This window comes from Carassius auratus, chromosome 43 (genome assembly GCF_003368295.1).
Source record: "Carassius auratus strain Wakin chromosome 43, ASM336829v1, whole genome shotgun sequence".
Taxonomy (NCBI): Eukaryota; Metazoa; Chordata; class Actinopteri; order Cypriniformes; family Cyprinidae; genus Carassius; species Carassius auratus.
This window is the reverse complement of record NC_039285.1, coordinates 18,149,360-18,221,448: the sequence shown is the minus strand read 5'-3', so window position 1 is coordinate 18,221,448 and position 72,089 is coordinate 18,149,360. Positions and strand designations below refer to the sequence as shown.

General features: G+C 38.7%; 3 protein-coding genes across 5 annotated transcripts; all 3 read right to left on the bottom strand.

The window, feature by feature from the left end:
- Window positions 1–21,740: 21,740 nt before the first annotated feature.
- On the bottom strand, window positions 21,741–26,203 carry LOC113061283 (serine/threonine-protein kinase PSK2-like). The gene is made up of 12 exons (XM_026230314.1): window positions 25,287–26,203; window positions 24,949–25,011; window positions 24,586–24,831; window positions 24,240–24,302; window positions 23,879–24,124; window positions 23,518–23,682; window positions 23,312–23,406; window positions 23,171–23,221; window positions 22,635–23,010; window positions 22,355–22,531; window positions 22,147–22,235; window positions 21,741–22,017 (listed from the first exon to the last, which is right to left on the bottom strand). Exons 1-12 carry the CDS (start codon window positions 25,552–25,554, stop codon window positions 22,006–22,008), a joined length of 1,851 nt encoding a protein of 616 aa, XP_026086099.1. The 5' UTR covers window positions 25,555–26,203; the 3' UTR covers window positions 21,741–22,005.
- A 5,935-nt stretch (window positions 26,204–32,138) lies between these two features.
- Window positions 32,139–35,942, bottom strand: LOC113061826 (serine/threonine-protein kinase pim-2-like). The gene is made up of 10 exons (XM_026231284.1): window positions 35,034–35,942; window positions 34,696–34,758; window positions 34,333–34,578; window positions 33,972–34,136; window positions 33,766–33,860; window positions 33,625–33,675; window positions 33,089–33,464; window positions 32,809–32,985; window positions 32,601–32,689; window positions 32,139–32,471 (listed from the first exon to the last, which is right to left on the bottom strand). The coding sequence occupies exons 1-10, from the start codon at window positions 35,299–35,301 to the stop codon at window positions 32,460–32,462; spliced, it is 1,542 nt and encodes a 513-aa protein (XP_026087069.1). The 5' UTR covers window positions 35,302–35,942; the 3' UTR covers window positions 32,139–32,459.
- Window positions 35,943–41,881: 5,939 nt separating this feature from the next.
- LOC113061825 (serine/threonine-protein kinase pim-2-like) lies at window positions 41,882–46,285 on the bottom strand. 3 transcript variants are annotated; one of them, XM_026231282.1, is made up of 11 exons: window positions 45,155–45,179; window positions 44,801–45,037; window positions 44,456–44,518; window positions 44,089–44,340; window positions 43,728–43,892; window positions 43,522–43,616; window positions 43,381–43,431; window positions 42,845–43,220; window positions 42,565–42,741; window positions 42,357–42,445; window positions 41,882–42,227 (listed from the first exon to the last, which is right to left on the bottom strand). In XM_026231282.1, the coding sequence occupies exons 6-11, from the start codon at window positions 43,582–43,584 to the stop codon at window positions 42,216–42,218; spliced, it is 768 nt and encodes a 255-aa protein (XP_026087067.1). In that variant the 5' UTR covers window positions 43,585–43,616; window positions 43,728–43,892; window positions 44,089–44,340; window positions 44,456–44,518; window positions 44,801–45,037; window positions 45,155–45,179; the 3' UTR covers window positions 41,882–42,215. The 3 variants fall into 3 exon arrangements, with proteins under 3 accessions (XP_026087067.1, XP_026087065.1, XP_026087068.1); XM_026231280.1 differs by lacking the exons at window positions 44,801–45,037; window positions 45,155–45,179 and adding an exon at window positions 45,521–46,285; XM_026231283.1 differs by lacking the exons at window positions 44,089–44,340; window positions 44,456–44,518; window positions 45,155–45,179 and having other exon boundaries at window positions 44,801–44,851.
- Between the last annotated feature and the right edge of the window lie 25,804 nt (window positions 46,286–72,089).

Sequence of the window (72,089 nt, the reverse complement as noted above, 5' to 3'; positions counted from 1 at the left end):
TATATATATATATATATATATATATATATATATATATATATATATAATCTGTATAAATGACATTGTGCTTTAAACATTAAAACATTTTTATTTAAACAGGCATGTCTGCTATGTTTTAAACAGCATGTTTGTTAAACAATATCTAGTAAATTATTTATTATTTCACTCTGCAGGATGTGTTGAACGCACGGTAAAACATTAGGAACATTTCTGATGACAGGTCCAACCAAAAAGAAGACTGGCCCAGAAGAACAGGGACATCTGGTCACAACTAACCATTAATGTTCTCATTTATATAAACATCTGATGCAAGACTGAAAAAAATAAAATAAAATAAAATGAAATGAATAATTTGAAATGACCATCTTTGCTTAACGGGTCCTCAATTAACCAACCATCTGAACTGAATACCTTGTGAATAATCACTGAGCTGCAGGAAAACGAGTGGCTGATGGCATACAAGAACACACACAATTGCAAACCCTGCACTTGTGGCTATCCTGAGCTGTGGCGTCAAAGACAACATGCAAGGGAAATATAAATACCACATGTAAGAGTCCAAAAACAAACTAAGGCTTGACTCGTGTGGTCTAATCAGACAACATACTGTAGGCCAAACTGCTCTATAAGTTAATGCTGGTTTTGATGGAATACACAATGCATCAAAATTAGTTGCATATGGGGCTGCAGACCAGTAAGGGTGCCCTTACTGACCCCTCTTCACCCACCTGAATGTGCCAACAGTGTGCACATGAGCATCAGAACTGAACCATAAAATGAAAGATGGTAGCCTGGTCTGATGAATCATGTTTACAATATCACTGCCGGCAGAGGCAGTGATACTTTGGGCAATTTTCTCCCATCCATGTGGATGTTACTTTGACATGTACCACCCATCTAAGCATTGTTTTGCAATTATTTCAGGGTTATTATTTTTAACTAAAAGCACAAAAATATTTTAATCACTTAACAACTAAAAACGTTTAAATTTTTAATAACGAGACGCTATGTCCTCTAACGCTGCCACCGTTACTGAAGCACGTGTGGAAAAAATGCTGATATTGCTTCACATGGCCTGTGACGTTATTATTTGTATTAATCAAATGTCTGTCTGTACCTGTGTCAAATTTTTACTTTAAATCAAATGGACCCACAATCCACTTGGAATGGAACTGGGAGCATTTAAGCATCTTTAATCCACTCTTTAAAATGCTTAAGGTGGGCTTGCTTATACAGTGTGACTTGATGAATTATTGCTGCCCCACAGTCACTAGTAAATGTACACAAACATCACTTAATTCAAATAATATTTACCTGCTGCATTCTGTGGGTGGTAATAAAAGTTATTTGAGGCAGGCAAATTGTCTTGACTACAATCTATATTAAGTCTATAATTTGAATCCTATAAAAAAGGAAGACTTATTATGCCCAATGTAGTGCTAAAAGTTTATGACTTGGTAAAGTTGTGCTGTGGGTGGCTTGCAAATTAGACAGAGGTTTTTGGTTAAAATACAGACTAAAGTGTCTCAATTGTGTAATGATATCAGCCCTGAATGTATTCTCAGGCCTATAATTTGGCCCACAGACTAATTAGTGCTTGAACTTAATAAACTCCGACTGAACTGTTTGTATATTGATTTTACAGTTTCCCAGCTGATGCTCTAAGCCTCAGATAATTTTGATTGATTTATTGGACAAACAAATTTCAGGAGATATAAGGCCATTACATTGCTTTTGTGTATACAGTTGAATGTATTTATGTACAGTTATGTATTTTTATTTTTTTATTTTAATGAATATAATTGGACCTGGTCCCTTGCATCACGGTGGCCATTAGAGCTACCCATACCAGTAATTTGCAGTAGTTCTCTGCTGCCAGGCTTTCTTGGAGTCATATGAGCTAGTTATAGATGCACAAGTGTTCCTCATCCGTCCTGTTTTCCCTGTGTTTGCCCTCAAGCTTCTGTGGTAAGTATAATCATGCAAAACCTGGAAACATATCAGTGTCATGGGTTTTTCTGCTGCATTCTGTTCAAAGTTGGATATTGAATATTCCTACTTCATATCTCCTTCCGACCATAAAAACATTCCATTAACTGACATGATGAAACATGATCACCATTCTGCTTTTAGCTTTGTAGCAATCAAACTACAGCAATATATTATTCAAATAAATGAAATCATTATGTTTACCGTAATAACATTTTGTCGAGCTTTAATAAGCTATAATTAGAAATATATTTAAATACATGACAAACAAGTTTCAACAATGCAATTAAAGTATATTTTAGCTTACAATACCCTCTACCCATATTAGACAAATATAATGAAATTACGTATAAAGATGCACTTATAAGTTCTACATAAGTCAGTAAAAAAGTTACTACTCTTTAAGTAACTACTAATTAGTACTTATTAATACAAATTATAAATTAAAACTATAATACATTTTCATGTAATTGTAAATAGGCAATAAAATGAGATATTACATTCAGTTCAATCGAAGTATATATATATATATATATATATATATATATATATATATATATATATATATATATATATATATATATATATATATATATATATATATATATATATATATATATATATATATATGTGTGTGTGTGTGTGTGTGTGTGTGTGTGTGTGTGTGCGCGCGCAAGGGAATCTATTGCCTGTTGATGTATTTTGGACACAAAATGTTATATCAATTACTGTTGATAAGTGTTTATTCCAGACAAGTGCAAGATAAGAGATTGTGATGCTTTTGTTTGATTGCACTTTCTCCGCTCTTAAAACTCTATGCAACCTCTAACCTTATTAAAATAACTATTATCTTATCAATTTCATCCCCTCTTTATGCCTTTCGGGTCTGACTGTAAAAGGTCTACCAATCCCAGCAATAAAGCCATTATCATAAAGTCCCACACCATTTGGCTTAAGCTTGCTGCCTCTAAAGTCGCTGGTTGATAGCAAGGTAATTTGGCAGAGTTCAGAGGCTTACTATCCAAGGACAGCATCATCTAATGTGCGTCAGAGCCTGCACAGAGCCAAATGCTTTATAAGACTGACTTATCAGACGATAGCTTTACCTGGTGGTCACACGTGTGCTGCGTCCCAGTTCACCTTCTTAAACTTTGCCCTAAAAGTATGTATTCTTTTTGTGAAGAAATAGTACATACTTTTGAGTATGTAGCGGAATATGGAAGCTTTGGGATATACTACTACATCATAGCTGCGTCTTTAAAGGACACTGTGTTACTCTGTTACTCTGTTAGTGTACTAACTGTCCAATTAGGTCAGATTAATTTCTCTGCCATTGATATTTTTTACTAGCCATGGTAAAACATGGTTTAATGAAATATTCCCATGACAACATTAACAAAAACCTGAACATGTTGTAAAGCGCAAAAGTTTAATTATTATTTTTTTCTTCTGTGATTTAATGTAAATAATAAAACACAAGCGTGTCACTATATACATTGTAAATAAAAGCTATGCACCCTCGATGCGCACCTTTGCGAAGTCCACACTGTGGCAAGCTCTGCAGCAGACTATTTCCAGACAGTTAAAGTGGCATTACGCCAAGAAAGTGTGGACTCGGAGAAAGACCACAAGGGTTTAGGTACAGTATTTGGGACTAGGCCGTGGACAAAAATGCTGTTGTACAGATAAATTAAATCCAACAGCTGTTGCAAATAAAATGAAAATGAAACAAAAAGTCTTAAATGCACCTTTAAATTTAGATCTGCTCAATATTGCAGCACAATTATTTGTCTGTGCTTTAACCAAGTGTGCTGCACAAGCACTGAAAAGCGATGCCAAGTCATTTTGATCACCTCTAGGTGGTGGAATGCAGAACACAGAACACACATTAGTCTGTTGCACTTATGCATGCAATGGCTGATCAGAGTTGTTCAGATGAGTCATCGCTGAAACACCAGCGTTTTGATCAGTGTGCACTTAATTCTGCTCTCTCATGAATTCTCTCATCATAAATAAAGTGTAGATGTAAGAAGGAGCAGGGATGTAGCCAGGGTTTAAACAAATTACAGAGTTTCCTAATCCAAGAATTAAGCATTAGTGTTAGCTCTAGCAGGTCATGTGAGTCAAGCTTGCATTCTCAGCTGATCATATTTACCTATAGGAATACGACATCTATCGCAGCATTCCTATATAAGCTCTATTCAGTAGTATTCAGCAGCTTTTTAGCTCGCTCAGGAGCAAATTACCCTCCTCCATCCCCAGCTCCTCCTTTCGCCACAGTCAGGACTTGGCTTTCTGATATTCCTTGCAAATAAAACTCCTTTATCTTGAATAAAGTGTTACACTTAAATACCATTAAGTACATTAATGATATCTGCCATGTTCTGTTCTGTTTACCCTATGTGGGTTATTATTGCCAATCTCCCTGCTCATTCATGACAGGCTGCATGGATGGGCAGGGGTTTTTGCCTAGAACAGAACCATACCGCCAAACCAAAGTCCATGCTAAGTATCTATCATTTTGATGATAGTGGTCCTGACAGAACTCATATTTATATGATTTATGAATGATTTTATTAAACAAAGTGTTACGTCCAGTGACGTATTCAATTGTGTTGTCTGTATTGTTGCATGGTCCTTTTGTTGTTTCTCTCTTGCTCCGTCTCTCCTGCTTCTCTGGCTCCTCCCACTCCTTCCACTCGGGCAGGTAGCTGATTGCCTTTTCCAGCTGCATCTAATTACCAACCGAAGGAGAAGCAGTATAAAAGCTGAGCAGGAACTACAGAAGATGAGAACTTTTCTCCAGAGCATGTCCTTTGTCTAGCCTGGCCTCGTGCAGTTTGTTGTAGCCTTTTGGGGTTCTTTGTAGTAAACTTCATTAATCTGAAGTACTGTTGATTTCACTCTGTTGTTTGATTGTTACCCTTTTTGTAAGCTGTAGGGAGGTGGGTGCCTTTTTCTTTTGTCCTTTACATATTTTTCTCCTGGTTTGAGGATTAGATAGGGAGTTAGTGTATAACTTTGTTGTTGATTTTATTTTCATTTGACAGGTTTAGAAAGAATCTAATTTCCAGAATAGACACCCTTTTGTTTGTTATTTTGGCATTATTCCCCCTCCTGAAGTTTTGCTTCCCTCTTAATGTTATTTCTTTGAGAATTGTTAACTCCCAGCATTCACTGAGCTGTTAATAAACCTTTTTTTTTTAACAGCCACCTTGTTGTTGTTGCTATGCAGGGGCTTGGGTAAATGCTCTTCCCAAACACTAATATTGTTACGTTACTGTTAAACCCCTAGATGCATAAGACGTAACATATTTTGGGGGCTCGTCCGGGATCGTTAGGTAGTAACTTTATTTATTGTGCTTTTGGAAAAGTATCATCGAGCTTTGGTTTTCTCTTTTTTGGTGGTGAGGGCAGTGTAGTGTAGTAATGGAATTTGACTTAATAGAGTTTACGCTTGCACCTTCCACAGAGGTTTATAATCGATGCAAAAAAAAGGATTTGTTATTGATTGCTGATTTCTTTAATGTTACTGTGCCTGGAGGTGCTACTAAGCAGGTGGTTAAGGATGTGCTGTATGAGGAGTTAGTGACCAGAGGTATTTTGCCTGATGATTCACCGCCTGATGTGTCAAGGGAGGATGTAGCAGCTGGAGAGGCATCTGCTTCTAGTCCATATCTTGCCACTGAATATCGACTAGATCCGATGATTGAGGTTAAGTTAAAAGAGCTTGACTTGGAATTAAAAAAACAAGAACATGACATTAAAGTAGTACAACTCCGTACTGTCGAAGTTGAGGCAGATAGGGATATTGGGCTTAAAACACTTGAGATTGAAGCTGAGAATTTGCGGAGGAAGTCTGTTCAGCCTGTTCCCCTTCCACGTACGAGAGCTCCCTCTTCACCAGCATTTGGTGTTGCCCAGTTACAATCTAGTACCGTTAACTACGATTCAGTGGGTGATACCCAGTCAAACTTTGATGTTGCAAAGTATATAAAACTCATACCACCTTTTAGAGAAGCTGAAGTAGACTCCTACTTCATCACTTTCGAACGCATTGCCATAAAGTTAGGGTGGCCGAAGGAGATGTGGGGTCTCCTCCTGCAATGTAACTTTGTAGGTAAGGCACAGGAGGTCTGTTCTTCACTTCCGATTGAACAGTCTCTTGATTATGAGATGGTCAAAGCAGCAGTATTAAGAGCATATGAGTTGGTTCCTGAAGCCTACCGGCAGCGCTTCCGGAACTTATTGAAATCAGCCAAACAAACATATGTAGAGTTTGTGCGGGAGAAAAAAACACTTTTTGAAAAGTGGTGCCTCGCCAGTAAGGTGACGAGTTTTGAACAGTTGCAGGAACTTATTCTATTGGAAGAATTAAAGCATTGTGCTCCTGAAGCTTTAGTTGTTCATTTAAATGAACAAAAAGTAGGCACACTCTCTGAGGCAGCTGTGGTTGCAGATGAATTTGTGCTTACCCATAAGACAGTGTTCCCAGTTTCACGGCAGTCCAAACATCAGTATTTGAACTTTGAGCAATCGGGGAAGGAAACTTCAAATGTTCAAAGGGAAGGGGCAGACAAGGGTCGTAAGGCTGATGTAAGGCGCTTCGGTAGTAAACGTGTATGTTTCTATTGTTTGGATTCAGGGCACCTGATTTCTGATTGTAAAGCGTGGAAGCAGAAGTATGCTGCTGGGAAATCTAAAAGTGTGGCGTTTGCTCAGACTGTTTCAACTCCTGAAAGCTGTTCCATGCCAGTTAAGAGTACTGGGTACGAACCCTTTCTCCTTCATGGTTTTGTTTCCCTTTGTGCTGACTCTCTGGGTAAGCCTATCTCCATTCTAAGGGACACTGGTTCAACCCAGTCATTCATTCTAGCTGATGCATTGCCATTCTCACCAGAAACGTACTCCGGTATGGATGTGTTGGTCCGGGGAATTGAATTGGGATGTGTTACGGTGCCATTGCATAGGGTTTATCTAAAGTCTGATTTGGTTACAGGTACAGTTCCTCTTGGTGTGCGAACTGAGTTGCCTGTGGATGGTGTGAGCCTTATTTTGGGGAATGACTTGGCGGGTGGTAAGGTTTTTCCATCCCCGGTTGTTGTAGATAAGCCGAGCATTGAGCATGATATTGCTGCTCATTTCCCTTCGGTTTTCCCTTCCTGTGCTGTAACTCGTGCACAGGCTCCAAAGTGGGAAGAGACCGTGAACCTTGCTGACTCGTTCCTGAGTCCAGCAAAAGATTCTCTTGAATGTACCCTATATATTAAACCTCCAGCCTCCTCTACTGATCCTGAAAACTCTAACTCAGAAGCAGTAGATCTGAAATTTGACAAAGATCATCTAGTTGCTGCCCAAAAATCTGACCCATCTCTAGAACCCTGTGTTGGGGCAGCTGTTCCGTTGGCTGATTCGTGCAGTACTAGAATAGCTTTCTTCTGGGAAAATGGTGTTTTAATGCGTCGTTGGAGGCCACACGAAGTTGATGATGCTTTAGCTGTCTATCAAATAGTCTTACCCTCTGATTATCGTCCTCAAGTATTGCAGCTAGCCCATGAGCATCCCCTTTCTGGCCACCTTGGGGTTAATAAAACCTATAAACGCATTTCCCGGTATTTCTTCTGGCCTGGATTGAAATCTAGTGTGTCCAGATTCTGCAAGTGCTGCCATGTTTGCCAAATGGCGGGTAAGCCGAATCAGACCATTCCATCTGCTCCACTACATCCAATTCCAGTGGTGGGAGAGCCCTTTGAGCGTTTGATTTTGGATTGCGTTGGGCCACTTCCAAAATCCAAATCGGGACACCAATATGTTTTAACCCTGATGTGTGCTGCAACTCGGTTCCCAGAAGCCGTGCCACTCCGTACTCTTAAAGCCCAGGCCATTGTGAAGGAAATAGTTAAGTTCTGTTCAACATTTGGACTGCCTAAAGTTATCCAAACAGATCGTGGTACCAACTTCACTTCCAAGGTGTTCTCTCAAGTTTTACAACAGTTAGGAGTTGATCATCAGCTCTCCAGTGCATACCATCCAGAGTCCCAGGGGGCGCTAGAGCGCTTTCACCAAACCCTCAAAACAATGCTACGTGCGTATTGTAGAAGTACTAATAGAGACTGGGCTGAAGGTCTGCCATTATTAATGTTTGCAATCAGGGAAACTGTACAGGAGTCATTGGGTTTTAGTCCTGCAGAGCTGGTGTTCGGGCACACTGTCCGGGGGCCCTTAAAACTGCTGAGAGAGCAGTTGTTGTCCAAACATCCTGTGTCTAGAAACATTTTGGACTACGTGAGTGCTTTCCGGGAACGTCTCCGTAAAGCTTGTGAGGTGGCAAAGGCTCATTTGGTGACCGCACAGTCCAAGATGAAGTTGCGTTATGACAAAACCAGTGTAAAACGTATCTTCCAACCTGGTGATTTAGTTTTGCTTCCTGTTCCAGGCTCAGCGCTGCATGCTAAGTTTACAGGTCCTTATGCCATTGATAAGAAACTTTCTGACACAGATTATGTGATCTCGACTCCAGATCGTAGGAGAAAGAGTAGAGTGTGTCATCTGAACATGTTAAAGGCTTATGTCACAAAAGAAACCTCCAAAGCTTGTGTTGACACTGTTACATCTGTAGTTGCTGCTACTGTGCTGTCTGCAGCATATTCTCCTGTGGAGGATAACCTGATTGTACATGAAGACCGAATGTCCTGTACACGTCTAGACAATTCAGCGGTCCTGAATGACTTGGATGCATATCTTGCTCATTTGCCAAATGACCAGCGAACAGATATCATTGAGTTAATGAGTAGATACTCTACCCTGTTCTCCGATATCCCCAGCCAGACTACCGTCCTCATGCATGATATTGATGTAGGTAGCTCTGCTCCTATAAAACAACACCCCTACCGTGTAAACCCTCATAAACGTGAGATAATGAAGTCAGAAGTTGAATACCTACTGCAACAAGGTTTTGCTAAGCCTAGCCAGAGCCCCTGGAGTTCCCCATGCTTGCTCGTTCCAAAGTCTAACTCAACCCATCGCTTTTGTACTGACTACCGCAAAGTGAATAGTATCACCAAGCCTGACTCTTTTCCTCTTCCCCGAATAGAGGATTGTGTTGATCGCGTCGGTTCTGCCCGTTACGTCACCAAGTTAGATCTCCTAAAAGGCTACTGGCAGGTGCCCCTCACACCGCGGGCCTCAGAAATATCTGCTTTCGTTACCCCTGACAACTTTCTGCAGTACTCTGTTATGGCTTTCGGGATGCGAAATGCACCTGCGACCTTCCAGCGCTTAATGCAACAGGTACTGTCGGGAGTAACCAATTGCGAGGCCTACTTGGATGATGTGGTGGTCTATTCTGCTAGTTGGGAGGAACATCTGAATAGTCTAAATCAAGTTTTCTGTAGGTTATCTGGGGCATCTTTGACCTTGAACTTGACTAAGTGCGAGTTTGGTAAGGCCGTAGTTACTTACCTTGGTAAGAAGGTTGGCCAAGGGCAGGTGAGGCCAATTGAAGAAAAGGTTGCTGCCATACTTAATTTCCCCACTCCTACTAACAAAAGAGAATTGAGAAGATTTTTAGGTATGGCTGGTTACTACAGGGGGTTCTGTAGAAACTTTGCTTCTGTGGTTGCTCCGTTGACAGATCTACTTAGTACCTCTAGGAAATTTGTGTGGAGTCCAACATGTAACTGTGCTTTCAGTGCTGTTAAAGACTTGTTGTGCCATGCCCCCGTTCTTTCTGCTCCAAATTTTGGGTTGCCCTTCAAATTGCAGGTGGATGCTAGTTCCTCTGGGGCAGGGGCTGTACTACTGCAAGAAGATCTAACTGGTGTAGAACATCCTGTGAGTTATTTCTCCAAGAAATTTACCAAGTGTCAAAAACAGTACAGTACAATTGAGAAAGAGGCCTTGGCCTTACTGTCAGCGTTGCAGCACTTTGAAGTCTACCTGGGGGGTAGTTGTACTCCAGTGGTAGTTTACACCGATCATAATCCACTAGTATTCCTGGGGAGAATGTGTAACTCGAATCAGCGACTGATGCGGTGGTCCTTGATCATCCAAGAATATAACCTCGAGATTCAACACCAAAAAGGTACAGAGAATGTTGTAGCTGATGCACTGTCTAGGGTGTATCATTTAGATGAGTAAATTGTTGATTGTGTGTTGTTAAACCTTAATTCATGAGTTTACAAATGTTTATGGGATACTATTTGTAACTTATGGGTGGGGGTGTTACGTCCAGTGACGTATTCAATTGTGTTGTCTGTATTGTTGCATGGTCCTTTTGTTGTTTCTCTCTTGCTCCGTCTCTCCTGCTTCTCTGGCTCCTCCCACTCCTTCCACTCGGGCAGGTAGCTGATTGCCTTTTCCAGCTGCATCTAATTACCAACCGAAGGAGAAGCAGTATAAAAGCTGAGCAGGAACTACAGAAGATGAGAACTTTTCTCCAGAGCATGTCCTTTGTCTAGCCTGGCCTCGTGCAGTTTGTTGTAGCCTTTTGGGGTTCTTTGTAGTAAACTTCATTAATCTGAAGTACTGTTGATTTCACTCTGTTGTTTGATTGTTACCCTTTTTGTAAGCTGTAGGGAGGTGGGTGCCTTTTTCTTTTGTCCTTTACATATTTTTCTCCTGGTTTGAGGATTAGATAGGGAGTTAGTGTATAACTTTGTTGTTGATTTTATTTTCATTTGACAGGTTTAGAAAGAATCTAATTTCCAGAATAGACACCCTTTTGTTTGTTATTTTGGCATTATTCCCCCTCCTGAAGTTTTGCTTCCCTCTTAATGTTATTTCTTTGAGAATTGTTAACTCCCAGCATTCACTGAGCTGTTAATAAACCTTTTTTTTTTAACAGCCACCTTGTTGTTGTTGCTATGCAGGGGCTTGGGTAAATGCTCTTCCCAAACACTAATATTGTTACGTTACTGTTAAACCCCTAGATGCATAAGACGTAACAAAAGCAACCAGGAAACATAAGTAATTAAGTTTAATAACTTCACAGTATGTGTCCATTCATTATTAATCATATGCCTTATTATGAAAATGGCTTCATTTTTTTATGCATCACATCAATTAAAAATAGCTAAATTAGAAAAGTTTATTACTCTGCATTCCTGATTATTTGTCAGTCCTTTAACATTTCTATTGTAAAGCAGCTGTAAGATATGAAATGTTTGTCTACTTACATTCCGCACTTTATAGCCACTAACTGAAGCATCGCATTGAAATTCACGCTGTGCAACTTCTGTGAACATAAAGCCCGCCAACTTTGATTTGGTTGGTCATCTCAAATATTTTTGGCATCTCGGAAAAATACAGAGGTCCGGACCTCAGTGACTTCATTGCTGGCTACGAGCATAATTAGGAGATACATTAATCAAACATTGTACAGACAGCATTACTGATTATAAGGGTAGGTTTTTTTTTAAGTGCTTAAACTCGCTCTAGATTTAAATCAGTTAATCATTTACATTCCTTGACATGTAAATGTTCTTTGCTAATTTTCTCTGTATAATCTTTTCGCTGTTTGAATAACTTTGGATGGTTCAGGTAATAAAATTAATTAATTACATCTTTGAACATGATTTTGACATCTCTGCATGGTGAAAACGACATCTCCCGTCGTTTCATTCTCCTTCATAGCGTCATCAAGTTTCACCTTTTTTATCGTTTTGAAAATGCAACCTCTTGTGGCGAAAACTTAAACATTGTACCTTTAACATAAATTAGCACAACCAAAGCACACAGACTGACAAGAGAAGTTATATTTAAGTTATATTTAAAAAAGGTCCTGGCTTTTCGAAGCTTTATGGCAGTGGAAGTACAAAACAAGGATTTCAATATAAGTCAAGAGGAGACTGGTTTTTCTTTGATGTAAACAAAACATACTCGGTCACGAACATAACCTCGGTTTCCTTAGATATGGAACGAGTACTGCGTATGAGGAAAAGCTCCTTTTTTCCTCGATACTGAAGCCTCTATTCAATAACGCAGTCCAACTGCACTGCCATTGGTTTAATCTGTAAACTTTTTAAAACCAAAATGGGCAGGGTGAATGGCTATATAAGCAGGCAAATCACCAGAGGAAATCAGGTCATACGACTGAAGCAACGACACCGAAGCAGCAGCCTCGACTATCCCACAAGGTTCCAGGGCTGCCAGACAGGCCTAGTTGACCCTGATGCGAAAACGGCCATGCCACCAAGGATGAGGTGGGACCCGAAGTTTCAGCTAGTATTGCAGGGGCTGCATTCGTAGGAGGCAGAGCTGTAAAACTGGGGAGGCGGAAGCCATCAGCCCTAGCATCCTCTGAAAGAACTTCATTGGGAAACAGGCTTTGTTTGAGGAGCAGTGAACTCTTGACCCTGAGTCCTAGGCACTATAAGTGGCTCAGGAGCATGGATCTGCGATGGTCAGCTTGGTTCACGACTGGGCTAGAATGTGTCTCAGAGGGGAAAACGCCTCGTTCATGCACTTCGTAAAAGGACTGTATATTGGTAAGCCACGCCCTCGAACGCAAATCTCAAGAATCATCTGTAATGGGGGACTATCTGGATGTGAAAGTAAGCATCTTTCACCTACAGTGAGAAGAACCAGTCCTCTGGGCAAATCTGCATGAGGATCTGTTTCAATGTCAACATCCTGAACTTGCATCTTATGAGGGAGAGGTTCAGAAGCCTGAGGTCTAAGATGGGTCTGAGACAGCCATCTTTCTTGGAGACAAAGATATTATGTCTGTAGAACCCCGATCCACTTTCTGAGGGAGGAACTATTTCTATGGCTCCCTTCCTTAGCAGAGTCATCACTCCGGATGGAGAGACTGGGGCATCGAGAAAGGCCACCTTGTCGCTCTCTTTGATCTCAGTAAGGTAAGCCAGAGGTGGCGCTCAAGCACAATCAGGTTGGCCATGGAACATCCACGAGTGACAATGAGTCATCAGGTTTTCCCAAGCAAAAGATGCATCACTGTGGCATTCCTCTTCATGAGCTGTGCCGTGGCATTTGCTCAGATGCCGTCGCTAGAAATGCTCTTTTAGAGCAGTGAAATCCACTGGAAATTGCTCTTTTAGAATCGCCGGTTGGCAGCAGGAGATCAGCTGAGAAGCAGGCGGCTCGGGAATGGCGCTAGAGAGCGACTGTCCGCAAGAGTGCTGGAGGTAATCGGTGATCTCAGCTGGTCCACTGTGGTTCCGAAGGCGAGAGCTCATTCCAGGCAAAGGCGTTCAGTAAGGATCCAGCGAAGTTAAGTCGTCGCTGAAAGAGTAAGATCTGGTTTCCTCTGGCGATTTGCCTGTTTATATAGCCATTCGTCCCACCCATTTTGGCGGGCTTTGGCGCACTGCATCGCATCACAGGCTCATGCAGCTGCCCAGCGCTGTTATTGGTTTAAAAAGTTTACAGATTAAACCAATGGCAGTGCATTTGCACTGCGTTATTGAAAATAGGCTTCAGTATCGAGGACAAAATGAGCTTTCCACACGCAGTATGACTGAAGTATCGAAATGGAACCTGGTTCTCGCACATACAACAGCTAACATAAAAAGCTAGAGATTGCAGTTTATAAAGTTTTAAATATGTTTTTTATATATATATATATATATATATATATATATATATATATATATATATATATATATATATGAATATCTTACACAAATGCATCTCTTCACTTCAGAGAGACCTTCATTAACCCCCACAGGAACTGTGTGGAGTACTTTTTATGATGGATGGATGCACCTTTTTTGGGCTTCAAAATCTAGACCAAAATTTTGCCATTATAAATCTTGGAAGAACCAGGACATTTTTAAATATAACTCCAATTGTATTAATCCAAAAGTAGAAAGTAATATGTAAATTGATTGTGACTAAATCATGGGGTAATTTTAATTTTTTCATTTAATTTTTTCAAGTAGCAAAAATACACAAAACTTACATTTTCTTTAAAATATATTCAAGATAAGACTTGCTTTAATACATCTTATTCATGTTTTTTGCTCTTTTAAGTGAAAAAAAAAATGTTTCAGAATATGCTGACAAACATTTGCAGGGTAGTTCATAACCTGATCTGAGGAATCTAAGACTTCATTAATTTGAATCAAACAGGAAAAGACAAATATCAGCACTCTTTCCCTTTATTTCTTGCTCTCTCTCTCTCTCAAAGTAATGTACGACTGGGAGATTAGGTAACAGGAGAAACATAGAGAGATGTCAAAATGTCATCTCAAATAAGAACATAACAATGTTACAGATGTCTGTGATAAGCCATAATGTACTTTACACCCATATCTCAATCAATCTGCATCATAATCATGGATAATAATTTAAATGAAACAGGGTCATTTATGACGCATTTAGTAGCTGTGTGTGTCCTTGTAGAGGCTGCAGTTCCTGATTATTTCAGATGTGGTAGAAGCTCTCTTTTGTACAGAGAGCACGAGTCAGGCATATTTCTACTAATGCAAACCAAGGACTCTTGACAACTGTAAATGACTAATGCGCAAAGCCCTAGCCTTTTCTGTTTCCCTTTCATTTGACTTAATTTATGTTTTTATAATTTTAGTTGCTCTTTTATTGTTTTCTGTGTCTGTTTGTGTTAATACCTGGTTCCTTGGAATATATGTCCCAACCAGCTTTCAAATAAAACCCACTCCCTTGAGACAGCATACCTCAGATAATTCAGTCTTAATAAAATATAAGAAATATATGAGATATTTTGAAATTTTCTGACTGCAGACTTTGGAACCTTAATCAATTTGAACACAGTTTAAGATGTTGATATTCCTTTAAAAAAATCATAGGATTGTGTACAACAAATCTTGAAGATGAGTCATTTGGACATTTGTAAGACAATGAGTAACACAGTTAAAGTGTTTTCTCAGAGTAAACAAAAGTTATGCATTATGCATTAGTTACCGATTCAGAGTTATAAAATACAGGACCAAGATTCACAAACACCTGAAAATGTAATCAATTCTTCCACTCCAGAAAAATTGCTTTAGTTGGTACTCACTTAAAATTTTTAGAGAGTTGGTTAGAGAAGCAGCTATAATCAATGTGTGAACAAATCATTCATTCTTTTAATTCAAATCTTTTCTGAGAGATCTGGCATACATTTGGTCTGATTCTTCACAGAAGTATTCATCCAGTTTTCAAGTTCATTAAACTGTTATTTGACTGGAAAAACAACATAACCACCATTTTTCTTCTGAACTCTATGTAACTTAGTTAACCCAGTAACTTTCTACAGTATTGCATCAGACAGTGCACTATAGATCCCCTGAAGAACAGTTGCACTTATTCTCTACAATAGGAGAGGAAGAATTGTATATACTTATTAAATCATCTAATCCAACAACATGCATGTCATAGATCCTCTTCTGACTATTATTAATTCATCATTGTCATTAGGATATGCCCCTAAAACCTTCAATATACTTGTTATTAAGCCTCTCATTAAAAAACCTAAACTAGAGCCTCAAAAATACCGGTATATTCCTTTCTTAGAAAAAAATTGACTAGAAAACTATTTCTTTTTTTATTAATGGGAGTGCATTAGCATGGTTCAAATCTATCTGACCGCCATCAATTCGTTGCAGTGAAGAGGTATCATATCGATCACAAGTGCAATATGGTGTACCTCAAGGCTCAGTACTAAGGCCGTTACTTTTCACTCTTTAAATGTTACCCTTGGGAGCACCGGCGGCGCCAGGGGGGGTCTTGGGGGGTCTCAAGACCCTGCCAAAAAATGCCTTGACCCCCCATTTGACCCCCCAGCCTCTTCCTGATTAAAAAATATATATACTCGGGATAAAGATCCAAAAATGTTTCTCTTAAAACTACGCAGAACAATAATAAATAATAATTATTTCGACATTTATTCATACACTGAACCGAGAACCGTTTCTGTCGGACGCGTCCAATTCGAGAACCGATGAGCTGATGATAACTGCGCATGCGTGATTCAGCGTGAAGCAGACTGACACAGAGCGCATCTGAACCGAACTGATTCTTTTGGTGATTGATTCTGAACTGATTCTGTGCTAATGTTATAAGCGCGGGTAAACCAAAGGCTTGAATGAAGGGCAATCATCGCCAATGACGGCATTACATCGAGCGCAAAAGAACCGGTGAACCATTTTTCTTCAACTGGTTTATTTGATCGAATTGTCCGAAAGAACCGGTTCACTTGAGCACCTGCTCCTTTGCCCCTTAAGTGCCCTTTTGTCAAAGCAAAATTTCCTCAATTTTTTTTTTTGTAATAACATACACTTTTGTGAATGCCTGCCCACGCCCAATCATAATATTAGTACAATTTATTAATAATAATTTAGCCGTAAATAAAATGACCAGCATGATGACCGTTCACCTGACTACGACCTCATCCAACCGGGAAGATTCCTCATGCTGCACGCGCATTTTTTAATTGCTAGAGGATATTTTAAACATCGTGGCAGCTGGTAAGTGGTGTTTCATTCTCAGCGAAGTGATTTTGGTGTTTATTTACTTATTATTATTTTACAAGAACGATGTGATGTGAGAACATGCAGATACGTTGTTTATATTGCTGTGTGTAGCCTGTAGTGTAGAAGTAACACTAGCGTGTTGTTTGAGGGAGAAAAGTTTCACAGGCATCGAGGGGTCTGTTCTTTTTAATGTTATTTGAATAAACTTTTATTATATTACAGTACTTATTTATTTTTAACACGTAAAAATAATTATCAGAACACTGGTAAGGCTTATTCAGATTTTCTCATTCTCTGAATTATCATTATAAAAATAAAAACAATTCAGAAATGAATTAAAATATAATTATATTTTAAATGTGATGCAAATATTTTTTCTACAATAGCAACAGTGTTTATAACAGCAAGACCACTTTAACCTGTAAACTCAATAATATCTATCTGGAAATAAATGTAAAAATATCAATGTCAATAAAAATGCATAATATACCTGACATGAAAGTGCAGTGTGAAGGATATGAATAACAAATGTAGCCTGTCATTTGTTTACATTGCAAAGGTGTTTTTGTTGTTTAGTAGCAGAAATATGCAGTTATTAGCCATGTCCACTGTATTTTTTGTTGGTTTTCATGAGACCCCCCTTGAAAAGACCAGGACCCCCCATTGCCCCCCCAATCAAAATTGTCTGGAGCCGCCACTGCTTGGGAGATATCATCAGGAAGCATGGTGTTAGCTTTCACTGTTATGCTGATGACACTCAGCTCTATATTTCTTTGCGGCATGGAGAAACATACCAATTTGAAAAAATAATGGAATGCATAGTTAAGAACCTGGATGAAGAGTAAGTTCTTACTGCTTAATTCTGAAAAAAACTCTGCATGTTATAACCTAGAATGCTGTCTATTCATGACCTCAAGGTTAGATTATTGTAATGCTTTATTGGGTGGTTGTTCTGCATGCTTAATAAACAAACTCCAGCTAGTCCAAAAATGCAGCACCTAGAGCTCTGTTTTTAGGCCAGGACTAAAGATCAATCTCCTTAGCTAGGCATACACCTAACATTTGAATTATACAAACATTTTCTCAGTTATTTTCTCTGTTTCAAATTTTGGACACTCATCCTAAGGTTCATCAGATCTTGATTCAATTGAATCTGGTTCCTTTTAAGAATTTAATCCCTCTCCCTCATACTAGAGATGGTGATTGAACATTAAGGATAGGAAGAGTAGGCACATTCAACCTGCCCACTAGTCCCTGCCAACTACCTACAGAGTTGATTAAAAGGATATGAAGGGGGAGATATGACCTAATGACTGGAATGTCCAAACTAATCAAGGCCACACAACCATGCTGATCCATCGGTTACTTGGTTGAAAGTGCATCAATGTCAAGTTTGCTAAGTGAACAGTGGTCGATAAACCTATTGAAAGGTTTTCAGAATGAGAGATCCACTGAACCTTGGACAGTTCAGTAAAGAAAAGATGATTCATCCCACTAGTGCTATTTATTTCTGTCTCTGGAGGGCCATGGCTCTAATTAAACACATTCACAACAGCTAACCAAGGTCTTTAGGATTAATTCATTATTACACGCAGTTGTGTTTAAAATAAGTTATAACTTTACTTTGCAGACTGTGGCCCTTCAGCAACATTTCTGGAGATTGTATAACTATATGATCATCCCAAATGAAATACTTAAGTGTCAGACCACTTCATTTTTGTCCTATAGATCCTAAATTATGGTTTGTATGGACAATCTGCTAATAGTGAAACATCTGGGCACTAATGTGACTTGAGATGGATGGATTCGAAAAGGTGCTGTGCAAGATGGTGTTTGAGGATGACATTGGACCTTGTGATGTGGTCTAACTTTTGGGATCAGAGAGGTACTGTACATCAGGCACAAACTGGATACATTTCTTTCAAGCTGTTGCACAGAACACAGCTTTGGGCTGTGCAGAGCATCATTAAAAAAAAGCATGGGACTATCTAATGAAACACATGCTTCAAGCAGTAATTCGATTAGCCATTGTAAATCTTGAGGTAATTACAGCTGGGAATAACTGAGGAGTTTCACGGACTTGATGCTTCTGTTGCCATTGCCCCAAAGGCAGCATTTTCTGATTTTGTGGCATTTTTTTAAATTATGAGTAAATGAGCTCAATGAGCAAATTAGTCGTTGTCGAGTGATCACATTCCTGTATAAAATGGGCATCTTCATTAGACCCTATTAATCATATTCCCCCCAAAAAAGAAAAAAGAAAAATCATTAAATATCTTGAAAAGTATGTAAACTTTAGAAGTGGTTTCCATGCCCCCAAAATATCAGCCAACCATTCTGCAGACTAACACTTCTGCAGACTAACACTTCAGAGACCTGGTGGTTTCAAGAACTACTAATTTATTGTTTAGTAGTGAGGGCAACTTAAGACAAAGTGAATGAACTCTAACTCAGGTTTTCCATATGGTCTGGTCTGCTAAACTGAACACTCTGCTAAAACTGTTACCCAAACTGTTACCCAAATTAACCCTTTATCCTCAATGCTCTTTAACTCTTGCCATTTGAGTTTCACACCATCTGCCATTTAGCCACCCCCTCATTATCTCTCTCTCTCTTTCTCTCTCTCTCTCTCTCTCTCTGTCCTTATGGAGCATTCTTCCAAGCAAACACAAGAGCAGCTATAAATAGAAGCAGGCTTTTAAAGGCCTCATTTTCTCTCTATTTCTCTCTGCTTTCCTTTCTCAATGCGATGATGCTTTATAGATAGCAGGTGGAATAAATAGCTATCTTTCATCCCCCACTATTGAGTTTTCCACCACAAATGGATCACAATGCTCCTAAATGGTACAATATCTGTCTGTGACCTGATAACTTATGCATTAACATGCCTGTTTCAGATTGTGGCACAGCCAGTATAGAATATCTTATGATTGATTAAGTGATAATACTTTTTGTATGTGTATTCTGCATTGTATCAATTAGGCTAATATTCAATTCGGAACATCCATAACACCTACTTGAACTTAGTAGATTTTTCAACACCAACCTTACGTTCTTTCGCACTGCCGGAGCCTTTTCATAGTACTAACAGTGGACCCACTTTTGAACGTTTTCGCACTGCTGGAACTAGGTGCGATTTTAGGACTGGACTGCCTTTTTCAAGAACCAAATTAGCTCCTACTCTGGAGAAGGGTCTAAACAACACAAATGGTACTACTTGTGATGTAAATATACACTGATTGGCCAGACGTTTTTGAAAACGCCCTCACCCATCATGATTTAAAATGATGTGTAGACATACTGTAAACATTGACTCAATTTATTTCGCACGTATGATGAACGATAGCTGGACAAACGTTGAAGTGCAGGCACTTGTAGCAAATGTAGCACTGCCAGTTGTCGTTGGAGATTCTTAGTACTCCTTTCTGTTCTTTCAATCGCTTTATGTATACATCGACATTCTGTGTCCATTATTGTGAAACCAGTGAGACACAACAAAAACACAGCTCTGATCACAGCGTCCTCCATCCTCCTGTTGTTAACGTTGTTCTTCTTTGTTTTCTTTATTGAATGCCATGCAAAATCATCCCAATACTTTAGTACTGTACATTTAGTTCTGGAACTAAAGTGGTGCGAAAGGCCCTATTGTGTAATTTTGAAGATAGGTTTTAGTGGGTGGCTGAGTTGCTGTCAAAAGCTAAGTAAGAATAATTTTTATATTGTTAGCAATATTTCAAGGTGAACACTTATTAGACTGAAGCATCTTACATTTCCTTGATTACTCATGTTAATGCAAATACAAGTATCAAATATGATACTACAGACTTTTGAAGAATGCTTATTTGTCCATTTCTCAGTCATTACTGTATTGTATTGCGTATGTTTTGTCCCCATAATTAAAATACAAATATAGAGCTGCCTCTGAAACAACTTTCCTGTACGTCTGACATCACTAAGTCATTTTATTATCCAGCCTCTCCCCTTTTTACTAGCCAATCAATTCCTAATGAACATTCAACCTTACTTTTTTTTTTTTATTATTGCAATGCTGTTTCACTTAAAATACTGTATGTAACGTTAAAGAAGTAGAATGGGTTGTCAATGCAATTTCATGTTGGCTTTAAAAAACCACTACAAACAACATGCAACAACATCCTGCATGCAACTGAAGTGTGCATGGGTTTCATGTAAAAGATTAGAGTGTTTCTCAAGTGGGTGAGAAAAATCTTGCATTGCTGCCCATGGCTGTATCCGAGACAGAAACAGACAGAGGCAGACAGATAAACATAGAGTGTGGGAATAATGTCTCAGGGTACAGCGGCGGCCCCTGTGTATAGAACACCTGATCACACACACACACACACTTCATCCCAGCAGACTTCACACAGAAAATTCAACAGAAACACACAACAAAACAGGCCTTACAAATAACATATGTATAAAAACACACGGGACACACACAAACCCAATAGACCAATTCGCCTGACCTTGAGAGTAAGTAAAGTGGCGTCCTATACTCGGGGTTAAAGCGAGAGAAAAGGTAAGGTCTGTTTGTTTGTTCTTATGAATTAACAGGAGATGGTTGTTAAGCTCTAATCGGATGGGACTAATTTTAACTGACGAGGACAGATACATTTGTTTTTTACAGACATACTGTTCTGAACCGGTGTTTACTCACACAACATTGCTTAACATTTACTTTCGAGAAAAATTACAAAATGTGTTTGTGAATCCTACTCAAAAGCAACTATATAGATGATCGGTAAAAGAAAATTTGCATTTGGAATAGGAATAAAATGATCACAAAAATAAATAAATAAATATATTTAAAAAAAAAATATATATATATAGATGCTGCAGCCAATGAACAGCCGGTGGGGGCTGGTTGCAGGGAGACTCAACCTCCGAGTCCGCAGACAGTTTTTAATGTTAATCAGACAATAACTACACAAGATTTTGCTTTAGTATAATTTTCGGGACAGTTAGGGCCACATTCGGGATTCGGGACAACAGTTTAGATTTCGGGACTGTCCTGTTTTTTTTTTCGGGACGTCTGGTCACCCTACCTGAGGTAATGGGGGGTCCTGTTCATTTCAAAGGGGGTGTTTAATGAAAACCAACAAAAAATACAGTGGACAAAATTTAGTTCACCCAAAAATGTCAACGTCCTCAACCCGTTCCCACGGCTCTTTGCCCCGCCCTACTTGTGACATTAAGCATCATTACATTTTAACTCATTAAATTTAAGCATTCACAAACGATATAAATATATAATTTTATTATATTTTCCTCACACATTTTCTTACAAAATTCCTTAGAAATGTTCTTATCAACTTCCTTATAATAAATAAACAAATCCAAATAAACAATTAATTATTATTTGCAGATCCCCAAGCAAGCAATACAGTCAGACTGCTTTAATTCAAGGTAAGGGCCTGCAATACGCTAAGGCCAGAGTGGACTGATGGAAAGGTCTCTCGTGTCAGTCCACCAGACACAAAGCTGACTGAAGACAGAAAACAACAGGGTGGCCTTGACAGGAGTTGTTTTCTGAGGTTGTGTTTTACTCTGTGACCTGAAACAAAAGATAAATCGGCATTATTTGTCTAAATACTTCACTTTTGCAGAAAAATTATCTTAAGTTCATGGCGACTGTTGATCAAACTAAACCAACAAAAAGCGTAACTAGTCTTAGTCTTAGTACCTTAAACCAGTCGTGGAGATGCATCTCGTCCAGACTGAGTCTCTTCTCTGGATCAGGCTGCAGACAATCACAAATCATCTGGCGGCATTCTGTGAAGAGAGAAAAAAGAGAGATGTTTGATTATAAACGTATACTTTACACCTGCTCTCTTTGAAGCTATTGGTCCTTTTTGTATGACCTGGAGTTTATTGTTCGATGAAGATCTCACCTTTTGACAAGCCAGGTCTGGTCCAGAGGTTCACACTGATCTTGTGATGGTCGTAGGATGTAGGGCATTCCCCGCACACCATTTCAAACAAGATGAACCCTAGTGTCCACACTGTGGTTGGCTTTGCTTGGTACCTGCCCTTCAAGTTGAACTCAGGTGGACAGTACTCTTTCGTGCCTGCAGGAAAGATGTCTGATGTTTAATCAATTATCACAGCATGTTGAGTTCATATAAGATGTGTATCTGTGAGATAATTAATAAAGCACTTCATAACACATACCACTAAAGGATTCGAAGGTAGATTTCTTCATGACTGTCCCGCACCCGAAGTCAATTAATTTGACCTCCATGGTGTCCTGGTTCACCAAGATGTTCTCCAGTTTTATATCACGGTGGAAGACGCCACGATCACAGCAAGTTTGAGCGGCATCAATGATCTGCCGCATAATATTTCTTGCAATCCCCTCGTCAAGCTTTTCTTCATCATCCACGAAAGTAAACAAATCCACGCAAGGCACTGGTCGCTCCATGACTATCACGTAGTGATCTGTGTCATCCTCCCAGTCGAGCAGCTTAATGATCTGGGAAACGCTGGGGCCATTGTTGGCCATGAGCATCAGGCCAATCTCCATTGGCAGACGATTGGGATGACCAGGCTGACAGAAAGAAAACATGATGCTTAGATGGAGGTGGTTTCCCAAATTATACACAAATAATGCCTAGTAAAGCTCAATTGTAGACTGTGGTTAAAATTAATATAGGGTGTGATCAACTGAAAACGGTGAATAAGAGACAATGAGAGTGCAGTCTACTCACCACACTGATATATGACATGTCTGGCGTCTTCTCTGAACATTTCACAGCCACCTAATCAACAAAACAAAGAACTAATAATTAGCACAAGGAGATAGTTGAGATCACTCTAGTCATAAATCCTAAACAGATCAAATTGTGTACCTTAAGTCCATCCTCGCAGCGAGTCCCTTCATAAACACTGCCACATCCTCCTTCACCAAGCATGCGGCCGATTTCATATTGCTTGTGAATGTGGCCTGTTATCACACAAACAATTGTGATGAGTATGAAATGCAATTTTATATTATACTGTCTATATAATGGTTTCTAACATCATTTTCTAATTCTAACAGATTTCTTCTTCTTACCCTTGTCCAGGATGTCCTGCACGAGCTGTTGCTCAGTAGTGAGGAGGACTTCCTCTGTCCCTGCCTCCGTTCTCCCTCCATCGTTCTCAACAGTAGTAACAGGCGTCTCTTCAGACCTGGTGGGGGAGTCTTTGGGTTGTACGCAGTGTTCGTGTACACTCTGGTCTATTAACAGATTTAGCACAAGTTTTGAATTAATATCCTAAAAAAATGTACTGTCATTCGAAAATGTTTGGTGTGATAATGTTAGCAGTGTGTTCCTTTTCCTTAATGAAAAGGAAGAATAAGAGAAGTTCCTGTAATTAAAGAATCAGTCATTTATCAATATTTGCATCATCATGACATGTTTTTGTGAGTGTACCATCTCTATCTCTCCAGTGCGTTCCCGCCTCTGTCCATTGTGTCTCTTCCACTTCGGCCAGATCATATGTTCCAGCTCCAATGCAAGGAAAGTGAAGAGCAGGCCACTTCCAGAAGCTCTTCTTCTTCTTCTTCTTCTCCTCACTCCCTTCCTTCTCTCTTCCTCCATCAATCTCAGACACATGAGGATGACGGCTCTCTGATGTGATGGGGCCGTCTTTGGGATGTACACAGAGTTCACTCTGGTCTATTAACAGACAAACAACTGAGGTAAATATGAAATTCAATTTTAAATGTAAATTTAATTCTGTACAAGTATATATAATAATATTTCCTAATTCTCATATATTTATGAATCTTACTCTTGTCCAGGACGCTGTGTTTCTGCTGTTTCTCAGCAGCAAGGAGGTCTTCAGGAGCTGGATCTAAATATGAAATAAAAAAATTAAAAGGGTAAAATATAACATACTCAAATTAATATGGTTCTTGATTTAGGATTAGGTCTCAATTGAATGTATATCCTAAAATGTTAACTCTTAAAAAAAGAAAAGAATAATGTTACTTTAAAATGTTTGGTGTGGTAATCACAGCAGTGTTTTTGGGAGACTGATTGTTGTTATAATTATGTTATAATAATGAAAAGGAGGAATAGCAGAAATTCCTGTAATTGAATATTTTGTGCTTTATCAATATTTGATGTGAGTGTACCATCGATATCTCTCCAGTGCGTTCCCGCCTCTATCCAGTGTTTCTCTTCCACTTCGGCCAGATCATATGTTCCAGCTCCAATGCAAGGAAAATGAAGAGCAGGCCACTTCCAGAAGCTCTTCTTCTTCTTCTTCTTCTCCTCACTCCCTTCCTTCTCTCTTCCTCCATCAATCTCAGACACATGAGGATGACGGCTCTCTGATGTGATGGGGCCGTCTTTGGGATGTACACAGAGTTCACTCTGGTCTATTAACAGACAAACAATTGAGGTAATTATGAAATACAATTTTTCATGTAAATTTGATTCTGTACAAAAGTATTTATAATAACATTTTCTAATTCTCATATATTTATTAATTTTACTCTTGTCCAGGACGCTGTGTTTCTGCTGTTTCTCAGATGCAAGGAGGTCTTCAGGAGCTGGATCTATAATATCAATTAAATAAATAAATAAAAGAGTGAAATATTACATACTCAAATTATTCTGTTCTTGATTTAGGAATAGGTCTGAATTGAATTTATATCCTACAATTTAAACTCTTAAAAAAATAAAGCAATAATAATATGTTTCCTGTTACAGCAGTGTTTCGGGATCGTGATCATTTTTATAATTATATTATTTTATAATAATGATAAGGGGGAATAACAGAAATTCCTGTGACTGAATATTTAGTGATTGATGAGTTTTGATGTGAGTGTACCATCGCTATCTCTCCACTGAATTTCCGCCTCTGTCCCGTATTTCTCCTCGGCTTTGGCCAGGTCATATGTTCCCCTTCGGCTGGAAGGAAAGTGAAAAACGGCCCACTTCCAGAAGCTCTTCATCGATCTCCCTCCATCGCTCTCAAGAGAACCAACCGGCGCCGGTTGATGGTTCTCCGTCATGATGGGGGAGTCTCTGGGGTGTACACAGGGTTCTTGTACACACTCCGAACCAGTCGCTTCTTTGAGTTTTGAAAGCAGTCCCATGATAACACCGTTTGTCAGTCGCTAACAGTCGCTACCAAATATGTTACTTCCAAGACTTCAAAGCACAAAATGAGCAAGTGATTTTTGCGCCTTTATATACCTTCATGGGCGAATTGTGACGTCATAAATTCCCGCGCGGAATGGAATACAAAAAAGAAAAAAATATATATACGTCATCTGGTCCTTTCAAACGATAACATTCATATTCAATGATGTTCAATGCTAACGATTATTTATTGTATCGTGTACATCGCGGGTTGTAAATATAGCAGTTTTATCAATTTTATGACACCTTAAACTTAAAGCCATAAAGAAACAGAAGAAAACAGAAGGCCTCTTGTATTCTCGTAAACAACCCGGGTTTAAATTGGGCCGGGGCCGTCCAGGGTTTGATCCTCGCACAGAGACTCCGAGGGTCGACATTGACGCTTCATTAACGCCAGACAAGCAACGTTAAGTTAAGCATGCTGAGGTAAAAAATCTAAATGAAGTTTTTATATTTAAAATAAAGTTAGTTATGCAACATCAAACAACGTTTTCACCATTACTACCGTTCAATAGAACAATTAACAGTTCAATAAGCAATTATAATAATATTAGGTCACTTACATTTTAGGCAGAACCACAGCGCACCTCACGGAAAACAGCCGATTCATTCCAGAATAATTCCATGTTCTGAACGAATCAGTTGAGTCAATGATTCAGTAGCTCATACATAAACATCTGATGAATCAGCTGTTTGAACGGATCACTTAAATGAACAACTCAGTGACTCACTTATTAAACGCTCACTGCTGACACCTACTGGCGGTTTAATTTAGTTAAAAAGTATCATTTCCAACATAACTTCTTGCAGTGGTGGACAGTAACGGAGTAGCTTTACTTCGTTACTGTACTTAAGTACATTTTTCAAGTATCTGTACTTTACTGGAGCAGTTTTATTTTGAGCAACTTTAACTTTTACTTCAGTACATTCCAAAGAATAAAATCGTACTTTTTACTTCACTACATTTCATAAAACATATCGTTACTCCCTATAATATATCACGTGCTCCAGAGATGGGACCAAGTCACACATGTGCAAGTCTCAAGTAAGTCTCAAGTCTTAACCTTCAAGTCTCAAGTAAGTCCCAAGTATTTTTTTCTTGGGCAAGTCAAGTCAAGTCTATGTCAAGTCAAGTCCAAGTCAAGTCACCTTAATATTGATATTTTACCTGCAGAATCTGATCTGAATAAAGTTAAAAGACAAGATATAAGTAACTGTCAGTAAATTAAAATAATTTGGATTTGCATTGTAAATACTCATGTTCAGTAAAATACATCATGGAATTAAGCAAAATTGTAACTTCCTAAAATTATTTATTTTTCACTTCTGCCAACAGTGTTTGAAATGTTTTACATTTTCAACATTGAGTCCATAAAACAAATAACAGCTAAACATCCAACAGACTCCTCTCTGAACACCTCTCTCTCTCTCTCTCTCTCTCTCTCTCTCAAACACAGTTTACATACAACATTAAACTGTTACATTTCTCCTCTCTCTCTCTCTCTATCTCTCTCTCTCTCTCTCACACACACACACACACACACACACACTCTCTCTCTCTCTCTCTCTCTCTCAGAGTATAGAATATAAATATGACGTATTTTTAATTGTTTCATACTTTTTTGTTATGTACAGTACAGACCAAAAGTTTGGACACACCTTCTCATTCAAAGAGTTTTCTTTATTTTCATGACTATGAAAATAGTATATTCACACTGAAGGCATCAAAACTATGAATTAACACATGTGGAATTATATATGGAGTTATATACATAACAAAAAAGTGTTAAGCTGAAAATATGTCATATTGTAGGTTCTTCAAAGTAGCCACCTTTAGCTTTGATTACTGCTTTGCACACTCTTGGCATTCTCTTGATGAGCTTCTAGAGGTAGTCACCTGAAATGGTCTTCCAACAGTCTTGAAGGAGTTCCCCGAGAGATGCTTAGCACTTGTTGGCCCTTTTGCCTTCTGTCTGCGGTCCAGCTCACCCCTAAACCATCTCGGCTGGGTTCAGGTCCGGTGACTGTGGAGGCCAGGTCATCTGGCGCAGCACCCCATCACTCTCCTTCTTGGTCAAATAGCCCTTGATGCCTTCAGTGTGACTCTACAATTTTCATAGTCATGAAAACAAAGAAAACCCTTTGAATGAGAAGGTGTGTCCAAACTTTTGGTCTGTACTGTAACTTTGATGTTCTGTAAAACAACTAACTTTAAAATACTTTTTTCTTACTGGTGAAAATCAGATGGTCATCTCTGTTTTTTCTCAGGTACATCACAGTGTAAGCTTCACAGTTAACATTACTCTCATCAGTGTAGTCCATATCAACAACAAAAATATCTTGACTCCATATAGTGGTTATTTTGGAAAAAATCCAAGGTATTTTGAGCAGTAGGATTATAAAAAAAAAAAAATGTGCTAATATAAAATTAAATTAAGTAGCCTATATAAAATTGCAAACATCTATCTTGCAGTATTTTTTACTTAAGTACATAAAAAATTGAGTACTTTTGTACTTTCACTTGAGTAAAATTGAAAAAGGAGTACTTTTACTTTTACTGGAGTAATATTTTATCATATGTATCTGTACTTTTACTCAAGTACTTGATTTGTGTACTTCGTCCACCACTGACTTCTTGTTTGTATATTCCCAAAAAATATTTTAAACAATTTCATAACATTATTCAGTGCACTTGTATTTTTTTCAGTGTACCTTATTTAATTTGATAACGTAGAGATTACAATAATCATATTAGTATAATTGAATTTATTGATTAAATGTAAGAATTTTAAATGAAAGATGACATATTAATGAGGTTGAGGGGAAATGCCCTCCATAAAGGAATAAAATGCCCTTGGATTAAATATAAAAAAACATGCAGATTTATATGTCAGTGCTCATAGAAATCTGATAAGAATATTGCTTCAGAATAAATCATATTTCATGATCCGAATTGAGGCTAAAGCAAAAGGTACCAGGTATTGAGTACAGTAAATTAACATACCTTCCAGAAGGCCATTGGTGGGGTTTTGTTAAATATGAGCCAAAATCATCACAATTAAAATAACCAAAGACTTATCTACTTCAGTCTGTGTGCATTGAATTTATTTAATACAGAAATTTCACATTTTGAGTTGAATAACTGAAATAAACAAACTTTTCCACAACATTTTAATTTATTGAGATGCACCTGTGTGCAGGGCAATCAAATGGAGCTTCCAAACGACAAAAAAGGGCAAGTAATATTTTATATATATATATTTGATACAATCACACCAGAGTGATTAGATCGTTCAGTGCACAGCATTAGCAGCTAAATTCAAACCTGCGTTCGCTGGCTGGCTCTGAGCCAGAGACGCGTTCATACAACGCTTCATGATAACCAATCAGAAACGATTCTGTTACACTTATGAATGCAGTGGCCAATCAGAGACATACAGAAGAGTCATCAATAAAACGTGGTGTTTTTTCATAGACAGTAAAAGAAATGGACACAGCGACCCCATTGGAATTCAATTGAGACAATTGAAGCCCGTTTTTAGCTATTTTTAGCACTTCCGTTTCTGCGCAGACTCAAACGAAGCTTGACGACGTCAGCAACCTGTCTGACAGATGTAAATCTTCTAGTAGCTGTGCGTGCAAACTGCCATCGTTAATCTTGCAGAGACGGCGAGCTTGAGCGGGGAGTTCTTTGGCGTGAGTGAGCAGGAGTAAGTATTCTGATTAATTATTTTGTATAGTATTTTAAAATGTAACGCCAGTACGCCCAGGGCCAGATTAACACTTTGTTGTACCCTGGGCAACAATATTCAAGGGCCCCATCATCACGACCCCAGGATCACCATAAATATGGTCATATACAGAATATATTACTGTAATATACAGTAAATATACTCAATACTTCAAATTTTAACTGTCATCAGGTGTATTTTGATTTACAAATATTTAAATGCTCATAGAACTACAAATGCACTACTATGTCCCCTATCAAAGACATTCACTCACGTATGATGCTATGAAAACAAAATACATCAGCGTCTGAATAATCTGGTAAAATTGACCCACCACATTGAGAGGGAGGGAAATTTCCTCCATTTTCACAAAAATGAATAAATAAGCAACCACTTTCAAACCATAGTTGATTTAACAACATTTATCCCCAATAGAAATGTATTGAATTGATAGAGCTATAACAGAAGACCACAGACAACACATCAAGAAACAATTTGGTCCTCAGCTCATTTTAAGCAGTAATCACCCTGACAGGGTGACCCTGTTTCCTCAGAATTCAACAAGGCAAAGTTATTAGTCCAACACAAACAATTTGAAGTATGCCAGTTATCTCTCCACAACAATTTACAGCATTTTAATGAAGCTGGCACCTCAAGGAAAAAGCTCATTTTAACTTGTTTTAAAATAGAACAACAATATATCACAGCACAATTAACCAGTTAAACATTTTAGTGCTACATAAACATTTAGAAATCTGTCAATTTCTCTGAAGAAGACAATAAATGCTACACAATCTGGCAAAACACACAATTTAAGTCCTAAATAACGACGAAGTGCATGTCTGAATTTGAAATGCTCTTCTCTCTCTGGGCTGCAAACGTAAGCTGGCGGTGTAGAAAAGTCCTGGCTAGCTGAGTTGTCCTCGTCGTTGACGGAAGCTGACTTAACAGAACTGTCTGCAACATTATCAGGAATGAAGGAATTGCCTATTTTAGGTATATACTTAAAATTTTCTGCGTTTCTGATGTCCTTTCCTTTTTTAATTTCTGCTTCTCGCTCCCACTTAGCTCACGTTCAAAGTCATAGGCAGCGCAGCGTCTCTTCTGTGCAGCGCGCAAAAGCCCGTGTTGACAGTTTGTTTAATATAAAACGGGAGATTACCAGATACAGTATTTTGCTCGTGCCCTTGCTTCCCTGGGCCCTTTAGAGGTCTTGGGCCCCTGGGCAATTGCCCAGTTGCCCGTATGGTTAATCCGGCCCTGAGTACGCCATATTAAGTTAATTGCCTGCGAGCTTCTCCTCCTGTCTGTACGGTAATGCGACAGAGAGTCGAGTGGTTATGACGCAATCGTTTGCCTATTTTTACAAAAACTGTTTCTACGGGGCCATAATGTAACATAGAAGGTAATGGAGCCCTTTATACATTGTCGTGTATCTTTAGAAATAAATAATGGACAAATGGAGTCTTTAAACTCCTCAGATATAAAATTATTCGCTGTAAAAGTGACGCCAAAATGAATGGGAGGTCAATGGGAATGCAAGTGAAGTTCTTCTACAAGATGGTGGCACCCGACCGACTTCAACTTCCGGTCGACTTCCTTGCCGCCTGCTTGAGACCCCCTAAGACCCCCCCTGGTGCCGTTGGTGAAATTTGCACGATAACATTATTAAGCAAAAATACATAGTACATAAATTTTTTCCCTCCAGTACTGAAAGCAGAACCGATAGCGTCAGATCTTACTGACGGTCCGGTACTTTAACGGTATTCTTATCGGTACTTTGTGTTATTTTACTTTGTGTTAGGCAGTCGAAGACTCTGTCTGCACATAATGTACTTTTGAAAAAAAGGGCGGTTTCTGCTGTATTGGATGATGGGATGGGGGGCTTATGATATTAGACTTCGTAGCCTATAATAAAAGGTAATGAATTTCAAACCTTAACTTAACACATTTTTATTCAAAGATCAAGAGTTTGTCATTAGTCTTTAGTCTGCCACAAAAAAAACAACAATACAATCATGAACTCAAATGTCATTGTAAAAAGAAAGAAAAAAAAAACAATGACAGTAACAGTGCGTAAATCAGACCTTTCTGTAGCGCTAACGCCAATAAGCTTAAAGGAAAATAAAGAAATAATTGTGTAGCGGAGTATTTTTTTGTACAGTGCTGTGAACTGTCAATCACTCCTGTACGTGTGCATCACTGTCCCCCTCGCAGCTACAGCAACTTGCGCTCTCTTCATCAAGCTTTAAAACAAAAAGGGGAAAAAAGGTTGTATTGTCTTTGTGCATCTAGATTAATTAGATAAATGAATATCTAAATTTGTGCCTAGCCACCTGCGGTATTTTTTTAGAACTTAGAAAAAAGATGCTGCAGCCAATGAACAGCCGGTGGGGGCTGGTTGCAGGGAGACTCAACCTCCGAGTCCGCAGACAGTTTTTAATGTTAATCAGACAATAACTTCACAAGATTTTGCTTTAGTATAATTTTCGGGACAGTTAGGGCCAGATTCGGGATTCGGGACAACAGTTTAGATTTCGGGACTGTCCCGTTTTTTTCGGGACGTCTGGTCACCCTACCTGAGGTAATGGGGGGTCCTTTTCATTTCAAAGGGGGTGTTTAATGAAAACCAACAAAAAATACAGTGGACAAAATTTTGTTCACCCAAAAATGTCAACGTCCTCAACTCGTTCACACGGCTCTTGGCCCCGCCCCACTTGTCACATTAAGCATCATTACATTTTAACTCATTAAATTTAAGCATTCACAAACGATAAAAGTATATAATTTTATTATATTTTCCTCACACATTTTCTTACAAAATTCCAAACAAATTTTCTTACAAAATAAATTCTTTTCACATTTTCTTACAAAATTCCTTAGAAATGTTCTTATCAACTTCCTTATAATAAATAAACAAATCCAAATAAACAATTAATTATTATTTGCAGATCCCCAAGCAAGCAATACAGTCAGACTGCTTTAATTCAAGACAAGGGCCTGCAATACGCTAAGGCCAGAGTGGACTGATGGAAAGGTCTCTCGTGTCAGTCCACCAGACACAAAGCTGACTGAAGACAGAAAACAACAGGGTGGCCTTGACAGGAGTTGTTTTCTGAGGTTGTGTTTTACTCTGTGACCTGAAACAAAAGATAAATCGGCATTATTTGTCTAAATACTTCACTTTTGCAGAAAAATTATCTTAAGTTCATGGCGACTGTTGATCAAACTAAACCAACAAAAAGCGTAACTAGTCTTAGTCTTAGTACCTTAAACCAGTCGTGGAGATGCATCTCGTCCAGACTGAGTCTCTTCTCTGGATCAGGCTGCAGACAATCACAAATCATCTGGCGGCATTCTGTGAAGAGACAAAAAAGAGAGATGTTTGATTATAAACGTATACTTTACACCTGCTCTCTTTGAAGCTATTGGTCCTTTTTGTATGACCTGGAGTTTATTGTTCGATGAAGATCTCACCTTTTGACAAGCCAGGTCTGGTCCAGAGGTTCACACTGATCTTGTGATGGTCGTAGGATGTAGGGCATTCCCCGCACACCATTTCAAACAAGATGAACCCTAGTGTCCACACTGTGGTTGGCTTTGCTTGGTACCTGCCCTTCAAGTTGAACTCAGGTGGACAGTACTCTTTCGTGCCTGCAGGAAAGATGTCTGATGTTTAATCAATTATCACAGCATGTTGAGTTCATATAAGATGTGTATCTGTGAGGTAATTAATAAAGCACTTCATAACACATACCACTAAAGGATTCGAAGGTAGATTTCTTCATGACTGTCCCGCACCCGAAGTCAATTAATTTGACCTCCATGGTGTCCTGGTTCACCAAGATGTTCTCCAGTTTTATATCACGATGGAAGACGCCACGATCACAGCAAGTTTGAGCAGCATCAATGATCTGCCGCATAATATTTCTTGCAATCCCCTCGTCAAGCTTTTCTTCATCATCCACGAAAGTAAACAAATCCACGCAAGGCACTGGTCGCTCCATGACTATCACGTAGTGATCTGTGTCATCCTCCCAGTCGAGCAGCTTAATGATCTGGGAAACGCTGGGGCCATTGTTGGCCATGAGCATCAGGCCAATCTCCATTGGCAGACGATTGGGATGACCAGGCTGACAGAAAGAAAACATGATGCTTAAATGAAGGTGGTTTCCCAAATTATACACAAATAATGCCTAGTAAAGCTCAATTGTAGACTGTGGTTAAAATTAATATAGGGTGTGATCAACTGAAAACGGTGAATAAGAGACAATGAGAGTGCAGTCTACTCACCACACTGATATATGACATGTCTGGCGTCTTCTCTGAACATTTCACACCCACCTAATCAACAAAACAAAGAACTAATAATTAGCACGAGGAGATAGTTGAGATCACTCTAGTCATAAATCCTAAACAGATCAAATTGTGTACCTTAAGTCCATCCTCGCAGCGAGTCCCTTCATAAACACTGCCACATCCTCCTTCACCAAGCATGCGTCCGATTTCATATTGCTTGTGAACGTGGCCTGTTATCACACAAACAATTGTGATGAGTATGAAATGCAATTTTATATTATACTGTCTATATAATGGTTTCTAACATCATTTTCTAATTCTAACAGATTTCTTCTTCTTACCCTTGTCCAGGATGTCCTGCACGATCTGTTGCTCAGTAGTGAGGAGGACTTCCTCTGTCCCTGCCTCCGTTCTCCCTCCATCGTTCTCAACAGGAGTAACAGGCGTCTCTTCAGACCTGGTGGGGGAGTCTTTGGGTTGTACGCAGTGTTCGTGTACACTCTGGTCTATTAACAGATTTAGCACAAGTTTTGAATTAATATCCTAAAAAAATGTACTGTCATTCGAAAATGTTTGGTGTGATAATGTTAGCAGTGTGTTCCTTTTCCTTAATGAAAAGGAAGAATAAGAGAAGTTCCTGTAATTAAAGAATCAGTCATTTATCAATATTTGCATCATCATGACATGTTTTTGTGAGTGTACCATCGATATCTCTCCAGTGCGTTCCCGCCTCTGTCCATTGTGTCTCTTCCACTTCGGCCAGATCATATGTTCCAGCTCCAATGCAAGGAAAGTGAAGAGCAGGCCACTTCCAGAAGCTCTTCTTCTTCTTCTTCTTCTCCTCACTCCCTTCCTTCTCTCTTCCTCCATCAATCTCAGACAGATGAGGATGATGGCTCTCTGATGTGATGGGGCCGTCTTTGGGATGTACACAGAGTTCACTCTGGTCTATTAACAGACAAACAATTGAGGTAATTATGAAATACAATTTTTCATGTAAATTTGATTCTGTACAAAAGTATTTATAATAACATTTTCTAATTCTCATATATTTATTAATTTTACTCTTGTCCAGGACGCTGTGTTTCTGCTGTTTCTCAGATGCAAGGAGGTCTTCAGGAGCTGGATCTATAATATCAATTAAATAAATAAATAAAAGAGTGAAATATTACATACTCAAATTATTCTGTTCTTGATTTAGGAGTAGGTCTGAATTGAATTTATATCCTACAATTTAAACTCTTAAAAAAATAAAGCAATAATAATATGTTTCCTGTTACAGCAGTGTTTCGGGATAGTGATCATTTTTATAATTATATTATTTTATAATAATGATAAGGGGGAATAACAGAAATTCCTGTGACTGAATATTTAGTGATTGATGAGTTTTGATGTGAGTGTACCATCGTTATCTCTCCACTGAATTTCCGCCTCTGTCCCGTATTTCTCCTCGGCTTTGGCCAGGTCATATGTTCCCCTTCGGCTGGAAGGAAAGTGAAGAACGGCCCACTTCCAGAAGCTCTTCATCGATCTCCCTCCATCGCTCTCAAGAGAACCAACCGGCGCCGGTTGATGGTTCTCCGTCATGATGGGGGAGTCTCTGGGGTGTACACAGGGTTCTTGTACACACTCCGAACCAGTCGCTTCTTTGAGTTTTGAAAGCAGTCCCATGATAACACCGTTTGTCAGTCGCTAACAGTCGCTACCAAATATGTTACTTCCAAGACTTCAAAGCACAAAATGAGCAAGTGATTTTTGCGCCTTTATATACCTTCATGGGCGAATTGTGACGTCATAAATTCCCGCGCAGAATGGAATACAAAAAAGAAAAAAATATATACGTCATCTGGTCCTTTCAAACGATAACATTCATATTCAATGATGTTCAATGCTAACGACTATTTATTGTATCGTGTACATCGCGGGTTGTAAATATAGCAGTTTTATCAATTTTATGACACCTTAAACTTAAAGCCATAAAGAAACAGAAGAAAACAGAAGGCCTCTTGTATTCTCGTAAACAACCCGGGTTTAAATTGGGCCGGGGCCGTCCAGGGTTTGATTCTCGCAAAGAGACTCCGAGGGTCGACATTGACGCTTCATTAACGCCAGACAAGCAACGTTAAGTTAAGCATGCTGAGGTAAAAAATCTAAATGAAGTTTTTATATTTAAAATAAAGTTAGTTATGCAACATCAAACAACGTTTTCACCATTACTACCGTTCAATAGAACAATTAACAGTTCAATAAGCAATTATAATAATATTAGGTCACTTACATTTTAGGCAGAACCACAGCGCACCTCACGGAAAACAGCCGATTCATTCCAGAATAATTCCATGTTCTGAACGAATCGGTTGAGTCAATGATTCAGTAGCTCATACATAAACATCTGATGAATCAGCTGTTTGAACGGATCACTTAAATGAACAACTCAGTGACTCACTTATTAAACGCTCACTGCTGACACCTACTGGCGGTTTAATTTAGTTAAAAAGTATCATTTCCAACATAACTTCTTGCAGTGGTGGACAGTAACGGAGTAGCTTTACTTCGTTACTGTACTTAAGTACATTTTTCAAGTATCTGTACTTTACTGGAGCAGTTTTATTTTGAGCAACTTTAACTTTTACTTCAGTACATTCCAAAGAATAAAATCGTACTTTTTACTTCACTACATTTCATAAAACATATCGTTACTCCCTATAATATATCACGTGCTCCAGAGATGGGACCAAGTCACACATGTGCAAGTCTCAAGTAAGTCTCAAGTCTTAACCTTCAAGTCTCAAGTAAGTCCCAAGTATTTTTTTCTTGGGCAAGTCAAGTCAAGTCTATGTCAAGTCAAGTCCAAGTCAAGTCACCTTAATATTGATATTTTACCTGCAGAATCTGATCTTAATAAAGTTAAAAGACAAGATATAAGTAACTGTCAGTAAATTAAAATAATTTGGATTTGCATTGTAAATACTCATGTTCAGTAAAATACATCATGGAATTAAGCAAAATTGTAACTTCCTAAAATTATTTATTTTTCACTTCTGCCAACAGTGTTTGAAATGTTTTACATTTTCAACATTGAGTCCATAAAACAAATAACAGCTAAACATCCAACAGACTCCTCTCTGAACACCTCTCTCTCTCTCTCTCTCAAACACAGTTTACATACAACATTAAACTGTTACATTTCTCCTCTCTCTCTCTCTCTCTCTCTATCTCTCTCTCTTTCTCTCTCTCTCACACACACACACACACACACACACACACTCTCTCTCTCTCTCTCTCTCTCTCTCTCTCAGAGTATAGAATATAAATATTACGTATTTTTAATTGTTTCATACTTTTTTGTTATGTACAGTACAGACCAAAAGTTTGGACACACCTTCTCATTCAAAGAGTTTTCTTTATTTTCATGACTATGAAAATAGTATATTCACACTGAAGGCATCAAAACTATGAATTAACACATGTGGAATTATATATGGAGTTATATACATAACAAAAAAGTGTGAAGCTGAAAATATGTCATATTGTAGGTTCTTCAAAGTAGCCATCTTTTGCTTTGATTACTGCTTTGCACACTCTTGGCATTCTCTTGATGAGCTTCTAGAGGTAGTCACCTGAAATGGTCTTCCAACAGTCTTGAAGGAGTTCCCCGAGAGATGCTTAGCACTTGTTGGCCCTTTTGCCTTCTGTCTGCGGTCCAGCTCACCCCTAAACCATCTCGGCTGGGTTCAGGTCCGGTGACTGTGGAGGCCAGGTCATCTGGCTCAGCTCCCCATCACTCTCCTTCTTGGTCAAATAGCCCTTGATGCCTTCAGTGTGACTCTACAATTTTCATAGTCATGAAAACAAAGAAAACCCTTTGAATGAGAAGGTGTGTCCAAACTTTTGGTCTGTACTGTAACTTTGATGTTCTGTAAAACAACTAACTTTAAAATACTTTTTTCTTACTGGTGAAAATCAGATGGTCATCTCTGTTTTTTCTCAGGTACATCACAGTGTAAGCTTCACAGTTAACATTACTCTCATCAGTGTAGTCCATATCAACAACAAAAATATCTTGACTCCATATAGTGGTTATTTTGGAAAAAATCCAAGGTATTTTGAGCAGTAGGATTATATAAAAAAAAAAATGTGCTAATATAAAATTAAATTAAGTAGCCTATATAAAATTGCAAACATCTATCTTGCAGTATTTTTTACTTAAGTACATAAAAAATTGAGTACTTTTGTACTTTCACTTGAGTAAAATTGAAAAAGGAGTACTTTTACTTTTACTGGAGTAATATTTTATCATATGTATCTGTACTTTTACTCAAGTACTTGATTTGTGTACTTCGTCCACCACTGACTTCTTGTTTGTATATTCCCAAAAAATATTTTAAACAATTTCATAACATTATTCAGTGCACTTGTATTTTTTTCAGTGTACCTTATTTAATTTGATAACGTAGAGATTACAATAATCATATTAGTATAATTGAATTTATTGATTAAATGTAAGAATTTTAAATGAAAGATGACATATTAATGAGGTTGAGGGGAAATGCCCTCCATAAAGGAATAAAATGCCCTTGGATTAAATATAAAAAAACATGCAGATTTATATGTCAGTGCTCATAGAAATCTGATAAGAATATTGCTTCAGAATAAATCATATTTCATGATCCGAATTGAGGCTAAAGCAAAAGGTACCAAGTATTGAGTACAGTAAATTAACATACCTTCCAGAAGGCCATTGGTGGGGTTTTGTTAAATATGAGCCAAAATCATCACAATTAAAATAACCAAAGACTTATCTACTTCAGTCTGTGTGCATTGAATTTATTTAATACAGAAATTTCACATTTTGAGTTGAATAACTGAAATAAACAAACTTTTCCACAACATTTTAATTTATTGAGATGCACCTGTGTGCAGGGCAATCAAATGGAGCTTCCAAACGACAAAAAAGGGCAAGTAATATTTTATATATATTTGATACAATCACACCAGAGTGATTAGATCGCTCAGTGCACAGCATTAGCAGCTAAATTCAAACCTGCGTTCGCTGGCTGGCTCTGAGCCAGAGACGCGTTCATACAACGCTTCATGATAACCAATCAGAAACGATTCTGTTACGCTTATGAATGCAGTGGCCAATCAGAGACGTACAGAAGAGTCATCAATAAAACGTGGTGTTTTTTCATAGACAGTAAAAGAAATGGACACAGCGACCCCATTGGAACTCAATTGAGACGATTGAAGCCCGTTTTTAGCTATTTTTAGCAGTTCCGTTTCTGCGCAGACTCAAACGAAGCTTGACGACGTCAGCAACCTGTCTGACAGATGTAAATCTTCTAGTAGCTGTGCGTGAAAACTGCCATCGTTAATCTTGCAGAGACGGCGAGCTTGAGCGGGGAGTTCTTTGGCGTGAGTGAGCAGGAGTAAGTATTCTGATTAATTATTTTGTATAGTATTTTAAAATGTAACGCCAGTACGCCCAGGGCCAGATTAACACTTTGTTGTACCCTGGGCAACAATATTCAAGGGCCCCATCATCACGACCCCAGGATCACCATAAATATGGTCATACACAGAATATATTACTGTAATATACAGTAAATATACTCAATACTTCAAATTCTAACTGTCATCAGGTGTATTTTGATTTACAAATATTTAAATGCTCATAGAACTACAAATGCACTACTATGTCCCCTATCAAAGACATTCACTCACGTATGATGCTATGAAAACAAAACACATCAGCGTCTGAATAATTTGGTAAAATTTACCCACTACATTGAGAGGGAGGGAAATTTCCTCCATTTTCACAAAAATGAATAAATAAGCAACCACTTTCAAACCATAGTTGATTTAACAACATTTATCCCCAATAGAAATGTATTGAATTGATAGAGCTATAACAGAAGACCACAGACAACACATCAAGAAACAATTTGGTCCTCAGCTCATTTTAAGCAGTAATCACCCTGACAGGGTGACCCTGTTTCCTCAGAATTCAACAAGGCAAAGTTATTAGTCCAACACAAACAATTTGAAATCTGCCAGTTATCTCTCCACAACAATTTACAGCATTTTAATGAAGCTGGCACCTCAAGGAAAAAGCTCATTTTAACTTGTTTTAAAATAGAACAACAATATATCACAGCACAGTTAACCAGTTAAACATTTTAGTGCTACATAAACATTTAGAAATCTGTCAATTTCTCTGAAGAAGACAATAAATGCTACACAATCTGGCAAAACACACAATTTAAGTCCTAAATAACGACGAAGTGCATGTCTGAATTTGAAATGCTCTTCTCTCTCTGGGCTGCAAACGTAAGCTGGCGGTGTAGAAAAGTCCTGGCTAGCTGAGTTGTCCTCGTCGTTGACGGAAGCTGACTTAACAGAACTGTCTGCAACATTATCAGGAATGAAGGAATTGCCTATTTTAGGTATATACTTAACATTTTCTGCGTTTCTGATGTCCTTTCCTTTTTTAATTTCTGCTTCGCGCTCCCACTTAGCTCACGTTCAAAGTCATAGGCAGCGCAGCGTCTCTTCTGTGCAGCGCGCAAAAGCCCGTGTTGACAGTTTGTTTAATATAAAACGGGAGATTACCAGATACAGTATTTTGCTCGTGCCCTTGCTTCCCTGGGCCCTTTAGAGGTCTTGGGCCCCTGGGCAATTGCCCAGTTGCCCGTATGGTTAATCCGGCCCTGAGTACGCCATATTAAGTTAATTGCCTGCGAGCTTCTCCTCCTGTCTGTATGGTAATGCGACAGAGAGTCGAGTGGTTATGACGCAATCGTTTGCCTATTTTTACAAAAACTGTTTCTACGGGGCCATAATGTAACATAGAAGGTAATGGAGCCCTTTATACATTGTCGGGTATCTTTAGAAATAAATAATGGACAAATGGAGTCTTTAAACTCCTCAGATATAAAGTTATTCGCTGTCAAAGTGACGCCAAAATTAATGGGAGGTCAATGGGAATGCTAACGCAAGTGAAGTTCTGCTACAAAATGGTGGCACCCGACCGACTTCAACTTCCGGTCGACTAACTTCCCGCCTGCTTGAGACCCCCTAAGACCCCCCCTGGTGCCGCTGGTGAAATTTGCACGATAACATTATTAAGCAAAAATACATAGTACATTAATTTTTTTCCCTCCAGTACTGAAAGCAGAACCGATAGCGTCAGATCTTACTGACGGTCCGGTACTTTAACGGTATTCTTATCGGTACTTTGTGTTATGTTACTTTGTGTTAGGCAGTCGAAAACTCTGTCTGCACATAATGTACTTTTGAAAAAAAGGGGGGTTTCTGCTGTATTGGATGATGGGATGGGGGGCTTATGAGATTAGACTTCGTAGCCTATAATAAAAGGTAAGGAATTTCAAACCTTAACTTAACACATTTTTATTCAAAGATCAAGAGTTTGTCATTAGTCTTTAGTCTGCCACAAAAAAAACAACAATACAATCATGAACTCAAATGTCATTGTAAAAAGAAAGAAAAAAAAAAACAATGACAGTAACAGTGCGTAAATCAGACCTTTCTGTAGCGCTAACGCCAATAAGCTTAAACGAAAATAACGAAATAATTGTGTAGCGGAGTATTTTTTTTGTAGTGCCGTGAACTGTCAATCTCTCCTGTACGTGTGCATCACTGTCCCCCTCGCAGCTACAGCAACTTGCGCTCTCTTCATCAAGCTTTAAAACAAAAAGGGGAAAAAGGTCGTATTGTCTTTGTGCATGTAGATTAATTAGATAAATTAATATCTACATTTGTGCCTAGCCACCTGCGGGTATTTTTTTAGAACTTAGAAAAAAGATGCTGCAGCCAATGAACAGCCGGTGGGGGCTGGTTGCAGGGAGACTCAACCTCCGAGTCCGCAGACAGTTTTTAATGTTAATCAGACAATAACTTCACAAGATTTTGCTTTAGTATAATTTTCGGGACAGTTAGGGCCAGATTCGGGATTCGGGACAACAGTTTAGATTTAGGGACTGTCCCGTTTTTTTCGGGACGTCTGGTCACCCTACCTGAGGTAATGGGGGGTCCTGTTCATTTCAAAGGGGGTGTTTAATGAAAACCAACAAAAAATACAGTGGACAAAATTTAGTTCACCCAAAAATGTCAACGTCCTCAACCCGTTCCCACGGCTCTTGGCCCCGCCCCACTTGTCACGCTAAGCATCATTACATTTTAACTCATTAAATTTAAGCATTCACAAACGATATAAGTATATAATTTTATTATATTTTCCTCACACATTTTCTTACAAAATTCCAAACAAATTTTCTTACAAAATAAATTCTTTTCACATTTTCTTACAAAATTCCTTAGAAATGTTCTTATCAACTTCCTTATAATAAATAAACAAATCCAAATAAACAATTAATTATTATTTGCAGATCCCCAAGCAAGCAATACAGTCAGACTGCTTTAATTCAAGGTAAGGGCCTGCAATACGCTAAGGCCAGAGTGGACTGATGGAAAGGTCTCTCGTGTCAGTCCACCAGACACAAAGCTGACTGAAGACAGAAAACAACAGGGTGGCCTTGACAGGAGTTGTTTTCTGAGGTTGTGTTTTACTCTGTGACCTGAAACAAAAGATAAATCGGCATTATTTGTCTAAATACTTCACTTTTGAAGAAAAATTATCTTAAGTTCATGGCGACTGATGATCAAACTAAACCAACAAAAAGCTTAACTAGTCTTAGTCTTAGTACCTTAAACCAGTCGTGGAGATGCATCTCGTCCAGACTGAGTCTCTTCTCTGGATCAGGCTGCAGACAATCACAAATCATCTGGCGGCATTCTGTGAAGAGAAAAAAAAGAGAGATATTTGATTATAAACGTATACTTTACACCTGCTCTCTTTGAAGCTATTGGTCCTTTTTGTATGACCTGGAGTTTATTGTTCGATGAAGATCTCACCTTTTGACAAGCCAGGTCTGGTCCAGAGGTTCACACTGATCTTGTGATGGTCGTAGGATGTAGGGCATTCCCCGCACACCATTTCAAACAAGATGAACCCTAGTGTCCACACTGTGGTTGGCTTTGCTTGGTACCTGCCCTTCAAGTTGAACTCAGGTGGACAGTACTCTTTCGTGCCTGCAGGAAAGATGTCTGATGTTAAATCAATTATCACAGCATGTTGAGTTCATATAAGATGTGTATCTGTGAGATAATTAATAAAGCACTTCATAACACATACCACTAAAGGATTCGAAGGCAGATTTCTTCATGACTGTCCCGCACCCGAAGTCAATTAATTTGACCTCCATGGTGTCCTGGTTCACCAAGATGTTCTCCAGTTTTATATCACGGTGGAAGACGCCACGATCACAGCAAGTTTGAGCGGCATCAATGATCTGCCGCATAATGTTTCTTGCAATCCCCTCGTCAAGCTTTTCTTCATCATCCACGAAAGTAAACAAATCCACGCAAGGCACTGGTCGCTCCATGACTATCACGTAGTGATCTGTGTCATCCTCCCAGTCGAGCAGCTTAATGATCTGGGAAACGCTGGGGCCATTGTTGGCCATGAGCATCAGGCCAATCTCCATTGGCAGACGATTGGGATGACCAGGCTGACAGAAAGAAAACATGATGCTTAGATGGAGGTGGTTTCCCAAATTATACACAAATAATGCCTAGTAAAGCTCAATTGTAGACTGTGGTTAAAATTAATATAGGGTGTGATCAACTGAAAACGGTGAATAAGAGACAATGAGAGTGCAGTCTACTCACCACACTGATATATGACATGTCTGGCGTCTTCTCTGAACATTTCACAGCCACCTAATCAACAAAACAAAGAACTAATAATTAGCACGAGCAGATAGTTGAGATCGCTCTAGTCATAAATCCTAAACAGATCAAATTGTGTACCTTAAGTCCATCCTCGCAGCGAGTCCCTTCATAAACACTGCCACATCCTCCTTCACCAAGCATGCGGCCGATTTTATATTGCTTGTGAATGTGGCCTGTTATCACACAAACAATTGTGATGAGTATGGAATGCAATTTTATATTATACTGTCTATATAATGGTTTCTAACATCATTTTCTAATTCTAACAGATTTCTTCTTCTTACCCTTGTCCAGGATGTCCTGCACGAGCTGTTGCTCAGTAGTGAGGAGGACTTCCTCTGTCCCTGCCTCCGTTCTCCCTCCATCGTTCTCAACAGGAGTAACAGGCGTCTCTTCAGACCTGGTGGGGGAGTCTTTGGGTTGTACGCAGTGTTCGTGTACACTCTGGTCTATTAACAGATTTAGCACAAGTTTTGAATTAACATCCTAAAAAATTTTACTGTCATTTAAAAATGTTTGGTGTGATAATGTTAGCAGTGTGTTCCTTTTCCTTAATGAAAAGGAAGAATAAGAGAAGTTCCTGTAATTAAAGAATCAGTCATTTATCAATATTTGCATCATCATGACATGTTTTTGTGAGTGTACCATCTCTATCTCTCCAGTGCGTTCCCGCCTCTGTCCATTGTGTCTCTTCCACTTCGGCCAGATCATATGTTCCAGCTCCAATGCAAGGAAAGTGAAGAGCAGGCCACTTCCAGAAGCTCTTCTTCTTCTTCTTCTTCTTCTTCTCCTCACTCCCTTCCTTCTCTCTTCCTCCATCAATCTCAGACAGATGAGGATGACGGCTCTCTGATGTGATGGGGCCGTCTTTGGGATGTACACAGAGTTCACTCTGGTCTATTAACAGACAAACAACTGAGGTAAATATGAAATTCAATTTTAAATGTAAATTTAACTCTGTACAAGTATATATAATAATATTTCCTAATTCTCATATATTTATGAATCTTACTCTTGTCCAGGACGCTGTGTTTCTGCTGTTCCTCAGCAGCAAGGAGGTCTTCAGGAGCTGGATCTAAATATGAAATAAAAAAATTAAAAGGGTAAAATATAACATACTCAAATTAATGTGGTTCTTGATTTAGGAGTAGGTCTCAATTGAATGTATATCCTAAAATGTTAACTCTTAAAAAAAGAAAAGAATAATGTTACTTTAAAATGTTTGGTGTGGTAATTACAGCAGTGTTTTTGGGAGACTGATTGTTGTTATAATTATGTTATAATAATGAAAAGGGGGAATACAGAAATTCCTGTAATTGAATATTTTGTGCTTTATCAATATTTGATGTGAGTGTACCATCGATATCTCTCCAGTGCGTTCCCGCCTCTATCCAGTGTTTCTCTTCCACTTCGGCCAGATCATATGTTCCAGCTCCAATGCAAGGAAAATTAAGAGCAGGCCACTTCCAGAAGCTCTTCTTCTTCTCCTCACTCCCTTCCTTCTCTCTTCCTCCATCAATCTCAGACACATGAGGATGACGGCTCTCTGATGTGATGGGGCCGTCTTTGGGATGTACACAGAGTTCACTCTGGTCTATTAACAGACAAACAATTGAGGTAATTATGAAATACAATTGTTCATGTAAATTTGATTCTGTACAAAAGTATTTATAATAACATTTTCTAATTCTCATATATTTATTAATTTTACTCTTGTCCAGGACGCTGTGTTTCTGCTGTTTCTCAGATACAAGGAGGTCTTCAGGAGCTGAATCTATAATATTAATTAAATAAATAAATAAAAGAGTGAAATATTACATACTCAAATTATTCTGTACTTGATTTAGGAGTAGGTCTGAATTGAATTTATATCCTACAATTTAAACTCTTAAAAAAAATAAAGCAATAATAATATGTTTCCTGTTACGCTAAAATTTTTGGTTTGGTAATTACAGCAGTGTTTTGGGATACTGATCATTTTTATAATTATATTATTTTAAAATAATGATAAGGGGGAATAACAGAAATTTCTGTGACTGAATATTTAGTGATTGATGAGTTTTTGATGTGAGTGTACCATCGCTATCTCTCCACTGAATTTCCGCCTCTGTCCCGTATTTCTCCTCGGCTTTGGCCAGGTCATATGTTCCCCTTCGGCTGGAAGGAAAGTGAAGAACGGCCCACTTCCAGAAGCTCTTCATCGATCTCCCTCCATCGCTCTCAAGAGAACCAACCGGCGCCGGTTGATGGTTCTCCGTCATGATGGGGGAGTCTCTGGGGTGTACACAGGGTTCTAGTACACACTCCGAACCAGTCGCTTCTTTTAGTTTTGAAAGCAGTCCCATGATAACACCGTTTGTAAGTCGCTACCAAATATGTTACTTCCAAGACTTCAAAGCACAAAGTGAGCAAGTGATTTTTGCGCCTTTATATACCTTCATGGGCGAATTGTGACGTCATAAATTCCCGCGCGGAATGGAATACAAAAAAGAAAAAAATATATATACGTCATCTGGTCCTTTCAAACGATAACATTCATATCCAATGATGTTCAATGCTAACGACAATTTGTTGTATCGTGTACATCGCGAGTTGTAAATATAGCAGTTTTATCAATTTTATGACACCTTAAACTTAAAGCCATAAAGAAACAGAAGAAAACAGAAGGCCTCTTGTATTCTCGTAAACAGTGGTAACCCGGGTTTAAATTGGGCCGGGCCGTCCAGGGTTTGATCCTCGCACAGAGACTCCGAGGGTCGACATTGACGCTTCATTAACGCCAGACAAGCAAAGTTAAGTTAAGCATGCTGAGGTAAAAAATCTAAATGAAAAGTTTTTATATTTAAAATACAGTTAGTTATGCAACATCACACAACGTTTTCACCATTACGACCGTTCAATAGAACAATAAACAGTGCAATAAGCAATTACAATAATATTAGGTCACTTACATTTTAGGCAGAACCACAGCGCACCTCACGGAAAACAGCCGATTCATTTCAGAATAATTCCATGTTCTGAACGAATCGGTTGAGTCAATGATTCAGTAGCTCATACATAAACATCTGATGAATCAGCCGTTTGATCGAATCACTTAAATGAACAACTCAGTGACTCACTCATTAAACGCTCACTGCTGGCACCTACTGGCGGTTTAATTTAGTTAAAAAGTATCATTTCCAACATAACTTCTTGTTTGTATATTTCAAAACAATATTTGATAACGTAGAGATTACAATAATCATATTAGTATAATTGAATTTATTGATTAAATGCATTTTTTTTTTTACATGAAAGATGACATATTAATGAGGTTGGGGGGAAATGCCCTCCATAAAGGAATAAAATGCCCTTGGATTAAATATAAAAAACATGCAGATTTATATGTCACTGCTCATAGAAATCTGATAAGAATATTGCTTCAGAATAAATCATATTTCATGTTCCGAATTGAGGTTAAAGCAAAAGGTACCAGGTATTGAGTACAGTAAATTAACATACCTTCCAGAAGGCCATTGGCGGGGTTTTGTTAGATATGAGCCAAAATCATCACAATTAAAAAAAAAAACAAAGACTTATCTACTTCAGTCTGTGTGCATTGAATTTATTTAATACAGAAATTTCACATTTTGAGTTGAATAACTGAAATAAACGAACTTTTCCACAAAATTTTAATTTATTGAGATGCACCTGTGTGCAGGTGTAACGGAGGCCAGCGAGTAGTGCTGTGCAGGTAAACCTCACTCCCCGATCTCAAGAGACGCACTAGCGACAGACGCTAGTGGCTGTAGCCATTTAGCCTCCTTGTTAGTGCGTCCGCCTCCCATGCCGGAAGACCCGGGTTCGAGCCCCGCTCAGAGCGAGTGCGAGGAGCGTCAGAGAGGACCCGGGTGAGAGGGGTTACATTGGTGCCGTGACCCGGATGGGAGTGAGGTTTAGGGGGGTGAGTGTAACGGAGGCCAGCGAGTAGTGCTGTGCAGGTAAACCTCACTCCCCGATCTCAAGAGACGCACTAGCGACAGACGCTAGTGGCTGTAGCCATTTAGCCTCCTTGTTAGTGCGTCCGCCTCCCATGCCGGAAGACCCGGGTTCGAGCCCCGCTCAGAGCGAGTGCGAGGAGCGTCAGAGAGGACCCGGGTGAGAGGGGTTACATTGGTGCCGTGACCCGGATGGGAGTGAGGTTTAGGGGGGTGAGTGTAACGGAGGCCAGCGAGTAGTGCTGTGCAAGTAAACCTCACTCCCCGATCTCAAGAGACGCACTAGCGACAGACGCTAGTGGCTGTAGCCATTTAGCCTCCTTGTTAGTGCGTCCGCCTCCCATGCCGGAAGACCCGGGTTCGAGCCCCGCTCGGAGCGAGTGCGAGGAGCGTCAGAGAGGACCCGGGTGAGAGGGGTTACATTGGTGCCGTGACCCGGATGGGAGTGAGGTTTAGGGGGGTGAGTGTAACGGAGGCCAGCGAGTAGTGCTGTGCAAGTAAACCTCACTCCCCGATCTCAAGAGACGCACTAGCGACAGACGCTAGTGGCTGTAGCCATTTAGCCTCCTTGTTAGTGCGTCCGCCTCCCATGCCGGAAGACCCGGGTTCGAGCCCCGCTCGGAGCGAGTGCGAGGAGCGTCAGAGAGGACCCGGGTGAGAGGGGTTACATTGGTGCCGTGACCCGGATGGGAGTGAGGTTTAGGGGGGTGAGTGTAACGGAGGCCAGCGAGTAGTGCTGTGCAAGTAAACCTCACTCCCCGATCTCAAGAGACGCACTAGCGACAGACGCTAGTGGCTGTAGCCATTTAGCCTCCTTGTTAGTGCGTCCGCCTCCCATGCCGGAAGACCCGGGTTCGAGCCCCGCTCGGAGCGAGTGCGAGGAGCGTCAGAGAGGACCCGGGTGAGAGGGGTTACATTGGTGCCGTGACCCGGATGGGAGTGAGGTTTAGGGGGGTGAGTGTAACGGAGGCCAGCGAGTAGTGCTGTGCAAGTAAACCTCACTCCCCGATCTCAAGAGACGCACTAGCGACAGACGCTAGTGGCTGTAGCCATTTAGCCTCCTTGTTAGTGCGTCCGCCTCCCATGCCGGAAGACCCGGGTTCGAGCCCCGCTCGGAGCGAGTGCGAGGAGCGTCAGAGAGGACCCGGGTGAGAGGGGTTACATTGGTGCCGTGACCCGGATGGGAGTGAGGTTTAGGGGGGTGAGTGTAACGGAGGCCAGCGAGTAGTGCTGTGCAAGTAAACCTCACTCCCCGATCTCAAGAGACGCACTAGCGACAGACGCTAGTGGCTGTAGCCATTTAGCCTCCTTGTTAGTGCGTCCGCCTCCCATGCCGGAAGACCCGGGTTCGAGCCCCGCTCGGAGCGAGTGCGAGGAGCGTCAGAGAGGACCCGGGTGAGAGGGGTTACATTCACCAATGTAACCCCTCTCACCCGGGTCCTCTCTGACGCTCCTAACGCTCGCTCCGAGCGGGGCTCGAACCCGGGTCTTCCGGCATGGGAGGCGGACGCACTAACAAGGAGGCTAAATGGCTACAGCCACTAGCATCTGTCGCTAGTGCGTCTCTTGAGATCGGGGAGTGAGGTTTACTTGCACAGCACTACTCGCTGGCCTCCGTTACACTCACCCCCCTAAACCTCACTCCCATCCGGGTCACGGCACCAATGTAACCCCTCTCACCCGGGGAGAGGGGTTACACCAATGTAACCCCTCTCACCCGGGTCCTCTCTGACGCTCCTCGCACTCGCTCCGAGCGGGGCTCGAACCCGGGTCTTCCGGCATGGGAGGCGGACGCACTAACAAGGAGGCTAAATGGCTACAGCCACTAGCGTCTGTCGCTAGTGCGTCTCTTGAGATCGGGGAGTGAGGTTTACTTGCACAGCACTACTCGCTGGCCTCCGTTACACAGGGCAATCAAATGGAGCTTCCAAACGACAAAAAAGGGCAAGTAATATTTTTTTTATATATTTGATACAATCACACCAGAGTGATTAGATCGTTCAGTGCACAGCATTAGCAGCTAAATTCAAACCTGCGTTCGCTGGCTGGCTCTGAGCCAGAGACAGACAGACGCGTTCATACAACGCTTCATGATAACCAATCAGAAACGATTCTGTTACACTTATAAATGCAGTGGCCAATCAGAGACGTGCGGAAGAGTCATCAATGAAACGCGGTGTTTTGTTCACTTGCTCGCTGACTGAATTATTAAGCTAATTCTCTCATCAGAAACAACAGAAAGTGCAGATGTGCGTACGAATGTAAATAAGATATTTGTTTCATAATGTAAAGTGCTTCAGTGATTTTAATGGGGGTTTTGCCTGAACTCTGGCTAGACTGAATGAAAATGTTCTTTGATAATGTAAATGTTCTTTACTCTCTGCAAAATGAAAGTGTTAAAGGGACACTAAGTAGGAATTACTCCCATCTAGTGGTGAAATTGTATTTTGCATTCAAACTAATTTTGCTCTCCAGCGCCTCGCTTTTTCAAATGCGCGTTGCATCTACGGTAGGCGATATGTACCAAAAAGCTTTGACGGGATGTCTTCTAATAGCACTTCGTAGAGTTTTCCTTCAGGTGAACAGGTGTGTTATTTCAAACAAACTGCAACATGACCATAAACAAACGAATGTTACAGTATGAATTACTGACTGTGGAAAACATGAAATATTGTAATTAGTAGTTATGTCTTCTTTATTCGTTATATTTTCTGAATAATGTGCATTGTTAGATATAAAAAAAATATTGTAATATAGATTGTAACACTGACTTACCTGTCGAGAAGAAAACTGGCCACTTCAGTGTCTCTTTTGAAATCTTTATCCAGCATTAGCTCTTTCCACACTGTTAGCAATTGATGTAATTTTTACAATAAATTTTACAACAACGCACTGTATTCATGTTTTTGTTGTAAATGCAAGTGCATTATGGGAAATTAACGGACAGTCCTGTAAAATTATTGTAACTACACTGTAGAAGCATTTTTTTACAGCAACCGCATAGCATTGTGGGATCGCTGCTGTTTGAATTTTGAAATTACGCGGCCAACGGACGGTACTTTTTGGAAGAAAGAACATGTCTCAGGTATGTAACATAAAATTTGTTTTATAAGTCTTTATATATTAATACTGGTGATCTGAGTGAGTGCTGATTGTTTCATTTGGTATAATTCAGTGGAATAGGGTGAAGTTAGTTAAAATCGCGTCTTCATACTCGATCCAGATTTACATCGCAAGAACTTTAACTTACCCAGAAACTATGGACTTTGAGCTGGAACTCGGTGTGCTTCCACCGCAGCTACCATGATCTAAATAAAGTTCTGGGTAAAAAAAATGCCCCTCAGAAAGTCCCTGCTCGCGAGGTACTTGTTCAAAGGTAACGTTACTGAACTTTCGGGAGTGGCAATGCAGCATTGTAGTTTCAACCACCATTTCTTTTGATAATTTTTAAAATATTACTGACATCGTGTCATGAAAGGTATAACGTTAGTGTTTTAACTATTTCAGGCGAGAATGTAGTTGTTTAAAACTCAAATATGCGGTTTATTTATAAAGACTGCGTCTATTAAAAAATGTGTTTTGCTGATGTCGGAGACGGTCAACTCCACGCGATCAGCGGGAGCTCAGGGATCATTAATCCGTCGGGAGCACTCTCAACTCGGGTAGACATCTGACATTTGCCGCTGGCTGTGATGTCTCTTTAGTGGTAAAGCATAAAATATAATTCGTTTTGGGTGAACCGAACAGGTAATCTTTGGTCTTTATTCAGTTAATCTTTTAATATGTTAAAATGAAAATAGGAGACAATAGGCTACTGTTTGGTATAATATTTTGTTTTATATAATGAAGGCCTAACGTTACACATTTCCCTGAACTTTATTTCTGCGGCTATTAATATGTTTAACGAATGAAAATGAGAACGAAAGGAGGCAGTGGTGTTTGATATCATATTTCGTCTTATTGAAATGAGGGGGGGTCGGTGGAAACGCGTCATAACTGTACCACGGTCATGAACGGTCAAGGCAGAAGGAAAAGACTGAGCGGGAACAGCTGTAGACCGTCCGCAGGATCAGCTGCACACTGGCTGCTAGATGGAACATATGTTTGCTTGCTTTAAGCCCTGTTAATAATTGTCATATGGTTATATGTCAAAGAAGAAAGGAAAGGCTGTAATTCAACATAATCCTATTGCATCCTTAAAATGCCTAGTCTAAATTAGGAAAAACCATACCATAACTTATTCTCCCACCTGATAAAATTGGTACTTTTGCCCATCCTGCCAATACTGCCACTCATGCGTGTGTAGTGAAGGGTTCTAGTGCTCTTTTAGTTATCATATTGTGTATGCATTTCAGGAGAGGCACTAAGTGCAGACAAATGGATGATGTCTTTGGAAGGGACAACTGTGATGGGGCCCCACAACAACCTTCTGAATGGAGTGCAGCGACCTTCACTGTCTACATGTTTAACTAACAGTATCCTAAAGAGGCCTCAAACACTAAAGGTATGTTTAAACTGTTTGCACACTTATAAAGAAAATAGACTCTACGATATACTCTATGCATTGATGTCAAAAGACAGGTTTCCATCCAATTCCTTTGCACCTTTTAAGCGCATTCGTAGAAATTTGGCAAAGAAACCCTATAACTGGAGAGCATTTCCATCAGCTCTGTTATGTAAATTAGAAATGGACAGGAGAGTAGTCATGAAACGCTGTGGGATCAAAACTTAAGGGGCAACTTAAAACAGCCGATAGAGTTGCAACAAATGTGCATTTATGTTGCATTTATTAGCAAGTCAATCCACATAAAAAGTTTTATTCACATTAGAATATTTTGTGAATTTGAACCGTTTCCATTCAGGATTTTTTTGTTTGTTTTCAAAATGTTAAAATGTGCATTAAAAAGCTGGATGGAGACAAAGCTATTGCTATTAAGTGTCTAACATAGAGTTGGTATTGCCCTGCAAGACATTTATGTAAACACAGAGAAGTCTGACAGACAGCAGTTTAACATTACAATTTTCATTAAGTCAATTTTGGGGGTTAAAGTCATTAGATGTGATTTTACTTTTTCCTTTCTCTTTGGAGTGTTACAAGCTCTTGGTGAATGAAGAAGATCTGTATAGGGTGGCCATATGCGCCGTTCATACGGGACACGTCCCCGCCAGGATTTTAATATTGCCTAAAACATCCAGGTCGATCGAGAGCTAAAGAGAGCAGAACAGACAGCTCCTTAAGCTTTTGAAATTGCTCTCATGTGTTTGTTCGTTCGTTTAAATTGAAGCGTCACTCTTAAACGCTGTTTCTTTAAAAAGGGAAACTACTTTGTTTGGCCTTCCAAAAGAGAACACGACTAGAAATCATGTTTATATCACATTTATAATGGGTTTGACATTATAATGAAATAAACATTATAATTAAATGTTTGTCTCGTTGCTTCGGCCGGACACGGCACAGTATGTTAAGTGGCATAACATTTCAGTCACATGATAGATAGATTGGATAGCTGGTCAATCAGAGCACACTTTGCTTTTCAGAACGATGAACTTTGTAAAAATCAACACGTTTCAGAATGCGAGGAGAGGAGTACCTGTAGAGGAGAAACAATAATGTGTTTTTTTAACCTTAAACCGCTTAAACATTTCATTACACCAAATACACAAAATAATGTTCTTTTTAGCAACGTCATATGACCCATTTTGCAGACACTTTTGTCCAAAGCGACATTCAATTTACAGTGCATACAGTGACATTATATATTTAAGAAAAACAATGTAAAAGCCAATGTAATTCTAAATGTTATGTTGTTAAATGTGTTGATGTTAAATAAATACATCAACGTCATTTTTTTTCTACAAGCAAGTTTACTTTTTATGTTTTTTTTTTTTACACAGTATTTATCATTACCTGATATGAAAACTTGTTTTTACTCTCTCTGTTTTCAGAGCTTTTTGTGGAATCAATTCCAAGATGTCAGCAAAGCAGAGAAGAGACGGAGGATCAACGCACCTGTCTGCACCCTATTAAGAAGACTCCTGGGTTTTGAGTTGATGGGCTAGTATTGATGCCCACCCACACCCCACAGCTTCCCCAGTTCAAGACTGGTTGGGACCTTTTGTTATTTATTACCATGTTCCCCCTGATGATAGACTGTCTGGAAGTGAGCTAGATTCTTCAGTGAAACTGTAATTTTGTTTGTATGAAAAAAAAAGATAAAATACATTTGTAATATGTGATGTTGCATAGTGTGTTAATAATAAAAAATAATAAAAAGTTGCCATTGTTTTGGTTTTAATTTTGGAAGATGGAAAATTGCAGTATTTTATTATATTTAGAAATTACAATATTGTAATTGTCTCCTGTAAAATTACAGGAAATTCCTGGCAACTGAGTTGCAGTAAATATACAGTAAATTTAAATAAATTACAGCATTTTACTGTAATAATGCTACTTTAATCACAGTAGCACTGCTGTAAAAATACAGGACTCTATTGTATTAAAAAAACAATATATTACCTGTATATTACTTGCTGTAAATTCACGGCAATTAGTTGCCAGGAATTTCCTGTAAAATTACAATAAATTTTTAACAGTGCACCTAGAAAAAGCTTCCCGGACATTAACTCTTGTTTTCTGTAATCTACGGTCACGTTTCCTTTTACGTTCTATTTTTGACTGTTTTGGCGACTATGTTTTCTTCTCCTGTGGCGCAGCATATGTATGGTCCATAATAAGAATGCAATCCAGACTTTTAAACTTGCCGGTGCAGTTTCAAGCGCCTCTCACTGCTCTGCACCTGCGTTTCTGGCTCTGACCGAAAACGCGTTGTGGAAACGCGTTGGCTTAGTACTTTTTGTCCCTCTCTGCTATTATAGTTTTGCAAGATGGCGGAACTACATGGAAGCCTCCATCAACCTACCCGTCCCATGTATATAAAGATAATAAATTCTTCATTTACGAGGATTAGTTTAAACATTGGCATAGGTATTTGTACACCATTGAGGGCATATTTATGAATAAAAATATTGATTTTAGATAATAAAATACCTAAAAAGTTACTTATTGTCCCTTTAAATTAAGTAACTTACAATATAGTTATTAAAATTTACATTAAATGCAAATTCAGTCTTATTAAAAATATTTTATGGCATGACACCCATATATGGCAAAAAAGTCTGGTTTTTATATAGTTAATAGATTACAGTGCTTTGCCAATTACCATTATTGATCACATAACAATCTATAAAGGTGCAAAACGCGTTCACTTGCACATATTTGATAATCTAGATATTACCTGATAAATTAAGCATGTTTATAATTGTTTTGAATAAAAAGGAAAATTAAATAAATAAAACAGAAGCCTATATCAGTTATGCGGTGCTATCGTAGCTGTGTCACATAACAACCATGACTAATAACCCCCCACCCCCCAATGCACCCCCTCCAAAATCAGTATCGAAAATACATTTTTGTCCAAAAATAACAAAAACTATGACTTATTCAGTATTGTCTTCTTTTGCGGGTCTGTTATGAGCACGTTCACTGCAGTTTAGTGATGTCCGGTTTGCGAACGAATCACTCGATGTAACCGGATCTTCTTGAACCAATTCACCAAATCGAACTGAATCGTTTGAAATGGTTCGTGTCTCTAATAAGCATTCATCCACAAATTACTTAAGCTGTTAACTTTTTTAACGTGGCTGACACTCCCTCGGAGTTAAAATAAAGCAATATTTCATTTACTCAAACAGTACACTGACAGAACTGCTGTGAAGAGCCGAGCCAGACAACGAACAAAAGATTGACTCGTTTTTGAGTCAAGAACCGATTGCAATGGTTTTCAGATCACCAGTAGTGATGGGAAGCTTGGTTCTTTTCGACGAACCGTTTCTTTCGGACTGTTCGATTCAATAAACCAGGTGAAAAAAAAACGGTTCTTTTGCGCTCTACGTAATGTCATTGCCGATGATTGCCCTTGATTCAAGTCTTGGTTTACCTGCGCTCATAACATTAGCACAGAATCAGTTCAGACAGGGCCGTTTGAAGGAATTTGGGGGCCCCAAGCAAAATGGACATAGAGGCCCCCTGACCCCCGCATGCACGCAAAGGCTACAGGAACCACAGCATAGCCATACAGTTTAAGTTCACCCACACTTTATATAAATGAAAAAAGGTTTACAGTGCAAATACTGCTTGAAAAAATAGTTTGGTGGGAATTGTGATTTGCACTGTTTTTTCTTCTAATAATATGACAGCACACACTTATCAGTTTAAACTATGGGCTGTGCAGGATATCAGCTATAATTATAGAGCTTGTGGTACCTTGGCTATATAGAGGAAACATCAGCACTGAGAAGTGATGCATCTGTTGATGTTGAGGATGAAGTTGATGGTGTAGCTGGGAAAATAATAAAAAAAAAAAAATCTGAAATTACCTTTGAAGTACATTTTACCATTTTACTGTTGGCATATTGACAGAGGTCACTATTGACAGCTCAGGGGTGCGTTTCCCAAAACCAGTTGATAAGTTAGATGGTAGACACCTTATAATAACAATCATTAATAGATGGTAAATTGACAGTTAATTAATCTTGAGTTAATTGTGATTTAACTGTTAGCAAACAGTATTTTTACTTATTATAAAGTTTACCGAAAAATGTAAGATATGTTAACATTTCCATATTTTGATATTAGAAGGGAAGGGATGCAGACAGCTGCTTTCACTACCGATGCTTAAAAACATCCCAAGCTAATGTTTGATGCACAGAATTTATTGAATGGTTTTCATAACCTCCATTTGGAAAATAGATTATCACGATGGAATAGTATAGCATGCTATTTGCTGTGCCACTTTCATCTAGGACTGTAGCTATCGAATTTGTTAGTAATCGAGTATTCTACCAAAAATTCCATCGATTAATCGAGTAATCGGATAAAATGTGTTTTTACTTTTTAATATTAACTATGCAAGAGATTATAAGACTCCTGGGTCTCTTAAAATGAACAACTAAGTTTCCTTTTTTAGAAATTTTTATTTTTTTTTTATTTTTAAATGAATAGAATGCAATGCATACATCAAAAATAAGCATTTAATTATTATCCATTGTTTCTCTGTCTGTACTTGTACTGTGAACAATGACAATAAAGTTGACAGATTAATTAAGTGCATTTAAGTGCCATTCATTTGGGGTTTTAAATAAAGCATTTTCTGAGATGCACATTAAACATTAAATACAAAACATTAATTTAATTTATATTTTAATTATTGAAAATGAAGCAAACTTAACTTTTTGGTAAACAATGGGGATTTACTATTGAAAATAAAACATGGAAGAAATTTTGTGTCATTAAACCTTAAAAAAAAAACGTTAGATTTTTTTTTAGTAGTAGGCTATGTACAATCTGCTGAACAATAGTAATACATCTTTGGCAAATACTTGTCTAAAACAGGACTTTTATTTTGACGGGTTGACTTACCTGTGTAGTTCTGTGTATGTGATGTGACGCTAGTTTTAAACAAATCAAACGGTCAAATGTTCATGAAGTGACTGTCAGAGCAGTTCTGGAGATGTTGTTCATGTGTTCTCCTCTTATTTAGTGAGACAGCAGACACTGAAATTACCGCGAGCGTCACATGCTCTTCAGTTTGTGTAAATAAAGGAAGCCGCGCTTCTGCTCCATTCATTTACGGAGACGCGCAGAACATGCAGGATTCATATTTAAATAGACTGTTCCGGCTTAATATTTACAAATATTAGTCCATCACGTGAGATCACGTGGTTGGCTGGCTGCTGTCAGCGACTACTGAGAGGGGCCGCCTTGAGGGGGATCCCGTCATTACACGTTACTGTATTGACGATCAAAGAGTGTCGTTGCATTTTATTCTTAACCAGTCATTGTCTTGGGGCCCCAGGCCAGCTCGGGGCCCAAAGCAATTGCTCAGAATCCATCACCAAAAGAATCAGTTCGGTTCAGACGCGCTGTGTGTCAGTCTGCTTCACACTGAATCACACATGCGCAGTATCATCAGCTCCTCGGTTCTCGAATCAGGCACGTCTGACAGGAACGGTTCTCAGTTCAGTGTATTAATAAGTGTCGAATAAATTATAAATTATTATTATTGTTCTGCATAATTTGAAGATAATTTTTTTAATCTTTATCCCGGATATATATAGAGGGGAAGAGGGGAGGGGGTCAAATGGGGGATCAAGGAATTTTTTTGGCAGGTTCTTGAGACCCCCTAAGACCTAACCCCTCCCCCTTGTTTGTCATTTTGAGAATAAACTTTAAATGCTTAAAAAGCTACCTGCAAACACCAAGTGATATCCTTTGATTTTCTGCCTCTTTTTTTCCTCTACTATCATACATCCAAAATCTACAGGAGTGATCCCATGAGACTTTAAAATAGGTCAAATAACCAAACAACCTCCTTTAATGAAAAAAAAAAAAAAAAAAAAACCTCCCATACGATTGATGAGACAACTGTACACAAATCCAACACGAACTCTATGGGCGCCGCCATCTTGCCTGCCGCCATTACTGCATGCCTGCGAAGTCTGATGGTGTGACACTTGCCGGTGCCCTCTAATGACATTTCAATTTCAATCCTGCTCGTTTATGAAAATGTCATGAATGGGGTAGATGGTGTCAGGCAACGGCCAACACTAACTGATAAAGGTAATTTATTGACAACATAATGTAAAAATATGTAATGTAATTATGTAGTGTATTAATTGATGACAAAAATAAAACCGAACGCTGTAATTTACAGCTGTGTTGTTAATATGTTCACAAGCTTCACAAGTTTCAAATAACTATTAGGCCATCCTTTAAAATATTCTTGTTTGCCAAGAACCCGACCGACCCAATTAATTATTTTTTTCCCTTTTAGTCCAACCGATTGTGATTGCGTTAAGACCCATAGATTTTTCAAACAACTAATACAAATGCAATAAAATGTGAGACACACGCAATTGACGCTTTTCACACGCTCTTACGCCACACGTCCTTTTTCTCACGCACAGAAAAATCGCGAAGCAAAGAGGACACGGAGACCGACAGATTAGACAGACCAGGTTACTTATGATAGAAGAAGAAAAAAAACTCAGTAAGCTCTCAGATTCTGTCAATTTTATTACGAAATTCAAACAATAAATACTCCTCCGCTCGACCAGGAACTCTGTGTAATCCATATGGCCGTGAACAGGGGCAGTCAATGTGCAACAAAGGTTCGTGAATTTCACAAATGGTTTTATTCCAGGCCTGTAGTTTTGTGCTGTTGTTAAAACAGCCAACCACACAACACGCTCTTAACGGCATCACTGGACAGCTAAAAAACGAAATAAAAATAACTTTTCGTACAGCTTGAGCTAATATCTGCTACAGCCGCCTACGGGGAGTAACCCCAGAGTGCAGTCTGGACGATGGGGCGGGGCGACACTTCGAGGCGGGGCGACACGTGTCGCCCCGCCCATATTTGTTTTCCCCGCCTTTGACATTTTCCTCCGAGCCAGCAGGGGGCAGTTTGCGTTGAAACAAACAGAACGGTGGCAACTACAGCAGCAGAGTAATAACGCTATTCCGTTGATTGCTTGAGGTGAGTAAAAGTGGTTGTGTAAATATCTTATAATATGAAATGCGATGTTCGATCATTTATTTATGCATGGTACGTTCAATTTGAATAATTATTGTTAATAATTGCTATAAATTGCTCATTTTATTGTTCTTTGTGGATTGTAACAGTACACTGTACATGGCTTTAGTTCATAGGTTCGATTTTACAGAGGTATGGCATCACATTTGTTAAGTTATTTGAACAGACATGAATGATTTTTGTGTGTATATTATTATTATTATTATTTTTCAGGATGACATGATCAGGAGGTGGTGGTGTTCTGTTCTCCTGGACAGCTTTACTCCGCAAATGTATGTAGCTGTTTGAATGTTGCTACATGAAACATTACTCTGTACTATATCTAGCAATATACCTACCTCTTGACATTTGTTCTTTTAGAGCTCAACCACTGAGGGGAGGAACTCCACCATTCACCATGTCTTCAGGCAGAGTCCAGCAAAGCAGGTTATTTGTGCACATACATTCATTAAGAACTAATAATTACATATGTGTGTACATGCAGAGGTATTTTATTTATTACAGCTACATAGTTGTTCAGATGTGAAATTGGTATTATGTACAAGTACTATATTGGTCAGCACTGTGGATTATTTAATATATAGCTATCAGTTAACATCAGCATCAAAGACATTTAAAAACATTTCAGCTTAATTCATTTTCAGACAGCAGCAAGTTTTTTAAATAACTTCTGTTTGCGATCTAATGTGGATTTTGTTCACCATATAAGATAGAAATATTTATATTCAATGTAAAAGATCTTCATGTGGATCATGCATACAAATATATACAAATATCTCACTGGATTATTACAATTAATGGCAAAATGAATGTGTGGAAATGTAAACTAATATATCCTACTGACACACAACAGCAAAAGATATAAATAATTGGCTTAAAACAGTTTTTTTTCAATGTGAAAATACTAACACTAATACTTCTGCACAGTACTGTATATATTAACATTTTATTAGTGTTATTATAAAAGAATGAGTATGCAGTTGTGACAACAATCTATAGAGTTTTTAATGAGAGTTTGTTTAAAGCAAGGTTGTCTGTATTCAGTGTTTATATAATGTTTAATAACTTTTATATACATGTATAAATAAACCTATGTATGTTTTTGATTCAACAGCTTCCACTGGAAATCCTCAGGTAAGTTATTTTGTCGGCGGGTGACTCTGCATATTTGACACTTTCTCTGGTTTGCAGATGGTTTAGGGTTGTGCTCCGAAGTTTCGGAAAGCGGCACAGTTTGCCTGGCTAGAGAGTAAGATTTCCCCGTTTAATGCTCATTCTCCAATTGAATTTTGTAGTAGAAGGCTGTTAAACTTTTTTTGTATTATTATTATTATCTTTCATGTATTTTGTCTTTACACTATAAGTTGTGGCCAACTGGAAGAATTGTCCTCCTGTCTCCTGACCGGAACGAGTTCAGACGGATGTACAGCATGAGGGAACGCTTGCAGTGCAGAGCCCTTTTCAAGTTTAACCCACCAGGGTACAGGGAAGAGACCGGCGTGGCGATCTTCTGGGCTTTTGTTTACACAGGATTTTGTTCCAAGGACTGTTTTTTTTTTTTTTTTTTTTTTTTTTTTTTTTTGCGGCATGAAACACATTTGTGTGTTAAGTTCATTGAAGGGAAATAGAGAATGGGCTGAGATCAACTGGTTTTGATTATTAATTGATGTAATTTAAAGTTAAACTTTGCACTGTATAATGTTTTAATAAAAAAGCTATGGAAAACACGTGCATGACAACAGGTTTCAGTCATTTACATCAGTCTATCATTCTTTAAGGTTTCTCATATTTGATGATAACATGATTTGCTATGCATTGCTCATAATGGATTCTTAGTTTAGTTGTGACAGGATTGTGAGGATTAATGAGGTTTTCAGTAGTGCAGTTCAGAAAACAAATAACAGAAAGTAACAAGTGTTTTTGGGCAAGTTCTTTAGAACCTGTATAGTTCCTTCCTTGCAAAAAGTAACCATGGATTTATTGTAGTAAAAATATTTGTTGGCACATTAATTACTGTGAGCTGTAATTATAAAAACACCATAGTTTTACTATAGTTACTGTAGCAGAACCATAGTAAATTTTCGTAGGGGCCAAGGGAATGTTCAGAATATTATTGGTGACATTCAGAGACTGGTGACAATTTGTTACACACACGACACACACACACACATATATATATATATATATATATATATATACACACACACACACACATATAAATGTATGTATATATTATTTGAATATATAAATCAAGGTACTCCATGACTATCTACATAACCATACTTCGCATAATATTGCCGTGTCATTTCCAAACCAGCGAGTAATGCCGAGGTAGCGTCTACACTACAGCCATTGAGGGAGTAGACCATTTATTTTTTTTCTATTCGTCGTAATCCAAAACTCTTTGTATTTATACGGGATGTTGTGGAAATGCAACAATAAATGCAAAAACACAACATGTATATTCACTTTTTAATTTATATTAAAAGTTTATTCATCTTAGTGTCTACTTCCGCATTCCAATCCTGCTAATAGCGTCATAATTCTCTATACCAATAAGCTGTAAAATCGTCACTCATCTGTACACCAATAAGCTCATCTTAATCATAAACCAATAACCGCTGAGGTGGGCGGGGCGACACGTGTCGCTCCGCCCCAACGTGTCGCCCCGCCCCATCGTCCAGACTGCACTCTGGGATACTTGCCTACGGGACCAACACGCTACTTCTGCTACTTCCTTAGCAGCAAAGGCACGCAGTAATAGCGGCGCTGCTTTACTTCCGTGTTTCGCCGGATTTGTTTATACTCTCAGGTAAAATGCACTCGGGAGTCACCGGGCGTTCGGAAGGATCAAAAATACGTGACAGAATCGGGTTTGACGTTTTTGCTGCACTTTTGTGTCCAGAGCTTAGCAATATTCTTGTCAACAAATGTCAGCCTTTCTTACAGGTAACCATATGTGTGTATTGCAAAATCAGAAGGTTATTATGCCCATAATAAATTTTAGATGGCATGCTGTACAACAATATAAAACCATCAGTCAAACAATAGCCCAACACCCTTTAAAGATTCCTAGAATTGTGCTCCAGATGACGCCATCACACCCAGATGTCTCAAATTTTGTGATGATTAACAAGAGTTATGCAGTTATGAGTGTTGTTGGTGAAAGGAACCTCTGATAAAGGTCACCTAACAACCCAGTCCTGGTTGTTTCTTGTGTGTGATTACAATCTGTTTGAATTGAGAAATTTTATTCCAGGTTATTACATAAACACTTATGAGAGAACAACGTCTGTATCTGACATACACTGTTACAACACATGCAAAACAATCGACCTCAGATCATCTGGAGTGACACAGCCAGCTTATACTTGCATTTTCATGTTAAACGCATAGGAAAACAATTGAATTTGTCTTCAATTCCATTCATACATTGTTTTACATAAAAATTGTTGGGTGTAGTAAGAATTTTTTTTTTTAACTTTTATTAAGTATAGATGAATATGTTAGATAGACAGATAAATTTAGTTTTACTATTACAGCAATAAATTACATTTGAAAATATATTAAAATAGAAAACAGTTATTTTACATTTTAACAATATTTCACTATATTGAGAAAAAAATTATGAGAGTATGAAAATACATTTTTATGGTCTGTAAGATATATTTATGATAATTTCAACCCACTATTGAAAGGTTAGTATCTTGGTTACATGGGTTCAGGTTTCTGTAGATCAGTTGATGGACGTGACCAGAGCAGGATGAAGTCTAATTCATGAACAGCTAAGAAATAGATTGCCTTCCATGACCTGTTTACCCATTATTGATCGGTTCATTTATGACAGTAATGGCACAGGCCCCATAGCCGAGAGCAAGAGAGAGATGCAGTTTATGTCAGCAGCGGATGTTATTGTGTAATCTAGCATAGTAGTCAGGATTATTGTAACTTTGAGCTAGTCATGAATATATAAAGCAAATGATCGAGGGGCACAAGAAAAATCTCAGACCTGGCACTGCGGCTCTCTCGCTTCTTAAGAAGGCCAGCGTCAATCACATAATCTCAGGTCTTTAATTGTGCTCTAGCCTCTGCTCAAAGGTGCACAAACCACTGTAGCATATTGTAATCTATTAACTATGCACATCATAACATTTTAGGCAAGTAGGCAACCTCATCACGTTTAATATAAAAATAGTTTAAATATAACGGTGCATTTCCACGGTTATTCAAACAACGAACAAATTATGCCATCAAAAAACATTCGTCATCAGAAACAACAAAGTGCAGATGTACATGCAATGTAAGAGATTAATTCATCATATACTGCAGACAACATTATTGACTATAGCTTATAGCCCTGTAGCATCAAGCCCCACCCCCAGAAACCCCCAGTTAAAAATTTGTTCCCATGGCTATGTATGCACATCCAAAAATGTCTTAGCCAGGTGCAAGGTAAACAAGGTACATCAAATAATTGACAAAAGTTCTGCACACTGTTTTTCTCCCTTTATTAAAAAAAAAAAAGTAAAAAAATAAAAACTTTATTTTTTTCAGATAACAAAGACCTTCTTTCTTTGTGTGAACATTTGGGCGGCATAATGTAAACATTTCCACTTAGTGATGTAGACGTGGGGGCGTGTTTGAATGAGTCATTTTATGGGGGCGTGGCAGAGTCTTTACTTTGATAAATAATATCTCTTTGAATTTGAGACTCTAGTCTTTGCAACTTTACAGATCTTCTTCATGCACCAAGAGCTTGTAACACTCCAAAGAGAAAGTAAAAATGGAAATTGCATCTTATGACCCCTTTAATCCCACACCATATCTATCCTTAACAACTACCTTACTATCTATTAAAAAGTGGCAAAAGTTGTAGTAAATACTTAATAAAATGTTAGTCCATACTTCTGCTCTGTGAAAGCATCATTCAAACACTTGATAACAAAATTATTTTGTTTGGCCTAGATATGTCAATGCTTCTAGGAAAACATCTTAACAGATGCAATGTTTCTAGAATGTTTCTATAATTACAGTCAAAGAGCAAAAGCTCAGATCACTACATGAAGTAAAATGAAACAACAGAAAACAAAAAGCAAATTACCTACTAAACCTGTTTGTTATGTGTAAAAGATCTTCCAGTAGGACCTTCAGGAGAACATAAAAGTGTCATAAAGTCACCAAGAAGAAGAAGAAATAAAGGAAAAATGATAGAGAGAGAAAGAATGAACTCCAATAATTATTTTAGGTTTCTGCACCCCAAAAGGCTGAAATTGAGAAAATAGCCAAGCACAGCAGGTACATGTGACTGACACACATATTCAGACACATGCTGTGAAATCTCAGCTCACTTCATTTCCAAAACTGGTCAAAGTTCATTCGTTCCTATGAATGAAGCTTTCTTTCTTTTACAATTTCCTGGCTAAGTGCTTTTTTTTTAACTATTTATTACAGGTGACGTAAATGGCAAATAGGTACTCTCAGCTAGTAGGTGAGATTACGCAATATATGCCAAACTGAATTTCAAAAGCTGATGGGAAACACCAAGAAAACACTAGATCAAGTCACTACTAAAACAAGGCCTTTTGCATTATCATTACAAGTAGTCAGTCGAGACAGCCATTTACACCTGATATTAACATGCATGTTTGCACTTATGGTCTTTTCTCAATATTAAATTTAGACAAAGCTGTGAATTTTAAAGTCTTGTTTTTATATAACATTGTGTTATGCAAACTTGATGCAATAGTTGTTGCTGCAATTTCATGTACATTGAGATACAATTGTTATTCTGTCAGCGTGGGTGAGACCAGGGGTTGAGGTGAGTAGATTTGACTCGTGGCAAAGTTGGGGTTAAGTCATGTTGTATAATCTAGTCAAGACAAAAAGTGAAGATTTGATTTATCCCTTGTGTTATGTTGCCCGTTTAGATTTTCTAGTTGTTGGAAATACTGGTTAACCTATGTTTTTTTTCTTGATATTTAGTGAATTTTTCTCATTTATCATCATGAACATGCTTGCAAAGTTTCAACATGCTGGTGTTTTTTGACATATACAAACAAAATTACTATTACGTTCGTGATGTTCGCGGGTCAATTTGACCCGCATATTTTAACGCTCTAAGGAAACTGTACTGAACCAAAATAATAACATTTCTTGGTTATATTTTGTTATTTTATTATTTTACTACTTTATGAAGCTAAAAAATTTGGCATTTGGCAAATTTTGACATTAGCTGAGACAAGCAACAGAAAGATAGAGAGAGCGAATAAAAAATCAAAAGGGGAAAACATCTATACGGAACAAAAGAAGGCTTAAGGTAGGAATCCCTTGTAAATGTAGGACCTGTGTAAATGTCAGTGGAGAGAACTGGAGAGAACTCAATGAGCGGACGGCCTATGATCAGACATTGAGGCTTTTTGTTTCTTCTCAATATGTGAGATCAGATGCGTGGCGCACTGCAACTGTCTACACTGGACACAACAAAGTGGCCGTTGAAAATCATTAGAAATTTGTGTCAATACGTCAAAAAAGTTTTCTGTCAGGGATTTGTCGTGTTGTACTGTGCCATATATATATATATATATATATATATATATATATATATATATATATGGTGTACTTTACTTTTTGTATTCTTTATACTGTGGAGATGATGGCACTTGGTTTAATGTGTTTCATGAAGGTTGATAATATAGGGCATATACATATTATTTAATCTTTTATTAGACTAGATCTGCTATTGCCGCTGTTCAAGAGCAATTATGGACTTGGTACTGCAAATAGATACACAGACACTTTGAGCATGTAAGATATGCTGCTGCTGCATGAACATGTCAGGGTTCTGCTCTGACAGCCCTGTTGTCTGTGTTCCATGTTTCTATGCTTGTTTGTGTTTCAGCACATGGCTATGTCTGTTTGTGTTGGCCATGTGCTCCCTGGCCTTGCCTCCTTGTTTTCTTTAACCACGCCCCTAAAAAAGAAAAGAAATCATAAATTAAATCTATTATCTGTTTGTTTGTTTTTTAACTCTGCCTCGGTCCTTAGACTGTTTTTTCATGGCCAAAGTTCATTTTTGAGCACAATATATAAATTATGAAAAAAATTATATTAATAATAATAATAATAATAATAATAAATTTTGGTTTTTATACAAGCTTCGAAGCTTCAGTGTTGATCGTAGCATCTTTTTTTTTTTACTCTCCTGTCAGTTTTTGGTTAGAGTTCTGAGTTTTTCTGTTGTCTTCTTATTTTAGATAAGCCTTTATATGTATTTATAATTAATTTGTTTATTTATTTATTTTTTGTTTCTTTATTTACTTCTGTGCCTTGTCCCTGTCATATCTCTCTTTGTGTTTGTTTTTGTTCTGTTTTTTGTTCTAGCATCCCCACCTGTCCTGTTGGAGACAAGCTGTTTGTTGGTCCGGTTCTAGCAAATTGTCTTGTTGGTCCAACTCTCGTCAAGTCCTCATGTCTGGTCCTTCCTTCGTAAAGTCTTCCCCTAGTCCTGTCCTCACCTCACCTCTCTGCCTGGTCCTTGCAGACCCTGACTCAACCACAGAATAGTTGTACATATATCTCGGAGCACATCTAGACAGGTGGAGCTGGGGAGGTGAACGTTTTTATGCTCTGATAGCACACTGCAGGACAGACTTACAATGAACCCTGAAACCGACTATTGAAATTGAGCAAACAATCTCACTGGTTTGCAGAATCAATGGAGACCAGTCAGATTGTACTGTGTAGTAAATTGTATGATTGCTGGAAGATTTAAGGTAATGGACCTATCAGTTTCATGACTGAACTAGATTAATCTAGTCTAATCTAGTGCTGAACTTCATTAATCAATGAAAACCATATCCAGTAGTTCTTAAATACTTCTAACTTTTAGAAGAAGAAAAAAATCACAAAGTATATTTTGATTGGAGCAGTTTGGAGTAGAAAGCATGGAAATGAATGAGTTTTGTAAAGCTCACTGATGGATTTGGAACAGGATATAGTATTTGAAATTTAATCTTACACATATGTATAGACTACATGAAACAAAACTATCCCTAACCTAGCCCTCACTGACCTAAATGTTTAGAGACATCCCATAAGTTTTAAGTATTAAATAGCTGCCAAAGTCACTAGATTTAACCTGCTCATCACAATCACAGCAACTCTGAACATATTTGCATTCATTTAAGCATTGGTCTGTCAGCTTTGTTTTATATTAAACCACAAAAGACCATTACAAAAGCATGACAAAAAAGAACACATTGTTCTAGGCCCATTTCTGCATGCCACTTATTGGTTTATTCTATCACTGCCTTGCTTGTTCCCATCTGCCTTGGGTAATGTGGCGTAAAGAATCCAAATCCATACAACTTATTGACACTCCATGGCTCTAAATACCAGGCTATGACCCAGTCACATATTGTTCAGGGCAGTAAAACATTCCTTTAATGGATGGCAGACCGACGTGATGGCAGTGTTAAAAGCACACCCCACTAGGCTCATTGCAATCTGTGCTCTTCTGGAAACACCTAAGGCAATGTTACGCATTAGCTAAATTAAAAGTTTTGTTCATGTATAACTACTGGACATGTTAAGAACAGATTAGTTTGAACTAAAATAAGTTTACCAATTAGGTTTTCGCAGAGGACATTTTTCTTATTCAAATTTTCTTTCTCATAACTCAAGGGTTATGGGGTATTGTTGATAAGTAAGTGTAAATTAAATTTGTGAATATTTTTGGATTTTTTTTTTGTGGATTTCTTTGGGTTTTTGCAACTCTGGGCATAGTTAGAGACATCAAGATTTATTTTCAAACTTTAAAGGAGACATTTGAAAAGCCAAAGCAATTTGCTCTCCATTTTACCTCCTTGCCATCTAGAAGGAATGGTTAGATACTAAAAATCTGAAATTTCTGAGAGAGACAGAGAGAGAGAGAGAGAGAGAAAGAGAAATTACATAGAAATCTTAGTTATATAAATAATCTTAGTTAGAAATAGTTGATCAATATTCATTCAAGCCCTCAGCAAGCAAACCACTCTAGCTAATGAATATCATTTAAGCTTGTTTCCCTACAGTGTGTATCTGATTGTATTGGCAGTAAAATGTATCTTGGATGTATGTATCTGTATCTGATGTATGTATCTGAAGGACATATCATGGAAGCTGTTTAAAAGAGCAGTGCTGTTCTGCCAGTGATAAAGAGAGAGAATTATGTAACCGGCCCTTGAGCGGGCGCTTTGGTGCGGTTACCACAGCAATGCTGCAAGCATCACCCGCATTTATATGTAGACACACTTATGAAGAGGTTTCAAGCTCAAGTAGAGAGGCATGCTCTTGAAGCTCATACTTCTGAACAAAACAATACACAAAAACTTCCATTTATATCTAACAGACTTTAAGACAAAATGCATATATAAGGTTAATCATGTGATCTGTTTCACACCATTAAAACATTCGGGTGTACTGGTGTACAAACTGATTTCTAGCACTCTGCAGTCAGGTAAAGCCATTTTATGAGGAGGTAATGATTATCTATATGTGTGTGCTGATAGAAGGCAATAGAGTCGCATGTTCAGAGGTCTTTCTCTCTTCTCAGAGCATCATGTGTCCTTTATCTACGCATGAAGAAGTTTTATAAGTCCTGAGGAAGCAACTGTCATTCCACTTTGATGAACTTATAGCCTTGAAAATATCTAAAATCATTCAAATTCATAAATGATGTCTGATTTAATTGCAATTGATGGTGTCAAACATTTAACACTTTTATAATAATGAATTACTTTTGTTAGGGATGTACCAATTAGTCTCTTAATTTATGTTTATGTAAAATTATGTTTTCTTTAAAATGGCAAGAATGAGGGATAACTATAAACATTTCATATTGGTTGATATAGCGTTATTGCTAGATTTGGCAGAAAAGACGTGTTTTTAGAGACAACAAAAATAACGAATAATTATCATTGTTTCTACATGTATTTAGCTTTGATTTGAAGAAACAGAGTGCATCCTTGTGGTGCGAAGGACACAGAAGAGCAAACACAGCACGGTGATATGGAGTGGCACAGAGGAGACCGTTGACAAAGGAATTATTGAATAAAAGTTATTTTTATTTTCCTCGCTTACAAAAAGTGTTCCCATCTTTTCATATAACCAAGATTGCACATCTGATGGCAGGTGGACTTTTCTGACGATGACTTTTCATACCTTTTATGGGCCATGACACTGTTATTTACTTGGCAGTCTTTAGGACAGTGTCAAGCCTCCAGGTTTTCATCCAAAATATCTTAAAATATGTTCCGAAGATGAACTAAGCTTTTACGGGTTTAAAACGACATGGAGGTAAGCGATTAATGACAACATTTTCATTTTGGGATGGAGTAAACCTTTAAAAGCCCATTGCCTGAAAGCGATTCAACATGCTTAATCGCCCAAACAGCCGCCAACAGGGTTCTACTAGTGCAGAACACACATGAAAAACTTGGCTGACAGATGCTCAAAGATGGCCAAACTTGGGCAACAATCACAATCTTTAGTATCAATTTTGCAGGCCAAAACATGTCCAACTAAACCCCAGAATAAAATGCTAGCTAGACCAAATTAAAAGAAAAGTATCTAAAACGCAGGACAGAATCAACAGCTCAAGAAGAAAACCAGAATGTTATCTCATGTTATCTAATGTCATCTGGTATCATAATCCAAAAATAAAAAAAATTAAAACACTTGATCATACAGACTCTTAACTGTGTTAATGTTACTAATGCTTTGGTGATGTACAGTATTTTACCATGCCATAAAAGTTACTTGAATCTTGAAAATAGCTTAGGAATAAAAATTTACATCATGTAATTTTATTTATTATATTTCCCTTATCGGTCATTTTGAAAAGAGTGAGGTTCAATTAAAATGATTACAGCCATGAAGCAGATTTGGTTCATAAGTGTATGTGCTGTAGAGGCTAAGCTAGCTTATGGTGTGTCAGCATCACATGGCAGTGCTGTCTGGAAGGGTGAACACACACAACAAACAACCAAATCAGGCGTCCAAAGAGAACAGTAGGAGATAAAGCCTCACTGGGCATGACTGCCAAGCGTTCTATCTCTCAGTCTATGAAAGGGGATTGTCCAAAGGCTAAAGGAGTCGGACTGGCTACCTTTATTGGCCCCCTTGCTTAATTCCTGTTTATAAATTGCATGGTTAGTGCAAATCCGGTTACATCAGAGAAAACCCAGATTCTGCTGTATCCCAAACTGCACTCGACTGCAATCAAGCGCACGCAAGGACATGTTGTGACAGTGATGTCTGTCCCCAGGCAAGACAGACAGTAGAACAGTGTTACATCACATAACCCAGTATGCAGACAACAACCCTTTCATGCAATTCACTGTCCCCAGTTCTTGACCAAACTGAAAGAGACATCTACCTCTGATCCCCATTCCTGTCCTTCCGTCTCACCATTGATATGTAGCCTGCTACATACATCATGCAAATCTGAGCATATTGATAAATGAAGTGAACTTTGTGTGTGTGTAACCTTTGCTTTAGTCGATGGAAAGAAAAACACTAAAGCTGGCAATCCTAAACTCATCCTTAAAAAAGTATGCCAAAACACTTACATCCGAAGAAGTTCTCTATTATTCTTGGGGACCTATCAATCATTCAAAGTCTGTCTTCATCCAAACCTGTGATGTGTCATCCATTATCAGCAGCGGCATGCTTTGAAAGATAGACTCAAACACTTTAAGCGCTTGAAACATTGACTCTAATCCCAATGACCTTGAGGCTATCAGCATATTCGAATATGGGATGTGATTATGACCTTTTGTTTTTCCGAGAAGGCGAGGAACACATAAACTTCTTCCACATCTTTGCAGTTAAAGGTGCCATATGCAAAAATTGAGGTAAAAATATCCATAACATGACCTACACGCATCAAAAAAATGAGAAGAAATAAGGGCCATGATGTCATTAAAAAAATGTCAAGTTATAGTGCTGCAGAGATATCAACCTTAATTAGCATTAGCATTACTAGCCCCGGCCCGACAGGTGTCGTAATACCAGTTTCGGCCATGGGAGGCGGTATGCGGGCAACATAACCACCAGCCAACCTGCAATACACGAATAACTCGCACGGCTTGTGGGTGTGTACTTGAACCTGATGTCAATCGTGTGGAAAGTACAGCACAGTACTTCATTTCAGTTCAGGGAAGAGAGAGAAATGATGTCTCAAGCCCTTGGCAAGAGACCCCTACCACCACCACCCGCTACAGGGAAACAACCGCGCTCGGAATCACTAATCAAATCCGATAAGAAAAGGAGCCGAACCAGAGTAAACATCGGCACTACTTACCATCGCTGGAGACAACTGATGGACCATAAAGAAATGAGGCTCGACTCCGAACTTGCAACATTTCTAACAGTAAGTTAGATGCTGTTAGTATTTCACTAGAAGTTTGTTTTATATGTTTGTGTATTAGTTTTCGGGAAGCTATAACATAGAAATGTATCGAAGGCTGTTCGATAAACGTGCTAATGTTAGCGATGTCTAACCGTAGCTGCGTTTGATAATTAGCTAGCTATAACTTAACGTTACCCATTTTATTATATCATAACTAACCTGCTCTGTCTAGTCTGTTGGTCTCTGTGTCCTCTTTGCTTCGTGGTTTTTCTGTGCGTGAAAAAATTGATGTGTGGCGTGCAGTGTTGGGTATAGTTACTTTGGAAAGTAGTTAGTTAGGTTACAACGTTACCATCAATTAAAAGTAATCAGTTATGATACAGCGTTACCTATTCATAAAAGTAACGCGTTAGAGTACTCATGCTAAGTACTCACCTAAGGGTGTACTCACACTAGCCAGTTTGAACCGTGCCCGAGTGCGTTTGACCACCAAAGCGCGGTTCGTTTGACTAATGTGAGTGCTCCAAACCGTGCCCGGGCGCGGCTCGATTAGCCGGCCCTGGCCCGCTTGGAAGAGGTGGGCCAGGGCACGGTTCAGTTGGACTCGGACGCGGTTCGCATGCA

Coding starts and splice junctions, on each gene's coding strand:
- LOC113061283 (XM_026230314.1), bottom strand. CDS start 25,554: ATGGGACTGCTTTCAAAACTCAAAGAAGCGACTGGTTCGGAGTGTGTA. Junction 24,832..24,948: donor ACACAGCGTCCTGGACAAGA/GTAAAATTAATA, acceptor GTCTGTTAATAG/ACCAGAGTGAACTCTGTGTA. Junction 23,407..23,517: donor GCAGGACATCCTGGACAAGG/GTAAGAAGAAGA, acceptor GTGTGATAACAG/GCCACATTCACAAGCAATAT.
- LOC113061826 (XM_026231284.1), bottom strand. CDS start 35,301: ATGGGACTGCTTTCAAAACTCAAAGAAGCGACTGGTTCGGAGTGTGTA. Junction 34,579..34,695: donor ACACAGCGTCCTGGACAAGA/GTAAAATTAATA, acceptor GTCTGTTAATAG/ACCAGAGTGAACTCTGTGTA. Junction 33,465..33,624: donor ACATGTCATATATCAGTGTG/GTGAGTAGACTG, acceptor TCTTTCTGTCAG/CCTGGTCATCCCAATCGTCT.
- LOC113061825 (XM_026231280.1), bottom strand. CDS start 45,788: ATGGGACTGCTTTCAAAACTAAAAGAAGCGACTGGTTCGGAGTGTGTA. Junction 44,341..44,455: donor ACACAGCGTCCTGGACAAGA/GTAAGATTCATA, acceptor GTCTGTTAATAG/ACCAGAGTGAACTCTGTGTA. Junction 43,221..43,380: donor ACATGTCATATATCAGTGTG/GTGAGTAGACTG, acceptor TCTTTCTGTCAG/CCTGGTCATCCCAATCGTCT.